The sequence below is a fragment of the Natator depressus genome, chromosome 25 (assembly GCF_965152275.1).
Source record: "Natator depressus isolate rNatDep1 chromosome 25, rNatDep2.hap1, whole genome shotgun sequence".
Lineage (NCBI taxonomy): Eukaryota > Metazoa > Chordata > Testudines > Cheloniidae > Natator > Natator depressus.
In genome coordinates, this window is record NC_134258.1 from 8,392,505 (window position 1) to 8,460,092 (window position 67,588).

At 53.0% G+C, this 67,588-nt stretch overlaps 4 protein-coding genes across 7 annotated transcripts; 1 reads left to right on the plus strand and 3 right to left on the minus strand.

The window, feature by feature from the left end:
• Positions 1–307: 307 nt before the first annotated feature.
• On the minus strand, positions 308–11,823 carry UBXN6 (UBX domain protein 6). Its single transcript, XM_074939343.1, has 11 exons — positions 11,670–11,823; positions 6,925–7,082; positions 6,446–6,507; positions 5,285–5,416; positions 4,839–4,936; positions 3,927–4,002; positions 3,755–3,839; positions 2,623–2,842; positions 2,323–2,453; positions 1,345–1,490; positions 308–950 (listed from the first exon to the last, which is right to left on the minus strand). Exons 1-11 carry the CDS (start codon positions 11,750–11,752, stop codon positions 822–824), a joined length of 1,320 nt encoding a protein of 439 aa, XP_074795444.1. The 5' UTR covers positions 11,753–11,823; the 3' UTR covers positions 308–821.
• Positions 11,824–17,100: 5,277 nt separating this feature from the next.
• HDGFL2 (HDGF like 2) lies at positions 17,101–36,462 on the plus strand. Of its 2 annotated transcripts, none has more exons than XM_074939787.1 (16): positions 17,101–17,209; positions 19,497–19,573; positions 19,664–19,802; positions 22,278–22,475; positions 23,066–23,182; positions 24,024–24,095; positions 24,725–24,866; positions 25,131–25,206; positions 26,852–27,137; positions 29,304–29,401; positions 30,543–30,661; positions 31,136–31,206; positions 32,390–32,491; positions 32,598–32,811; positions 34,263–34,389; positions 35,235–36,462. In XM_074939787.1, exons 1-16 carry the CDS (start codon positions 17,138–17,140, stop codon positions 35,326–35,328), a joined length of 2,004 nt encoding a protein of 667 aa, XP_074795888.1. In that variant the 5' UTR covers positions 17,101–17,137; the 3' UTR covers positions 35,329–36,462. The 2 variants fall into 2 exon arrangements, with proteins under 2 accessions (XP_074795888.1, XP_074795889.1); XM_074939788.1 differs by having other exon boundaries at positions 30,591–30,661; positions 35,235–36,461.
• A 3,610-nt stretch (positions 36,463–40,072) lies between these two features.
• On the minus strand, positions 40,073–46,972 carry LOC141977975 (perilipin-3-like). The gene is made up of 8 exons (XM_074939811.1): positions 46,963–46,972; positions 43,953–44,110; positions 43,299–43,473; positions 42,329–42,405; positions 41,473–41,770; positions 40,916–41,103; positions 40,558–40,761; positions 40,073–40,465 (listed from the first exon to the last, which is right to left on the minus strand). Exons 1-8 carry the CDS (start codon positions 46,970–46,972, stop codon positions 40,073–40,075), a joined length of 1,503 nt encoding a protein of 500 aa, XP_074795912.1.
• Positions 46,973–50,575: 3,603 nt separating this feature from the next.
• On the minus strand, positions 50,576–58,846 carry LOC141977738 (perilipin-3-like). 3 transcript variants are annotated; one of them, XM_074939386.1, is made up of 7 exons: positions 58,767–58,846; positions 56,087–56,282; positions 55,421–55,503; positions 54,664–54,928; positions 52,199–52,398; positions 51,922–52,050; positions 50,576–51,824 (listed from the first exon to the last, which is right to left on the minus strand). In XM_074939386.1, the coding sequence occupies exons 2-7, from the start codon at positions 56,229–56,231 to the stop codon at positions 51,480–51,482; spliced, it is 1,167 nt and encodes a 388-aa protein (XP_074795487.1). In that variant the 5' UTR covers positions 56,232–56,282; positions 58,767–58,846; the 3' UTR covers positions 50,576–51,479. The 3 variants fall into 3 exon arrangements, with proteins under 3 accessions (XP_074795487.1, XP_074795485.1, XP_074795486.1); XM_074939384.1 differs by lacking the exon at positions 58,767–58,846 and adding an exon at positions 57,307–57,503; XM_074939385.1 differs by lacking the exon at positions 58,767–58,846 and adding an exon at positions 57,307–57,503 and having other exon boundaries at positions 50,576–51,817; positions 51,918–52,050.
• Between the last annotated feature and the right edge of the window lie 8,742 nt (positions 58,847–67,588).

A 67,588-nucleotide genomic window follows, 5' to 3' on the forward strand; every position in this document is an offset into this window, starting at 1 on the left:
GGGCAGGAGCTCTGCTGATCCCACTGGCTGGGAACTACAGCCCCTTGGTCCCTCTACCACCTAGGAGCTGCAGGTCATGCTCATGGGAGCCAGAAATCCCTGAGCCCCCTCCCACACTGCTGCTGGCCCTGGAGCTGCCCAGCATGGGCAGCCCCTGAAACAGCACCAGCTGCAATGGAAAGTCACAATCAGTGATCTCTGTGACAAACACACAGCCTTAACTCTAAGGCAAGTTAACTCAATAACCTGACTCAAGGAAACTGCATTTCCAAATAGTCCATTTAATCAATTTAACAAGTTCGTTAACATAATTAGTTTTAAACGAGTCTCATTCAGCAGCAATTTTTGTACAATAGAAGCATAAGGAAAAGTGAACACTAGCCCTGCCCACTATCAAAACTCAATGGGAGTCTTGCAGCCGTCCTTGGTTTGCTACAGTTCAGTAGGGTGGATTTTTATTCTCTGTAGCCAAACTAGAAAAGAGATTAAACAGAGTAACCAAAATAACTTTTTACAATAAGTTATATAAAAGCAGCACATTTAATGTTTTTCTGGGCCAGACTGTCTTCAGACTATTAAATCTGTTTAAACACAGTCCTCACGTCCCATTATATAGCCACTCCTCTCTGAACTGGAGGTGATTATGCTAATGCACAATGCATTCTGAAACCTGGCCGCCTAATGCTCTAGCTAAAATTGAAGTCTTCCCTCAAGTTTGTGACAAATAGTTAGGCAGCTTCCATTTTCATGCTTGAGGAGTGCAGGGGAGGAGGCAACAGCACATAATAGAGCCAACCACACTGAATCCAATCCTGTTTATTTCACGACAATATCTGGACAGCAGAAAGGAATTCTGGTTTCAAGGGGCTTCCTTTCTGCTCTTCTCCTGAAGCTTTTACATCTGCCAGGACAGCTGCATCCCATGCAAAAGTCAGGAGAGCAGAGGGCACCTAGGACAAGCAGAAAATGTACTAGATGTTAACAGTAACTACATTGAAGCTGGTCAATGAGTATTTTACGCATCTTTAACCCCTTGAAAATGGTCTTCCAGGTGTACGAGAGTTGGAATGTTGGTTTTGGAAGACCTTTGACAGGCAGGAAGACAGGACATACAGTGCAAAGTTCCTAGCCCTGTGTCAAAAGCTTTCCCTGAGCTCTGAGGTAAGGGATAGTACATCTAGCAACCAGGCTGAAGTTTAACTGCACTGAGCCGAGGACAGAGCAGTTCAGTATCACAAGAGATTAGACCCCCACTGGGACCAGAATTATTACACAGTCCCATTTCCTTTCACTGAACAGGTTTGTATCTGCTGTAAGTGGCTTCAACTAGATTGCTTTACTCACCAGCCCACACTCATTGAATGCCAAGTTCTCTTCAGTCAGTTTGACACCTCCAGGTGCAAGTAGCTCAAAGGGCATCCAATCATCCCTCAGTGCTTCTCTCACAAACCTGTAGAGCACAGATACTGGCTCCCGGGCATAGAATGTCCCTGTCATGAAAAGGGAAGACAAAGAGTGTTAAGGTCACATTTTTCCACTTATCAGGATATTAAAACTGGTTTATAGGCAGACTCCCATTTGCCTGCTCTCACCAAGACCCTTAGTTGCATATTTGGATGACATTAACATAGTTCATTAGGGAAGGAATCAAGGTTGATGTGATTTACTCAACAGGTAAATATTTCATAGCAACATGTTGGTCATCCCAAGAGTATCACAGCAGGGCCCCAAAATACCATTGCACCTCTAACCTAAAAATAAAATCCACTGGAAAGCTTAGTCAGTCTAGTAACTTCACTGCAAGATTCTAAAGCGTCTCCTAGTGCAAAATGCAACTGGTGTTCCTCAGGCTACAGAACCACTTTCAGCCTGTTACCCACCACGTGGGCAACACACCCATTACTGTTTTAATGAACCGCTCACTGGAATCTGAGCCAGTAGATTGCTCATTTACCCTCAGCAGTATGGAAACTCTTGTACAGCTTTAGCACGGATCAAGGCATGATGCTGCCCAAGGATGTCCCAGATCTTTATACTCACCATTGGTTTAGATGGCAAGAGTGACGGACGCTTTAGAGAGAAATTTCTACAGAAGCTGCAAAAATATAATTACCCCATTGTCTCAGTCCCACGCAGTGGCTAGAAGCATCCCAGCTGGTTGAGTTATTCTATCCCCATGTTGCCAAGCAGATTCTGGCCAGGTTCTTTCCCCCTAGTCCTGCCAGGTTTTTGATTCTTGCTCTCAAGTTACAAAGCGGAATTTCCAGAAGTTCTCTGGGGCATGTATACGAGAGTAAGTTGCAAGACGCGGCCATCCTTTACCTTGCAGAATGTATCCATCTGGGAAACGGACTCGTAGCAGCGTGTAGTTATATTTCCGCATTTCCCTTTGTTCTTCTCTCTCCCGCATAGCCTTTGTCCTCAGCATAGAGGCCTTCTCCACTGCTTCCGTCCTTTATAGACAAGACAGTTTTAACATGAAATAAAGCAAGGGGGGGGGGGCGCGGGTGAGATTTTCCAAACCAGAGCAACACACCACACTGGTATGGTCAGCCCATCCTCCTCCCCAATTATGCAGCTCCCTCCTTTTACATGCAGCGCTTCATGCTGCAGGACGCTCACCGGAGCCGCTGTTCTCGCTTTAGCTCCTCTGCCGTGAGGTTGTAGAAGTCCTGGGGCAGCTCAAACTGGGCAGCTTGAGGGGAGGGTTTGAATACGCAGAGCTGGCGATCCAGCTGGGCCTTCACTGGCTCACAGCTCAACAGCTGCTCCTTATAGTCCTTGAGATCCTCCAGCTTAGTCAACACTTCCTCCTTCAGCATATAATACTCTTCTGTGGTCTCTACAAACACATGCACTGTGCTTAGGTGCCTTGTTTTCCCTTCAATCCTAATTGCTCTCCCCACAACCACGCATGGGGAGTGTATCCACTGCTACCTGTGACCTCATGGAAAGCAGTCCTGAGAGCAAATCACCCTGAGGCAACAGGCAAGCTGCAGGTTGGGGGTGGGGGGTGTAAAATGGTGATGTTACAACATACAGCAGACTTTAGAGCACTGCTCTCAACCTTTCCAGACTACTGTCCCCCTTTCAGGAGAGATTTGTCTCACGTACCCCCACGTTGCACCTCACTTAAAAACTAGGTTTCAGAGGAGCAGCCATGTTAGTCTGTATTCGCAAAAAGAACAGGAGGACTTGTGGCCCCTTAGAGACTAACACATTTATTTGAGCATAAGCTTTCCTTGAAGTGAGCTGTAGCTCAGGAAAGCTTATGCTCAAATAAATGTGTTAGTCTCTAAGGGGCCACAAGTCTTCCTGTTCTTTTTACTTAAAAACGACTTGCTTACAAAATCAGACAAAAATACACAAGTGTCACAGCTCACTATGACTGAAAAATGGCTGACTTTCTCATTTTTACCATATAGTTATAAAATAAATCAACTGGAATATAAATATTGTACTTACATTTCAGTGTATAGTACACAGAGCAGTATAAAGTCATTGTCTGCATGAAATTTTCATTTGTACTGACTTCACTAGTGCTTTATGCCTGTTGTAAAACTAGGCAAATATGTAGATGAGTCAATGTACCCCCAGGAGACCTCTGCATACCCCCCCAGGTATGTGTACCCTGGTTGAGAACCATGGCTTTAGAGGGCTCCAACAGTAATCAAAGCTGCCTCCCAGCGACACACTGTTACTCCTCACAAGTAGCTGACCCCAGTCTCAAGTCTGATACAGTTTGATTTCTTGCCTTGTCCTGGAACAGGCAGCATTTCCTTCTCAAACCCAATGGCCTGGAGAAACTCATGTGTCCCTTCTAGACAGTTTATCCTTTCCTAGAAGGTAAGGAGAGGGTTAGATTTAATCTGCTACAGAGTGGGAATTATTCCTCCATGTGGCAACTGCAAACGTCTGAACCTCACCTGAAACACTTTATTCTGCAGTTTGATCTTCCGGTACTTCTCCTCCTCTGGATGGAGGTGGATGTTATCCAGATATCTGCAGAAGACAGGACCATCACACACTTCATTCACAACAGGCATGGATGCTCAGATCACTCGTGAATCTTGGGTCCCATTTAGTGCCAAGATCAAAGTTTAAAAACACATTACTTGGATCCAACGAGCTCTTCAAGTGTCTCCTCTCCACTAGCACTTCCATCCTTCCCAGGCTGCTTTATCCCAAGAGAAAGCTATTTCTGAACACTCATGCAGGATATCCCACTACTTTACTACTGGGTCATGTGCATTGCACCAACTGCCTCGACCACCTTTCTCCAGATAGGAGTCTTTAGGAATCCCCCCTGGACACATCTATGAAACACAAGAGCCCTGTGACTGTGATGGGATGGCAGGAGACTACGGGGTTCATTTGCATTCCAGCATCAGACCGCTCTTCATGCACACGGCTATGCTGCTGCCAGCTTGAAACAAGCTGCAATTGGTGTGTCCCCCTCTACAGCCAAAGCCTCACGCTTCGGAGGCTAACCTGGCATCAGAGGGCACTCACATTTCACTCAGAGGGAAGATCCAGCTGGGGGTACCTAGTTCTAGGAGTACAGGGACCACCTTTAAGATCTAGTTAATCTCTCACTCACAAGTTTTATTTCCTGGACTGCACATTGTACAGTCTAACAGACTTCACCATTAGGAAATATTTCCAAGTCTTCACTGTCAGTTTTCCTTTCAGCACCACCCAGAGCACAAGAAAATCCCCTCCCCATTAACCTTCTGGGAAAGGGTCAGTTGCTTTCACCCACGCCTTCTCGTCTGGAGAGGTGACAAATTTCATGCATCTGTGAGCTGGGCGCTGCACAAGACATTCAGACCACTTACTTGGCAATGGTCTCAACACCAAGTTTCACTTTCTCTCGGTCCCTGTTGAAGGTGTGAATCTCCATGATCGAGGCAGCCACTGGGTCTCTAGAGAAATGCTGAGGGAGAAGGACAGAAGCGTCAGCTGACTGTCAACGCCAACTGCAGAACCAGAGGGGCAGACTGAACAGAGTTCTGGAGACTAGTGCTCCTGCCAAACTCAGAGGAAGGAGTCAGGGCAGGCATTTGTCAACAACTATCCACATCTGGATTTACAGTCCTTGAAGAGACAGTCCTTGTTCTGCATAAAGTATCAGGCCCAGGGATGCCAGAGAGTCTGGCTGAGCCCATCCCCCCCAGAGGGCATTTCCCATGGGTTACACTGCACTTGGGGACCATGCCGAGGATTTAGTAAGATGGAAGGCAGGAAATGGTGAAAAGTCTGGTCGGCAGAGGACCTCTCTTACCAAGAGGATGGCCTCTTTTATGTGTGCTTCCTTCTGGTCTTTCCTTACGGTGGCCCCAGTTAGTGGGCAAATGAAATAGACCCCTGACACTGACAGTCCAGCTGTTTCTTCCTCAACCGCAGACACAGGACCCTGAAGAAAGAGCTGAAATCAAACGTGGGCTCAAAGGGGGAGAACGATTGATGCCCATCTCCCTCATGCACAGCTTTCTTGCTAGTACAACTCAGGGAACACAGGAGACTGGCATCTCCCCTCTGAATATCTCAGCATGCCTCATGGGCTGTCCGGATTAGTCAGCCACATAGCAGCACTGAGCAATGCTACCCAAAGCTTGAATAAGATCCCTTCTAATATAATGGAAGGTACCTTCCAAGAAGCTACCTGAAGGCATTCTGAAGAGATACCAGTAACAACCCCACCACGTAAGAGCAGAGGAATGGAACGCTACCAGTCAAATCACCCAAAGTCTGCAAAGCACTTGTAACTAAAAGGGTAAATGCTTGGCAGCCATGGAGTTCAGAAGCTGTCAGCACTTCTGTTATACCCCAGTCTCTAGTTATGTTAAAAAGACTCAGCTATAGGAGATATGAGTTATTTTCATCATGTGACTTTGAGAGTAATACCACAACAGAGGGCCAGATTCCAATATCCTTGCTCACACCAAGGCAGCACCTTAATCCAGGCGTAGTCCTGCTGATTTCAACAGACTGAGCTGCTACCCATTATGGGTATGCAAATTTGGCTCAGGGCCAATCAATAGAACTAACTCTCCTATACACAGGAACTCGCAGGCTCAGCCCAGGGAAGTTTCGGACAAGGAGTTTTTAATAAGAAAGGGGTAAAAAGTGGGTGGTCTCTTGCATCAAGTGCAAAATCACTACTCTGACTCCATAGCAACTGTCCTTAAATCCTAGCTTGTCTTGCTCACTCCCCACCAAATCAGCAGCTTTCAGAAGAGATGCCGTAGTACGAACTAAAGGGTTATTAAGCTCTCTGAACCATAAGCAGCTATTTGCTCATTTTGAAAGTCACATTCAAATCCACAGTCCCACAGCACAGGGGCTGGTATCCCCTTCCCTAGGAGATGCTCGAGCTTTGTAACTCAGGGATTCTCAGTTGCCCAGAGATCATAGGCCCTTGAATAGCAGCATCTCCTCATACCTTGTGACCTGTGGAGAGTCGTCTCTCACTTGCTGCTGCTTCAGCCATAAGCTCCTTTTTCACTACGAGACACAAATCCAGGGTACGGCGTCAGACGTGGCACAACCCGGTGAACTCTACAAACCTGGGGCAGGGAAGCAGCCGTTTGGATTTACAATCCTGCATCAGGCAGTTGGTTCATGTTTGGTACCTTGCCTCTGGGCAGTGGGTCAGAACACAATGTTTCAGAAGAATGCAACCCCCACTTCCGAGAGTGCACCTAGCTGGTTGTGCAAAACTGGCCGTGGGGGTGTGAAACTACAGGAGACAGGCTCCTCAACCCCCCATTCTGACAGACAGAAATGCCACTGAGATGAGTGTAGGCTTTGCGGGGCCAATAAATAGACTGGTGAAAATACTCCCTGTAAATGAGCACTTTGTGGACTCACAAATATGCCTGTCATGCCCCTGGACAAGAAATGGGTGTTGGCCATTCTTACCCTGACTCTTGATGGCATCTTGGGATGAAGGGAGCCACGGCTTGGGCTTCTGCTCCAGCCGGGCCAAGGCTGCAGCTGCTGCCCTCTGGGCCTCATCTGTGGGCCCTTGACGAGACTTTGGGGTCGCCGCTTTTGGCTTTTCTTTGGGGGCCCTTTCCCTGGTGGATAAAAGAAAGGCACAAATAAATGAACAGCCCTAGCAGGAGAGCCAGAACCCTAGAAGAGGTCAGCCGAAAGCAGATAACTATAATCTCACTCTGATCACTGGTTTATGTTCACCGCAGTTAAAGGAGCTAGTTAGGATTTGTATATTTCCCCTTACCTTAAGCACTCAAACTACAGATTATTAAAATTGGAAGGTTTATAAAATCCAGTTTATTTTTTCCAGCTGATGTTTACTTCATGAAACTGCCTCTATTTGATCAACAAAAGCCAGACTGATCAGTTTCATATTCTGGCTATCATGCTGTAGCACTGGCATACTGTATTTGGGTTGCAGACACAAGAGGAGACAGTTTAAGTTCAAGCAACTCTTCCTTAAGGTTAATAAATTACATTTAATGCAACTTAAAGATCTGGGATCTGAATTTCAGAGTCATAAGCACCTACAACTCCAACTGAAGGGGAGCTGCAGGTGCTCAGTGCCTCTGAAAATCTGGCTATGAAATGCTAACTCTGATGGTGTCCTTTAAGTACACCATGAGCTAGTCTACACTGGGAACTCACATCAGCACAGCTTCATCTCTCAGGGATGTGAAAAACCCACACTTCCAAGAGATGCAGCTATGCTGACCTAACCCATGGTGTACTCCATGCTAAGTGGAGGGAAGAATTCTTCCATCAACCTAGCTACTGCCGCTTGGGGAGGTGGATTAACTACAGCAAAGGGAAAACCCCTTCCATTGGTGTAATTAGTGTCTACACTGAAGCACTACAGTGGTGCAGTGCCGGGTCCCACTGTAGTGTTCAAGAGAGAGTTCTTGGAGTCATTGTGGATAATTCTCTGAAAACATCCACTCAATGTGCAGCAGCAGTCAAAAAGCAAAAGAATGTTGGGCATCATTAAGAAAGGGAGAGATAATAAGACAGAAAATATCATATTGCCTCTATATAAATCCATGGTACAGCCACATCTTAAATACTGCGTGCAGATGAGGTCACCCCATCTCAAAAAGATATACTGGAATTGGAAAAGGTTCAGAAAATGGCAACAAAAATGATTAGGGGTATGGAATGGCTGCCATATGAGGAGAGATTATTAAGACTGGGCCTTTTCAGCTTGGAAAAGAGACAACTAAGGAGGGATATGATGGAGGTCTATAAAATCATGACTGGTGTGGACAAAGTAAATAAGGAAGTGTTATTTATTCCTTCTCATAATACAAGAACTAGGGGTCACCCTAATAGGCAGCAGATTTAAAACAAACAAAAGGAAGTATTTTTTCAAACGATGCAGTCAACCTGTGGAACTCCTTGCCAGAGGATGTTGTGAAGGCCAAGACTATAACAGGGTTCAAAAAAGAATTAGATAAATTCATGGAGGATATGTCCATCAATGGCTATTAGCCAGGATAGACAGGGATGGTGTCCCTAGCCTCTGTTTGCCAGAAGCTAGGAATGGGCGATGGGATGGATCACTTGATGATTACCTGTTCTGTTCATTCCCTCTGGGGCATCTGGCATTGGTCCTGTCGGAAGACAGGCTACTGGGACCATTGGTCTGACCCAGTATGGCTGTTCTTATATAGACGAGCCCTAAGCCTTTGGTTACAGGTGATCTGCAGAGAGGCGAAAGAGGGGAAGGAGTACTATGCTTTTGTTACATAGAAAAGAAGCTCTTCAAGATGATGGAGGTGGGGTTTAAACAGACTTTTACATTAGAATTTCATGTCTTGTTTACCCTGAAGGCTATGGACACCCAGAAGGATGCCACTTGGATGCTATGAAAGGAACCCAATTGCTAGAGAATGAGATTTTTTTTCCAGACTTAAATAATTAACCCCTATTTCACTCAGACACTTGAGAGAAGAGCTCTTTGTCAAGCATTCAAATCCTAGTTGCTTTAATAAGTATTCATGAACATGTCAGTCATCTAAGACATCCTTCCTCAACACCAAAGACGACAAGCAGGATTTTTAAAAAAAAAAAAAAAAAAAACAGGCCTTTATAAGGCACCTTCCCCTTGAAAGAAGATGGACCCATTTTTTCCGAGATACTCCTCCCTCCCCCATAAAAACACGGGGAGAGGGTTGCTGTGTATCAAATGCTTGTACACAATATGCACTGCAGGAAAGCCTGAAGACTGCACCCACTACAAAGCATGGATACCATTAGAAATGGAGAATGTCTGTTGCTAGCAGGAAACAGAATTTAACACTTTCTGCTGCTCTGCTCAACTTCCACCCTCACCCGTGTATAATCCCACACAGCACTACTCTGGGCAGCTCCAAGAACAGGCTTGAACTGGAAGCAACTGCAGATGCTCAACAGTGACATAACAGCTTTATAAGGTCACAAAGGAACCTGATGCCCTTGCTAGGTAGCATTGCAACTCAGCTGCTATAGGGCAGTTGGTCACGCCTATGTGGCCCAAGTTTTGAGCAGTAAATAATATTGGACTTCTTCTCCCTGAAGGCCACAGAAAATTGGATTTAATCTATGATCCTACAACTACAAATCCCTTGCAACTTTTAAGAAATATTGTTATTGAAAGGTTCAGTTTTTAAGCTAACTTATTAGTAAGGTTCCTTCAGGATTTAGGATAGAACTGGGGACTCTAGCCCTCTCTGTGTGTGCATTTGAGCAGGGCTGAGATCAAGCATGTGAAAGTCACATGGAAACTAAACAAATGACACAGAAGAGCAAGAACAATACATAGTGCAGCACTGACTAGGTCAGGTCACTGAGAAGTTAGATTCCAGTCTAGTGCCACTTTCACCATCACTGATCTGTGTATTGGCCTAATGTTTTAAACCTGCTTCAAAACATTTACTGATCCTGAAGATATGTGAACTAGTCCATCAATACTGTTTGCAGCCCAGATAGATCTTGGGACAGCAAGCCTACACAGTGCTTCATTCTGATTATATCCTGGCTTTCTGCAAGCAAGGGGCTTGTATTCCAAGGCAATTGTACCAGCCACTGTCTCCTGAGCCAGTGGAGTTTGGGATTCTCAGCATTTATATGACATAAAGCAATCATTTTAGTCTTTCAGAGTGGTAGCCTTGTTAGTCTGTATCAGCAGAAAGAACGAGTACTTGTGGCACCTTAGACTAACAAATTTATTTGAGCGTATCCAGGGTGCCACAAGTACTTCCTCGTTCATTTTAGTCTTTGCTTGTTCTCAAGATACTAGACCTTACAAAACTGTCAATGGTCTAATCACCACATACTGGTCTGGGAGCAGATACTTACCTCATCTCACCAGGGTGATTTTAGTTCCCAGTGTGGTTATGCCACATGCACCCAGCTGGCATATTTCATAAACAGCTGAAGTACAATGATATTCAGGAAAGTGACTAACCATAACATGGTGAGGTTCTGTACTTGTCTCAACTGCCTCTAGATCAATCCTGCACCTTTACAAGTCAAGTGATTTTTCTATCATCATCATTGCCGCAAACTTAACTTGGGATCTGAAAATCAGCGCCAAGAATACCAATTCTGTGGTCAGGACTTGAACGAATGTGTTCCCCGGAGCCCCACTGGGTCCCGTCAGTTCTTTCTTTGCTGTACCAGCTCCTGCCGGGCTAACAGGAGTAAGAGACTGGTTGTGTCAGAAGAGTCAGCAGCTCTGACTCAGACACATGTGAACCAGGTAAACAAAAGCACTTCTTCTGGGCTACAGTAAATGTTTTTCCACTTGCTGGAATTGTCTTTTAGGTTCTAAAGCCAAAAGTCCCACAAGGAAGATAAAAGTTACTCCTCTGGTGATGTGTCCTGCATCCCACTGCGAGAGTCCCCACCCCACCCACCCAGCTCAGGGGCTCTAATACTATTCCCAGAGCTTGGCACCTTTTGGAGAAGTAGAGCAAAAGGGAACCATGGTAGCTCTTGCTGCATCAGAAACAGGGAGCTCCATAGCTTCTCACACAGAAATTGGTTAGTGACAGTGGGTTTGATCTCCAGGAGCTGAGTAGCATCACGGACCCCAGAAGGAGACAGAGTCCGGGACTGGCTACCTCATGCCACCAACAGCATGTGGCTTTCAATGAATCACCCTGACCAACTTGCACCCCACTAACAGCCCCCCCAGTCCGTCTCTCCCCCCCCCCAATTCCTCCCTCCCCCCGCCCCGGCTGCCCCCAGTCCGTCTCTCCCCCCCCCCAATTCCTCCCTCCCCCCACCCCGGCTGCCCCCAGTCCGTCTCTCCCCCCCCCCCAAATTCCTCCCTCCCCCCGCCCCGGCTGCCCCCAGTCCGTCTCTCCCCCCCCCCCCAATTCCTCCCTCCCCCCGCCCCGGCTGCCCCCAGTCCGTCTCTCCCCCCCCCCCCAATTCCTCCCTCCCCCCGCCCCGGCTGCCCCCAGTCCGTCTCTCCCCCCCCCCCCAATTCCTCCCTCCCCCCGCCCCGGCTGCCCCCAGTCCGTCTCTCCCCCCCCCCCCAATTCCTCCCTCCCCCCGCCCCGGCTGCCCCCAGTCCGTCTCTCCCCCCCCCCCCAATTCCTCCCTCCCCCCGCCCCGGCTCCCCCCAGTCCGTCTCCCCCCCATTCTCCCCGGCCACCTCCCTCCCTCCAGCCCCCCGGTACCTGGGCGGCTCCGCCAGCTTCTGGCCCGGCCCCGCTGTTTTGAATTTCATATCCGCTTTGATGTCTTGGAAGAATTTCCGCATGGCGCCGCCGGGGGGGGGGCAGGGAGACACCGGCGGCTCCCAGGCACCAAAACACCTGCGGAGCCACCTTCCCCTCAGCCCCCGGAAATAGGAAGTCCCGCCTCTCGCTGCGGGCACGTGACTTACCGCGCAGCCATCATCACTTCGAGCGGGTGGGAAGCTGAGGGGGCGGGGCCTGCACCCGTCTGTCACCTCGCGCCGCCAGTGTGACGCGACCCGGCAAGGGCGCTCTAGGCCTCCCTTCGCCTCTCTATGGTGCGAGAGGTCCGCCAAGGGCGGGCGGCAGGGCGGGCCCGGCCCGGCCTCTCCGTACCCCCACCCCGCCCCTCCTCCCACACCGCCCCCATCCCTTCCCCCCCACACCCCGCCCCTCCCCCATCCCTCCCCCACCCCGCCTCTCCCTCCACACCTCAACCCTTCCCCCACCCCCATACACCACTCCCCTTTCCTTCGCCCACTCCACCCCCACCCCCGTCTCTTACCCTGCCCCGCCCCCAGCCCTTCCCCCCCACCCCGCCCCTCCCCCACACCGTCCCCCATCCCTTCCCCCATACCCCGCCCCTCCGCCAACACACCACCTCATCCCTTCCCCCACCCCCACACACCACTCCCCTTTCCTTCACCCACTACACCTCCTGTCTCTTACCCTGCCCCGCCCCCCAGCCCTCCCCTCCACCCCGCCCCTCCCCCATCCCTTCCACACCCCGCCTCTCCCCCCACACCGTCCCCCCCACACCCCGCCCCTCCCCCACACTGTCCCCCATCCCTTCTCCCATACCCCGCCGCTCCCCCCACACACCACCTCATCCCTTCCCCCGCCCCCACACACCACTCCCCTTTCCTTCGCCCACTCCACCCCCACACCCCCCGTCTCTTACCCTGACCTGCCCCCCAGCCCTTCCCCCCCACAGCACCCCTCCTCCCACACTCCACCCCTCCCCCACACCGTCCCCCATCCCTCCCCCCACACACTGCCCCTCCCCCCACACCGTCCCCCTTCCATTCCCCCACACCCCGCCCCTCCCCCCACACCGTCCCCATCCATTCCCCCACACCCCGCCCCTCCCCCCACACCATCCCCCATCCCTTCCCCATCCCCACACACCACTCCCCGTTCCTTTGCCCACTCCACATCCACACACCCCCGTCTCTTACCCTGCCCCGCCCCCCAGCCCTTCTCCCACACACCACCCCTCCCCCCACACCATCCCCCATCCCTTCCCCCATCCTACTCCCCGTCCATGCCCCCACCCCCACACACTGCCCCCACCTCAGTTCCACACACCACCCCATCCCTTCCCCTGCCCCTACACACTGCCCTCACCTCAGTTCCACACACCATTCTCCGTCCCTTCCCCCACTCCCATACACCCTCTCCGTCCTTTCCCACACCCCCACACATCACACCCATCCCTTCCCCCGCCCAACTCCCCATCCCTTCCCGCCCCCCTTGCTTTTAGGTGCTATTCTATTCTACTCTACATAGGTTCTTAATTCCCCCTCATCACGTCAGTATTTGAATGCCTTCCAGTCATGCATTAAGCAACATGATTAACATCTGTCATATGAGGTTCCTTCTTTCACTCATCCTCTCCCCAGGGGGAGAATTGCTATGTAAATGTTTTTAAATAAAGGGTGTGGATGTTTTCATTGTGTAAATCTATGCTCCTCACCGGCACATCCAGCTAGTTTAGACAAGTTGTCACTAAGGCCCTGTCTACACTTACAAACTTACAGCAAGTGGCACAGCCGTATCCATACAGCCATGGAGATGGGAGAGAGCTCTCCCATCAACATCATAAAACCAGCTCAATGAGCAGCGGTAGCTCTGTCAGGGGAAGAGCGTCTCCCACCGACAGCGCTGTGCATACGAGCACTTATGCCAGCAAAACGTATGTCACTCAGGACAGGGGTTTTTATTCACAGCCCTGAGCGACAAAAATTTTGCCGACATAAATGTAGTTTAGACATGGCCTACGTCATACACACACATGCTTATTTTTGTTGACACCTCATGTCAACTTTCAACAGCTTTCATATGGTTGCTGAATTTGGCTTGCTGTTTCTAAGAGCTTCACATAGAAATGACACCAGTTTAACTGAGTTTTAATATCAATTTACTTAAATGAGTGCAAACTCCTGCGTGGATTCTCTTGAAGCCACTTAATCCTGACCTGTATAAATTTAGCTTAAATTGACTTGGAATCAACTTTAGCTAAAGCAGTGGGTTTAAAAATTTTGCACTGGTTTAACTAAATAGGTTTCAAAATACAACATTGCGTGTATCATAGAATCATAGAATGTCAGGGTTGGAAGGGACCTCAGGAGGTCATTTAGTCCAACCCCTGCTCAAAGACCAGGCCCAATTCCTTTCAGTGCTCTCTGTTCCTTTCTTGGCATTACGCAATGAAGGACAGATTTACAAAGATATGTTCTATTGTACTTTGGAATTAAAGGGATACTGTCAAGTATCAAATATATGGGACTAGATTCTACTCTTGGTTACATTAGTATAAACTTAACTGCCTTCAGTGGAGTTACTCTGGGTTTACATCTGGGTTTATATAACTGTGCAGAATCTGGCCCCATATATAAAAGAAGGACATTCCCTTACCAGCATTTTAACCCCCTTACTTGGGGTTATTAAAACTTAGTTACACTTTTGCAAGTTCCTTTTGAAAGCCCTCTTGTCACTAAGGCCAGATCTACATTACAGACCTATATCAGTATAATTACATCGCTCAGGGATATGAAAAAGCCTAATCCCCTATGCAGACAGTGCTATGTTGGCAGGAGAGCTTCTTCTGCAGACATGGCTACCACCTCTCCGTGAGGTGGAATAACTATGCCGATGGGAGAAGCTCTCCTGTTGGTGTACGACCATCTTCACTAAAGCACTACAGTGGCATGGCTGCACTGGTGCAGCTGTAGCGCTGTATATGAAGACAAGCCCCAAGAGCCAGAATCTGTCCTAAGCAATATTAAAACTCTAGTTTACAAATGCTTTTTGCACTTTACTCTGCTTGGGCTTGGACAATACATTACTCTATTTCACTTTCTGGTTCTCACGTACTTGCCCAATGCTGCTGCATTTGGGTTGCAGACATCACAGAGGAGTGTTCAAATCCAAACCTCTCCAAAACGATTTTACCTGATTTTTTTGGCAGTCTGATTATACTGTATTTCTATAATTAAGTTTTGTACCTGCTTGTTGACAATGTTGTCACACTTGTAGAGCCTATGTTTCGTTCCTCTAGCTGTCTCTTTAAGTATTAGCGATTGTTATTCATATTATAGTATTTATTGAGCGTTGTCAGGGTAATGAAATATGGCCAGATGCACAGAGACAGGTCAAGAGGAGCCAAATTCAGCACTTTCATCATTCAGACCCTGAAGAGAGGCTTTCCTGCATCGGGCTCTGTGGGCCAAATCTTGAACCTACTGAAGTTGTTGGTGGTTTTCAATTGACTTCAGTGGTGTAGGGTTAGGGTCTGAACACACAAGCCCCTTTTTCCTAGTGCTCATTCAAGAATCCCATTAACTCGAAAGGGCGTATTGGAGTCAGACCTAACCTGTTTAATTATCCGTAGCAGGCTCTTTTGGTTGCTAGAGCCAGCCACTAGAGGGAGACAGGGTTACCTGCACTAAGCCAGTGTGTTACGCTCAGCACCATAACAAGACGGGGGAACACACGGTCCTTGCCCCTAGTCTAGAGGCTTATCACTTAAACAGGACAAAGAAAACAATTCAGTTCCATAACACCTGTGGTGACGGGGATTGGAAGGTCCCTTCTCCCACTGCTGCAGGTTTCTGGATATATATAGGCATCTTTAATTATAAATTAATAATTTTCAGGCCAGAAGGGATGTCCTAATTATTATTGTGTTTAATTTTGAGGGTCTTTGTGCAATTAATGTCAAACACTTTCAACAAAGAAGGTGAAGGATGCAATACTAACTCTGCCCCATTGTCACCTGTACCACCCCCGTGTCCTGTAATAAGAGCTATGTATTGTTATCCCCCGGCAACCAGCCTGGGAAATGCCCCAGAATACAGTGATCAGTCTGTATGGGTTCTTACACCGCACCCATCACAGTGCAAATCAGCCTCCCAAAAGAATCAGTGTTTCAGGGCAGACCAGAAAGCCTGGGGAAGACAAGGAGTGGAGGGAACAAAATGGAGCAAAGCAGTAAGAAGGGGCATTAAAGGGATACAGCATGAAGAATACATATACTAGGTCATCTCTCTTCTAATCTCTCTCATCTCCCTAGATAGCTCAGCCCTGCACTGTAAAACCCTCCATACTATCCCTTTTCCCTACAGCCCAGTGGTTTTCAAACTTTTGTTCTGGTGACCCCTTTCACACAGCAAGCCTCTGAGTGTGACCCCCCCTTATATATTAAAAACACTTTTTTATATTTAACACTATTATAAATGCTGGAAGTGAAGCGGGATTTGAGGTGGAGGCTGACAGCTCGCGACCCCCCCCCATGTAATAACCTCACGACCCCCTGAGGGGTCCTGACCCCTAGTTTGATAACCCCTGCTCTAGCCCATCCCTCTATTCTCTCCTCTCCCTCCTTCCCCAGTACACCTATATACCACCCTCTTTATTCCTGTCAACCTATACCCCTTACCCCATCTATACCCCTCACCCCTCCATACCCCTCATGCCTCCATACCCCTTCACTTTATAGCCCCTGTAATCACCTCTTCCTCTCTATACCCACCATTCAATACCCCATAGTCCCCTCTTCACCCGAGAAGTCCCTTCTATAACCCATGCCCTAGAGTCCCTCACCACCGCCCCCACCGCCCCGTTCTGTATTGCCCCATCACCCCTCCTAGATCCCTTCCATGTCCACTATACTCCCCCCACCCCGCACCTCAGGCTCCCTAGACCCCCCCCTTCATGCCCCTCTGCTCCTCCCCCATACACCTACCCCCCCGCCCTAGCCCCCCTCTCCTCTCCTCTCCTCTCCTCTATGGCCCGTAGATCCCCGAGACCCTACACTCCCCCGACCCCCTCGGCCCCTCCCCTCACATCTCCCCAGGGTCCCACCCCTCCACTACCCCCCCATCTCCGCCCCGCGTGCCCAGACAGCGGCCCAATCCCGTTACTTCCCAGGCCCCACCCCGAGGCTCGATTGGAGGGGAGAGGTGAGTGGCAGGCCCGGGAGCCAGTGCACTGCGGGATTGCGGAGAGGGGGGCGGGACATCCTGCGGGCCGAGGGCCAGTCTCCTGCCGCCCCCACCCCCCCCGCCCCCACCCCCCGTTTCCCTGGCGGTGCCAGCGGCCTAGGCCTCTGCTGCGGCCTGTCGCCCCTCCCCCCGCCCCCGGAGCCCGGCCCGGCCCGGCTCGGCTCGGCCCGGCCCGGCCCCGCCATGCCGCACAGCTTCAAGCCCGGAGACCTGGTCTTCGCCAAGATGAAGGGGTACCCGCACTGGCCGGCCCGGGTGAGACCCCCTGTCCCCGGGGGGACCCCCCCATGCCCAGCCCCGAGGGGGAGCCCCCAGCTCCGGGGGGGACCCCCCCATCCTCAGTCCTGGGGGGGAGCCCCCAGGCCCGGGGGGGACCCCCCCATCCTCAGTCCTGGGGAGGGGGGGAGCCCCATCCCCGGGGGGGGACCCCCCCATCCCCGGCCCCGGGGGGGACCCCCAGCCCTGGGGGAGCCCTGGCGGGATCCCCCCTAACCCCAGCCACGGGGGGGAGCCCTAAGTGCCTCTCCTGAGGGCTCCTCCACCCCCAGGGGACCCCCTTCCCTTCCCTATGGAAGACCTTTAGCTCAGCCCATCCCTGTATGGGGAGATCCTTGGCGGGGAACCCCAGTCCAGTCTGTGGTCTGGGCCTATTCTGCATCGGGGAGTGGGGTGGGGATTGTGGGGAGCAGGGCATGCGGAGGTAGAGGCGATGGGGCTCGGGGGCAGCGGGGCAATGTGTTGTGGGGTGCAGAGAAGGAGAGCCAGAGAGGAGGAGATTATGGTCATTGAGGAGGTGGAGTGCCAGGGGGCAAGGTGATAGATTGTGGGGTGCAGGGATTGGTACTGGGGAGGTGAGGTGCATCATGGGATGCAAGGGTGGGTGTTAAGGGGAGGTGGGGGTATAAGGAAAGATGCGGGGGTGGGTGTTGGGGCAGATGAGTGCAGAGAGGCAAGGTGATGGATTGTGAGGTTCAGGGGGTTGTGAAGGAAAGGGATATGGTAGTCAGTTATTTTTGTCAAGGTCCAAATTTCTTGGTCAAGGTCTCGACTCCAGAGAAAATAATTAAAAAAAATAGCAATAATGATGATAAATAAATAAAAAGATTTCGGGGTCTGTTCAGAAGCGTCTGGCGGTCTGGATTTGGCCTGCAGTCTGCCTATTGACTGGCCCTGGTCTGCAGCAGGAGCAGGGAGGTTCCTAGAGACACGGCATCCAGAGCGGGGGTGCTGGATCACAGGAGGTGGGGGTTGTCATGGGCAGGTGGGAGTTACTGGTCTGTTACTGAATGTCAGGTGATGGTATTAAGAGCTGCAGTGTGATGAGGTTGTAGGGTGACAGCGCTGTGTAGCAACAATGCTTGGAAGGGGTATGGATGAGACACAGAGAGTGATGACATCTGGTGGGGATGGAGTTAAGTGATGGTTCCTGGAGAGGATGGGGGTATATTGGGTGTTGATGATCAGGAAGGGTCATCGTGCGTGGGGAACACATCTGGATGAGAATGCCTTGGGTAGTGGTCCTGAAAAGTAAAGATGATTGGAAGCTGAGGGCAGGGTAGGATCACCACAGTGTGAGGGGGCGTAGTGGCAAGAGGCAACAGGCTGCAAATGCATGGGATTGGCATGTGGTGGATACCTGAGGATGGTTGTGGATGTTGGAGCTGGGAAGACAATGCATGATCTACAGTGCACCACAGGATCCTCTAGTATATCTATCCTAATTCGCCTGTGCACTATTTGTACTTAGCTAGTGCTATAATATGGGGCTCTAGTAGAACTTGGTCAGAATCAGGAGGATGCTCGCGTTGCTGGAGTCCCAGTCTGCTCTGGTTTAGCTTTCTCCCTCCCCTGGGGGGCCCTTTCCTGTGAAGACTTCCCCAATGTGCGAGGTCACCCACTTGGATGTACGCTCCCACTTTTCTGTAATCACAGGTCCCATAACATTCCTGGGCTCCTGCCTAGAAGCTGTGCCCTTGGCTATGCCATATGCAAGTGACTGACTGGAGCCAGTGGGACATGCGGGAAGCAGGGTTTCTGGTGCGTTAAGGGCCAATCGCCTCAGGCCTGATTGCCTCCCAGCAGCCTGGGCTTTTCCTATAGCCTGTCTCCAGCCAGGAAGGACCGTTTGGGGGGCCCCTGCTGGAGCAATCTCCCTCCTTCTAAATACTTCTTCTGGGAGTCCTTCCATGTGCTCTTACTGGTAGCCAAGCAAGACACTTGTGTGCCCCCCGCTCCTCCCCCCCATGCAGAGCCTATAACCTGTGCAGCATTCCCAGCCCTAAAGAGATTGAACCCAAGGCTGAGGCTAGAGCTCTTGCAACACTGCAGCTGGAGTTGGTTCTCTGCTGTTACTTGTCTACGGATCCTGCTTGGCCATAAAAAGTACCTTAGAATTCAGAGTGCAGAAGGCTCCCTTCCTCAGTGTGTTGTTGCAGTGTGTGTGTGAAACAGCCAACCTCGGCTTTGCATCAGTTAGCTGCCTCCTTATGCTGCACCCAAATCTGCCATCTCTGACCACCTCCTGCTTTGTGCTTCGTTTCAGATTGATGACATAGCAGACGGCGCTGTGAAACCCCCGCCGAACAAGTACCCCATCTTCTTCTTTGGGACACACGAGACGTAAGCCCCACTGTCCACGTGATTTCCTTGCTGTTGCCTACTTCCTGGCAACTTGGGACTGACCTCTGCTTTGTTTCCCCCCCCCACCAGAGCCTTCTTGGGACCTAAGGACCTGTTCCCTTACGACAAGTACAAGGACAAATACGGGAAGCCAAACAAGCGAAAAGGCTTCAATGAGGGATTGTGGGAAATCCAGAACAACCCCCATGCCAGTTACAGTGCCCCTCCGGTGAGTGTGCGAGCATCACTCATTTGTGATCAGCCGTGACTAGGGGCTCTGCGCACCCCTGTGCTTTGTGCCTTCAAATAGCCTTTCCTCCTTTTCCTGCTGCCTCTCACTGTGGTATTGGAAAGCTTCCATGTCAAAAATCTCCTTTCTTGGGAGCAAAATAACTAACCCTCCTCACACTTGCTCAACTCTGTGCCTCCAGTTAGGCATCCGTAAAATTGACTTGTCCAAAACCACAGGGGAAATCTGTGTCAGAGCAAGAATTAGAACTGCAGAGTTCCTGGCTCCCATTCGTGTGCTCAGGCTGTCAGATGATGTCAGTCTCGTCATTGGCATCAGAGCACCTGAACCAAAGGCCACAGAAGTCACTAGCATGGTTCCCATTGACTTCTATGAGCTTTGGATCAGACTCCGAGAAAGCTGTTTACAGTCCAGTGTTTCAGTGTATGAGGGACGCTATATGTAACCATAATTGAATGATACAATTTATTACATAGTGATCTTCCTAGAGGTATCCAGAGCTGCTTCATATATACTGGTCTGAAGAGACAAAGTAAGGCTTTAAGGTGAGATAAAGAGGAGATGGCTCAGAGGAAGACAGTTTCAGACCAAAAGGGTACCCCAAATGAACGAGCAACAACCCACTACCCAAACTGCGGCAGAGTTCGAGAGAGAGGCTATAGATTGCAGTGAACAGGCAGAAGAGATGGCTGGATACAAGGGCATAGATATAGGGTGAGATGATTCTGTAGAGAGTTTTGAGAGCAACTTAACATTGGCTACGGAGATGAGTGGGAAATCGTTGAATGTAAGAGAAGCTGGGGGGATAAAGTCCTGGTGTCTGGAGCTAGAGGCTGTTCTGGACCTTCCTGAAGTTCCCAGAACAGGGTTTTAAGAAGCCATTAAAGAGAGACCTGCAGTAGTCAAGGCAGCAATTGATTAAGGCAGAAGTAAGGATTTCCGCAGAGATGGGCTCGAGGAAAAGATGAACTTTGGCATTGTAAAGGCGGAAAGAAAAATTTGGAGTCAAGAGTGACTTCAAGGTTTTTGGTCTTGGGAGAAAAGTTAAGGAGAATGCTGGGAGCATCAAGGACATAGGACAAAGAGGGCTTCTTACCCAGAGGGAAGAATTCCAGTAGTAGGAAACTGGAAGTGGCAGGCATGACAGAAATGGGAAATTGAGTCAAGGAAAATGGAGAGCTTGGTCATCGTTGCCATAGATGTGATGTGCATGATTGAAGAGAGGCATTAGACCCCTAGGGGGGATCTTTTGAGGTACTGCATAGTAATGGAATGACAGGAAGTTGTGAAGTCTTCACTGCGGATGGTTTAAGGGACAGTCCGAGAGGTGGGATTCAAACTAGGAGAGCAAAGTGCTGGTGAAATCCAACCCCTCATGTGAAACTTTCAGATGGGAAAGTATCTGCAGCTGCCCTTGGATAAGGTAGCTTGGGAAGTGGGATCTGTGATCAAAGGCTCATCAGCCCCCCCTAAGAGGAGTCGCTCACTTATGAAGGGATTGAAAGCCAGAGTGAAACGGTCGAGAATGTTACTTTCAAGGTGGTGAGAGCAGGTCACCTTCTCCAGTACCCTGTGGAGAAAAGGAAGGCTGGAGTTTGGCTCACCAGTGAGGAAGAGTCAAGTGGGCTTGTCAGAGGGGCCATATGATAGCAGCACCTTCAGCACAGCACAGTGAAGGTGGGATCATGAGGGCAGACTGCAGCACTAGTTGACCCCAGAGATGGAAGAGGGTCCCTTGGGGAGTTGTCTTTGTTCATAAATGATCTAGATGGGATTGCCGTAGAACAGGGTTATGGAGGGGATTTTAGGGCATTTGGCTGAGGGGAGCTTAGAGGGGATGTGGAACAGTGGTTCTCAACCAGGGGTACGTGTACCCTTGGGGGTGCTCCGAGGTCTTCTAGGGGTTCATCAACTCATCTCGAGATTTGCCTAGTTTTACAACAGGCTACATAAAAAGCACTAGCGAAATCAGTACAAACTAAACTTTCACAGACAACGATTTGTTCATATTGCTCTGTATACTATCCACTGAAATGTAAGTCGGCCATTTTTCAGTAATAGTGGCAGTGACACTTCTGTATTGTTGTGTCTGATTTTGTCAGCAAATCATTTTGAAGTGAGGTGAAATTTGGGGGTACGCAAGACACATCAGACTCCTGAAAGGGGTACAGTAGTCTGGAAAGCAGGAGAGCCGCTGCTGTAGAAGCAGTTTCATTGAAAGGTCAACATGACACTGTCCCTTATCATGGATATCATTGCTGTCTAGCTTGCTGTCAGCAGGGGAGTTATCACAGCACTCTGACGGCAGCTGGTCATGTGGCAATGTCTCAGCTCAATCCTCCTCTCCATCGTGCTTAGCTCTCTTATTCCCTGCTTCCTTGCTGTGCTGACATGCATCGGGAGACCCGCTATTGATCAGTAACCCCTGACGTTTCCATTTCTTTGCTCTTTCAGCCAGCGAGCTCCTCAGACAGCGAGGTTCCCGAGAACGACCCAGTGGCAGGAAGCGATGGAGGAGAGGAGGAAGAAGAATCGGCTGCCATGGCAGTTGCTGCTGTTGCTGCAGCGGCCATGGAGAAGCTAGACAGCGATGAGGAGTCCGACAAGGGGAGCGACCACAGTGGGCTGAAACGAAAAGCGCTAGCTATGAAAGTAAGTTTGCCCCATTGCGATCTGTGTGGGGTATCGCCTAGCTAGGAATAGGAAGATGATTACATTTATATAATGGATTTACACTTGGCCCACGAAGCACTTTAGAAATTGTACATAGGGCGGTCGCATCACCCTCCACTTAGCTGCTGTGATCCACTCCAGAGGTAGCTGCATTTATCTTGGGGCAGCCACATGGCACAGCAGGGTGTTTTTAGGATGAACGTGAAAACAGGTTCTCCTGTTGATATTCTAGAGGGAAATCAGAGAGAATCCCAAGTTCAAAGGTAGCCAAGACACCAGGATTAACCCAGCAACTGACATAACTGGCTCCGTTTACACATACACGCACTGGTATCGATCAGAAGACCCTGTCACAGTGTATAGACGGTGCATGGCATCAGGCATGGGTTCTGTGTACCTGTAGGCTGCATGCTGGCTGTTGTTCTGAGTTTATTATAGAAAACAGTAAGGAGAGTGGTGGTTAAAGCCCTGCTCCACAGGGTTTTGTTTGATCCTGTGGGCAGAGAGGGCAGCAGTGAGGAATATACCAGCTTGCAGCAGCTGTTACATTGATGTTTCTCTGATTTCAGATGCCAGTGGCTAAACGACCCAGGAAATCCTCCAGCGACCTCGACCAGGGCAGTGTGTCTCCCTCAGAAGAGGAGAACTCGGAAAGTTCTTCTGAGTCAGAGAAAAATAGTGACCAGGTGAGCAAGTGGTTTACAGAGTCCCCCGTGCTGCAGTGGTTTGGATGGGGTGGGCAGGTTCTGATTAACTAACGGGATCCTGGAGAGAGTATAGGACGAGGCGCACTCTGCGTATGCCCTCTCTCTTGCACTGTGCAGGACCGCACTTGCCAGCTAAATGGGCCACAGGAAGCACGGGGGATAGAATTTGGAATAGTCTGCTATATACATATATTCACGCACATGCCTTTGCCTCCCCTGCTGGCTTAGTGCAGTCGCTAATTCCTTCCATGAGTGCTGAGTCCAGCCCAGGGCTTGGGCATCTCTGGTGGTGACAGCAGGCAGCATAGGTTGGCATGGTGTGTGGAACGCCACCCTAGTCTTCAAGGCCTGGCTTCATGCCACTTGGTGCTGACTGGCTGGGCACCCGTGTGCCATTCTTTCTCCCACTGTTCTCCAGCTTTGTGAAAAGTCATGTCTTGCTGGGTCTCTGCTCTTTCTAAGGTGCCCAACGCATCTTTGCCAGGACATTATAAATATCTGTTCCTTGTCCCAATTAAGACTGGACAGCTTGTTTGTTCTTGGGTTGACAAGTCCCTGTGCTTTGGGGCAGCACCTGTGGTCTGCGGAGATCAAAGTCAAGGGCTGTTGGATAATGAAGAGGGGAAGGCGTTTGAGTTGGATGGGCTGACCTGGGGCCATTCTTTACCCCCCTGATGCCACCCTAGGGTATATCCGGAAGGTGCCCTCACTTCTCGCTGTCAGGGTCTGGGCATGGGGGTTACTGCTGAGAGTAGTGGGGTGAAGCTCCCGCAGCCAAAGTGAGGCCTTTCCTAATTCGAATATGTCCATCCCTTCCCAGGACTTTACTCCAGAGAAGAAGCCAGTGGCCAGAGCTCCCAGGAGGGTGTCTGCAGGCGGAAGGAAGAAAAAGGTAAGGGGCCCTTGAAGTGAGCAGCCCTGCCCCATTGGTAGGCCATTCTCCCTGCGCTGCTGCCCCTTGGCACCGAGAGCTTGGCTTTGCCAGTCGGCATCCAGCACAGATTGTGGCTAGCCAGTCAAACAGACCCCTTCTACCTGGCCGGAGGTAGAAAGGAAATACAAACACACAGGGCAGCTGGGAGGAATGGAAGAGACTAAATTTCTGATTCCACGTTGCCCACAGTGTAGGAATGAAGCAGGGAGGTGAGGCAGGAGGATTAGGAGGGGTGAGCAGGAATAACAGGCTTCCTGCATGTGGATTTGATGAGTTGGGTGAGCATAGATTTTAGTGGTGTCTTCTGGCCTTGTGATCATCTAGTCTGACCTCCTGCATAACAAAGGCCTCGGTACTAAACCGACCATTTCACTACATGGTGTGTGCTGATAACAGAACTGTGTGTGTGAGGATTTGCCAGGGAATCCTCCTGCTAGCTTCCCTTAGACACTGATCCGTTACCTACGGGAGTTGGAGGTAGATTTCCCCTTTCATCCCACGTATGGGTCCCATGGGAAGGCGGTACCGCTCCCCTCCTCTCGGACCCACGCACAGATCCCCCTCAACGCTCTCTCCTTTGCTCACAGAAGGTGGATTCAGGGTCCGACTCGGACTCCAAAGTGGATTCGGAAGAGGAAAACGAGACTGTGGACATGACTAAGTCGGACTCCGACTCGGACTCCGACTCGGACGTGTCTGTGAAGAAGGTTCCGCGGGGCAGGAAGCCAGGTAGGGCTGAAGGGGAGCTATCCAGGCTTCTTCCAACTCTTCCCAGGCAGTTCTGGAAGGGAGCTGGGCTGGGTGGCCTCAGCAACCCACCTTTGTGTAGGAGCCTTCATTAATCCATGCCCCAATAGATGGACTGAAACCAGGCCCTCCTGCCCCCTGGACTGGGTTACACTTCCTTCACGCACGCTGCATATGGCTGTCGGAGGGGGTCGGGAGGAGACTGAGTCCTGCTGTGCTGAACCCCCGATCCCTTGTGTCTTGTAGCTGAGAAGCCACCCCCAAAGCCTCGTGGCAGGAAACCAAAGCCTGAGAGAGCTCCGACCAGCTCCAGCAGTGACAGGTGAGAGCCGAGGCCCTGGTGAGGGGCACCGGGGCCTGGCTGGGATGCCTGCTCTGGTATTCAGATGTTTTAATCTCCTTTGGCCCAGCAGCAGAGGAGTGCGGCCTGGGGCTTGAGTTGCTGGCCCCAGGCTCTGCGTGGGATTAGCTTCTCAAAGCTGCTAGCCAAGGCATCACACTGGTGTCCAGTCTGTTGTCGGCTGGGGTGGGGGATCTTTCGTGTTGGCGCAGGGGAGTCCCAACTCGATGAGCAGAGTTTGGCTAGTGAGTATGATTCTTGACTCTGCCACCGACTTCCTAGTCGTCTGGTCTCTCTCTGGCTCAGTTTCCCCATCTGTGAAAACGGGGATAAAATTACAAACCTCAGTCCCAGGGGTGTTCCAAGGACAAATGCATGAATAAATGGGAGGCACTCGGGCACCACGGAGAGGGAGAGCTCTCGCCTGAGCTCTTTAGTGCAGGGACTGTCAAGTACAAAACATTTGTCCAGCACCCTGCACGCCGGGGCCTCGAGGCGCTGCCATGATTTAAATGTTTAATAATAACGGGGCCCATGTCAGTGCCTAGATAGCTAGCAAGGAGGGGCAGTAGCCTTGGTTGCCACCAGAGGGGATGTCTCATGTGAGTCGCGTGGCAATCGCTGCCAGACATTCGCCACTCTGTGCAGCCCTTCTGACTATGGGCTAGTCTGTACTAGAAAAGGTTTCCCAGGGTAGCTCTAGGAGCATCGCTACATTGGCAAAGTCCCTAGTGCAGACTCAGTGTATATGGCAGAGGAGCTTTTGCTGGTGTAGCTTGTACTGGTTCCCCAAGCAAAATAAGCTATCCTGGCAGAAGCTGGTCTAAGTGCATCTACACCAGGGCTTTAAGAAATCACACCCCTACTTGACATTGCAAACCAGCCAACGCTTCCAGTGTAGACCTGGTCTATCGTCAAGGGGGAAGTGAAGGGGCTGGAACTGACAGGCTTAGTTATTCAGAAGGGCCCCGTGTGGAGCGTAGGGAGGAGAACGCAGGGTCCAGAGGGATTTGACCCATACATACCAATTGCAGCCCAAACCGAGGCTGAAAGTGTGGATCTTGGCTGGCTCACCATTCTGTGGGACAGGAATCCCACCCCTGCAGCTGGCGCTAATTGGCGTCAGCGACCAGGGATTGCATAGGCCCTGGAGACGGAACTCCTAATGCAGAGATCCCTCCAGATCAGGGCTCAGGCACTGGCTGGGCGCTGAGTGGGAAGCATGCACCACTGGGGGTAACCAGAGGCCTTCAGTCTCCAGGGCTGTCAGGCTGGCCTCTCTTGCCAGCTCTCCTTTCATTCAGAAAAAGGGGCACATCCCAGGAGCGGGTGAGGGCTGTGAGTGATGCTAACTGTGTGCAGCTGCTTGGTGGTCTCAGGCCTCTGCAGGGCAAGGGCATGTCCAGTGGCCCATGCCCCATGGTCCACTGAAAATCTTACGTTGCAAAAAGTCGGTGTACCAGGGAGCAAGGCTGGTGCTTCTCCCCAGTGTATGGGAGGCACAAAGCTCCGGGGCACCTACAGGACTCTGTGGAAGCCGGGCTGGAGTAGGGGTGGAGGGTGCACGAGTCCCGTCTCTGCAGGGGCTTTTCTGGTCCCCGTGATCCATCCCACTCTGTCCCTACAGTGACAGCGACAGCGACGTGGACCGCATCAGCGAATGGAAGAGGCGTGACGAGGAGCGCCGCCGGGAGCTGGAGGAGAAGAGGAAGAGGGAACAGGAGGAAGAGATCCGCAGGCTCCGGGAGCAGGAGAAAGAGGAGAAGGAAAAGAAGAAGGAGAAGGCGGAGAAGGGGGAGGAGGCGCACTCAGACAGTGACAGCAGCATGGATGACGAGGTGGCCAGGAAAGGCAAGAAGAACCGAGGCAAGGACCAGTTGTCATCGGACTCTGACTTGGAGCTGGAGAAAGAGGTGAGCATGTGGGACCGGAGGGACCCGGGCCTCCAGGTCACCCATTCGCAGCCAGTGATCGCATGGGAAGTGAGTTTGGGGGCATCGCTGAACCCTTCCTGTGATTGGCACTAAATCTTTGCTAGCCTCAGAGAGGCCGAGGAGGCGGCGTGCCCCTCTCACCCCTGAGATGGTTCTCTCCCAGATTGCGGGGCGTTGGGAAGAGTCGGGGTCAGAGAAGCTCACCCTGCTGCTGCCCATGTGAAATCACTCCTGCACTGCTCATGAAACTCTCAGGCCAGACCCAGAAGGAACCTGCCCCACTGATGCCTTGCCCAGGGTAGCTGAGGGCTGTCACGGCAGCTCAAGTCAGCATGGCTTGCTTGGATGAGCAGCTTCGCCAGGGAATAAACTGCCAGAGTCACGAGAGGTGGGTGGGACGGAGCCACCTTGATTTAGTTTTGTTAACGAACTCTTCCGCAGAGGTTCGTAGGTGAGATGTTGAACCAGGCTCTAGCTGCTTGCTGTCACGGAGGATCCCATGGCACCCTTTGGCGGGTGAAGCCGTTAGGTCAGCCCTGAATCCTGGCTTCATTCTAAAGAAGGCACATATATTCTGCCTCACTAAGCTTTGTTGGGAGTTTCAACTGGGTGCTGGATACTTCTTCGCTTCCTGTCCTAGCCTGTTGTGTAGCATTGCTGGAAGCTGTGTAACAGCTTTCACGTTCCACCCCAGAGCTGGCTGCATTTCGTTGGTCGAAGTGATCTCTGTGCATCAGTTTGTGGAGGGCTTCAGGAATTTGGATTGGGAAAACTCTCTAAATGTGGTTCCTTTGCTGTATTTGGACCAGCCAGAACAGTTCCTGAGTATAGCCCGCGCAGGGTACAGGCGTGGCAGGAAATGGAGCAGGGCTTTGTAGCAGCAGTTACACTGGCACTCAACTGGAATTTCTGCAAGAATTCTGCCTGCTTGGTTCGTGAGGGCAGGAGAACTGCCGTAAGCTGCCATTGACTTTGCCATGGCATTTCATGCCAGCCTAGGGTGGATGCTCTTGTGTCTATGACTTCAGTTAAAGAGCCAGGCAAGGTCCCGGAGAGAGGCCTCTTCCCTTAAGACAGCAGTGACCTCCTCTGGTACCAGCTTGATGGCTCGGGAGACTGGAGTGCTGGCCCTTGGCCATGGCCAGCAGTGCCTACGTTGCCCCTCCACCCCACCAGAGTGCCTCGTCTCCAACCTTGGGGTAAAAGGGGATCTCAGTCTGCACAGCCCATTCAGTCCTTGGTCTCTGCACTGAGGCTAGTTAGTGCTGTCGTAGTGGTGAGGGGGTGTATGTGACATGGACCTTTGGTTGCTGGGAGGGGACAGAGACCTATCAAACTCATTTCACACAAGACAGCTGCTGTATGGGTCACTAAACTTCTGGTCACTGCTGCCCCAGCCTAGATGTGAACTGCTGAGCTCAAGGTGGAAATCTCCATAACCCATCTCCCTAAGCCAGTTTTCTGAGCAGTCCAGGGGGATAGGAGAGTCTGAAATGAGCAAATCTCCTTTCTTCTCTCCACTCCATCTCCACTGCCAGAGAGAGAAGCCGTAAAAGCAGTGTTGTCTCACAGCTGGAACTGTGGACTTTGTGGTTCCCAGCTCTGCCACTGACTCACTGAGTAGTCGTGGGGAAAGTCACATCACATCTCTGTGCCTCAGTTTCTCCAGCTGGAAAATGTGTGTCTCGGGGAACTGTGATGTCTAATATTAGCAAAGAGCTTTGTGATCCTCTGGTAAAAGGCACTACAGTATACATGTGCAAAGGGCAGTGCTTGGATGCCATGCCAATGGAGCCTGTATAAGTACTATGATTGAAACCATCCCTCTGGGTATCGGAGCAGCACGTGGCCGTATTCTTGGCAGGGGGACAGCATTCTGATAGGTCAGAGCCCAGTTCTAGGGGTGCTGCGGAAGGCTGGGAGACCCGAAGCCAATCTAATTCAGTTGTCAGCTCTTTGGGGCAGAAACTTCCATGTAATTGTGCTAGGCACTGCACATGCCAACGGGCACTAGCTCTTGGCATCCCCACGACACAGATAATGCGCACCGGGGGGGCTGGAATAGGACATCACCATCCTCTCCCCTCCTGCGGCGAGGAGGGGCCTGCCACAGCTCTCAGCGTCTGCATTGTTCTCTTGTTGAAGGTAAAGAAGCCGCTGAAGAAGCAGCAGCCCTCCGAGTTGTCAAGGAAACCGAATCTAAAGGAGAAGAGGGGCCGATCGGAGGAGAAACCTCGCAACAAGTCAGCATCTTTCTGCCACGCTCTCAATTCCTCCTGGCCCCTTCCCCCTGGAGGCATAGTTGCTGGGGGGTGGGGGGTGTGGGGGAAAGGGGGAAGCTCTTCTTGTGCCCCCCCAGTGGGCGGGGGGAAGGTTCCCCTCCTGGAGCCCATGGCAGAGCTGTGCTGGGATTCTGGGCAGCTTTCCAGGGAGGTGGCGAGGTTCTTCTCCCATCCCGGGTTTCTGACGGCGTTAAGAAGGGAAGGGAGTGCTGCTGGAGCAAATCTTTAAGGCACCTCTGATCCCTCTCCAATGTCATGTGCCTTTAACCGAGCCCGCCTCAGCGGGATGGTCCAAGCAGCCTGCAGGGCCGGTACCATGTAGGGGAGTGACAGGGTCACAGGCCTCTCTAAGCAAGGGAACATATCTTGGCGCCTGCTGTCATTACTGGGGCTGCTTCCTTCTCCGCTCCCAGGGAGAGGGGGCTGCAAGGAGTCAAGAACCCCTGATAGAGCCCTTAGGAGCCTGTTCCCCAGGAGAGGGGGGGCCTGTGATTTCCAGGCCTGAAATAGGAATGACTCTGGTCCAGCATGGGAGTGGGAGTCAAGACCCTGGGTTCTACCCTTGCCTCTGCCACTCACCTGCTGTGTGACTTGGGCAAATCACTTTGGGACAGAGCAGAAGTGGCCTGTAGGCTTTCGATCCCTGGAGCCCGATTCTTCAGGGGTTCAGCGTACCCCCAGCTCCCACTGACTTCCACAGGAGCCAAGGGCGCTCAGGACACGTCTAAGAATGTAGGCCTTAGTCCCTCCTGTGCCTCGGGTTTCCTGTTTGTCAAATGAGGACAATGGCTCTCGCCCTCCTCGGTGATGTGCTTTGAGATCCAAGGCTGCAAGCATGGTGGAAGTGCTCAGCAGCAGCGTTCTTTCTGCCCAGAGAGCTGGTGCAGCCCTTCCCCTTATTTAATGCACCCGGAGTACGCCAAGCCCTACAGCAGGAGGTGCCAGGGCCATGTGTGCTGCCACGTAAACCCGGTGGGTAAAACTCTGCCAGGAAGGCAGGGCGTCCCCCTGCCCTCCCCAGTGAGAAGTGTAAGACTGTCGTCCTCCCCTGTAAGCCAGAGCAGTGGGTGCGACTCCTAACTGGGGTATTTCTAACTTGCAGAGGTGCTGATGAGCAGCTTCTTACTCTTGTTTCCTTAACCCGCTGCAGACCCTTAAGAGTGGAACGAGGCCGGAGAAAGTCTGACGTGATCCCAGAGAGGAGGATGGAGAAGAAGAAGGGTGAGAGAGCAGGTTACTTCTGGGGAGCGGGGTGGGACTCTTTTGCTCAGTTATCCTGACCTAGGGCATGGGGTGTGGAAAGTGTCTCCCCAAAAGAGGTCCAGTGTGTTACTCTGATTTGGCTCTTCAGTGCAGAGCTGTTGGGGGCCCTCCTTGCTGGCTGTAGGAGGTTTCTTTGGAAGGTGAACAAAGGGGTTCAAGCAACGTGCCCAGCTCAGGGTAACCAAGCAATGATGGTTCTGATGTTAGCCCATTCCCGATCCTTCCGGCTTCTGGGGAGACTCTATGCATATTGCCTATTTCCAGGAGGCCAGGGGTCATATCGAATCAGAGCTGAAGGCCCTGGATGCCCAGCGCACGTTCTCTGTGCTTTCAAACGCTCACTGTCCTGCTGGAGTCCAGCAGTCTAAAGATGAGTTAAAACCAACCAAGAGGGGGCTAATGCCTTGGCCTCTTTATTTTACATGATCTTAGAGCCCACAATTGAAGAGAAACTTCAGAAACTTCACAGCGAGATCAAGTTTGCCCTGAAAGTTGATAATCCGGTGAGTACCGGTGGGTGGGAGGGGGCTGGGGTGGGGATCAAGGTCTAGTCCTTCATCTGAGAGTGCTCCCTCCTGCTTGGGTGTCCCTGGACTATCAGCAACTGGGGTCTGTTCCTCTCTGCTCCTTGTGTCACTGACTCCTGTGCAAAGTGAGTGTCAAACTTTCCCTGATTAGAACCCTCCGTTCCTGTTGGAGCACTGTACGCCCACTGCACGAGCATCTGTGACCACGGACGATGCGAGGACCAGACCCTGTTGTCTTTGGGCATTTGTCAGCTTTTAATAGTCAGTGGATTGCTGAATGATCTTGTAGACTTGAGGCCTCCAGGATCTGCTTCCACTCTTAGCTTTGTGGTGTACTCTCTGGCTTTCATGCTATTTGGGGGTGCCCAGCCTTAAATGTTGACATCTGTGGGGGGTTCCCTGGTCCGCCTCTTCCTCCTTATAACCTCCGTCTGAGCCAGCTCCAAGATCTGTTAGCACGTTCTTCATGCTGCATATTAACCGTAGTGTCCTATTATTGTCTGAGATCTCTGCTGCCTGGGGATGGACTCATTGATCAGATTGGTCTCTTCCATGTCGAACTCCTACAGTCCTATGTGATACATTTGATTCCGCACTGTTTTAAAGGAGCAATACTCAGCTTTGCCACTAGATGGTGCCAAAGGTGATTTTTATTTCTCCCTGGGCTCTCCTTACCTGTCTCTGAGAATTCCCACTTCGCTGCCAGTGTCCCAGCTGCTGAACAGCTGTGCTGTCTGCTGATCGGCAGCTTCGCTACAGTGCCTACCTGATGTGGATCCATGCCGGATTTTGGGCTGGGGGGCAGTAGCGGCACAGCTGAAGGTGGGGATGGGTTGCCTCGCGGGCGTCAGCTCCTGGTGAGGCTAGGTTGCCTCGTTTAGGAGAAAGATCAGGGTCTCGGGAGAGGGACAAAGATGAGTCTGTGTGGCAAGTGCCGTAGACTTTGGATCTAAGTCTAAGAGGTTCTTCAGCCTCTTTATCAGTGTCTCTGCTCCCCAGCCTCCCGAGGAGAGGGAGAGATCCTGGGGTTGCCCTGCTGCATGAAGCCTGAGAGGGGATGGAATAATCCACTAAGTACCTTCACGGAGCGCTCCTTGAGTCCCTGCCACTTCCTCTGCCTGGTGGAGATAAATCTCTGATCTCCTCTCTCCACCTGCAGGATATCAAGAGGTGTCTGAGTGCGCTGGAAGAGCTGGGAACCCTGCAGGTCACCTCTCACATCCTCCAGAAACACACTGATGTGGTGGCTACACTGAAAAAGGTACGACGGAGGTGGGCTAAGGGAGGCGTGTGGGGATGAGAGCACCTTTCTCTGGGGCAGGGGGCCAGTCTGTGGCCAGCGCTGCCTCACGGTGTGTATTTGACAGATCCGTCGCTACAAAGCTAACAAGGACGTGATGGAGAAGGCTGCCGAGGTTTACACCCGCCTGAAGTCGCGCGTCCTGGGGCCAAAGATCGAGGTGAACCAGAAAGCCAACAAAACTGGGATGGAGAAAGACAAGGGAGACGTGGAGAAGGGCCAGGAGAAGGTGCCGGGAGGGGAGGCCCAGAATGAGAAAGGAGAGGAGGAGACGAATGCCGGTAACTATCATTCAGTGTGCTGGGAGGGTCCCAAGCTGCCTGGGCACACAGCAGACCTGGGGTGCCCTGCGGTGAGTGCTGGGGATCTTCTTTAGTGTTGACTGCTCTGAGTCAAACACACAGACTGAAAGCAAAAGATGCTCCAGTGACTCATCCCGCCTCCCCCGGGAGAGACTGGTGAAGCGGGGTCACTGTCTACCCATGTCTTACAGGGGATTTCCTAGTGCAGCGGTTCTCCTGGGAGGGCACAGAGGGCAGCAAGATCCTCCCTCATGGCTCTCCAGACTGGGCTCATTGGGGTGGGAGCTGGGAGACAGGCAGGCTCCTGGAGGGTCACTGTCTGACGAAGCTCGACACAGCATGGAAATGCTGGAGACGCTTGTCCTAACAGCTGTAGCGATGCAGGTATTTGCAAGAGACCTGCCGGAAGAAGGGGCATGTTAATTTTTTGCCTCCAGTTTCCCACTGCTGCAGGGTACACCCCAGACACCCATGGTGCCACTGTTTGGTTCAGGGCTGTGCGGAGCATAGTCTACCTCCAAGAGCTGCATGTAAACCTAAGGGAAGTGCCCTTCTGGCTAATTACAGCCCGACTGTCAGAGCCCAGTGGCCCCCGACTCATGCCTAATGCACAAATTAAATGCAAGATTCAAACCAGTGGGGAGCAAATGGGGGTAGCTTCGCCTTTAGGTGGCCGCTTCAAATCTTCCCCAGGTGGATAGTGACCAAAAATCTGTTGGTGCCTATAGAGACCCCATCTGAGACCAGGGACCCATTGGGTTGCTCACTGTATAAGCACAAAGCAAGCAATTCCCTGCCCTGAAGAGCTGACAATCCGATCATCATCTGGTGGCTGTGGGTGCCCCGTTGTGGTGGCCCTTGGCCATGTTCCAGAATCCACCCCCGTAACTGGGGCAGTGGGCTCAGCAGAGGGTAAGGACTGAACAGGTCCCAGAGCCGGACCGATCTCTTCCCCTCTTAGCGGTGCTGTATCCAGAGCGTTGGTGGGATGGCGCTGAGCTTTTCCCTGCTGCCGCTGTGCTGCGGACAAATGGAAAATTTTAGTCTCCAGGGCTGTGGAGCTGCCATCTTGGCTAGATCACGAGGGAGAGAGAGAGACACTCAGGAGGCAGGATGGCCTAATGATTAGATTAGCAGCCTGCGACTCAATTCCTTGCTCTGCCTCAGACTTCCCCTGTGACCTTGAGCAAGTCATTTAGCCCCTTCTCCCTCCATACAGTGGGATAATAGCTCTTCCCTGCCTCACAGCTCCCTACATACATTAAAGACTGCAAGGCGCTCAGATCCTCCCCTGACGGGGGCCAGGTAAGTACCAAAGAGAGCGGGAAAGAGAAAGCAACAGCTGCCGTTGCTTCCAACAGGGAGCCAAGCCTACGAATGCGTGCGTCCATCTCCTACTGTCCTCTTCCCCCGCTTTGTTCCCACTGTAGATCTGTCAGCCCCCGTAAATGGCGAATCCATGTCCCAGAAAGGGGAGAGCATGGAGGATAAGGAGCCAGACAAAGCGCAGGGATCTGGCGACGGAGAGCGAGAGGCATCCCCAGAAGACACACATGAGTGAGCACCCGCTTCTGGCTTGGGGAGACTCGGTGGCAGGGGACCAGGGCCCTTCCTGGTTCATCTCGTACCTGCTGAGGGGTGGGAGGCCGCAGATCGACAGGGCCCCTGGGGCCAAGGAGGCTGCGGGACCCGGTGATGCGTTGCTGCATGGTCCTCCAGAGCAGAAACCTTTTACAAAGAGTGTCAAGGCCAAAGTCGCTGGGTTTCCTAGCACCGAAGGAGTGAGATGGGAAATCCCAAGCCTTAGTTCTAGGCTTCCACAGGGTTGTTCCCCCTCTGTATGTGATCAGGTGTTTCTGCAGACCCTCAGCCCCAAACAGTGGAGCTTCCCCCAGCCACTGAGTGCAAACCCTGCCAACCCGCGTGGCATGACATCCTCCAGCCATCCTTGTGGGCAAGTGCATGTTAGCAGAGAGGCATGTTAGCACAATCTGCCTGGGGGCGATTGCTCTCTTCTCGGGTCCATGGGCTGGTGGCGCCATGCCTGGGGCTAGGAAAATCTGTGTTATGGAGAGGAGGGGCAGTATACTCACTGGGATGTCCCATAACTGTACTGTTGGGGGCTGAGGGGGGTGTTGCTCGGATACCATGGGGAGGGTGAAGAGGAGTGTGGATGGTTGGGAAGGGAGGGAGGAATAGAAGGGTGTGTAGCGGGGAGAGTGGATGGCTAGAGGCGTGTGGCTGGGCAGGGAAGGGATACTTAGAGGGGTATTAATGAGGAGGGAAGGAGGATACAGTAGCTCCAGGCACCTGCCTCCCTGCTTTGCCCCCCCGTGAGTGACAGTCACTTCCCAGTTGGGAACTGAGGCTACTGGGTGACTTTCCTGTGCTCTCCCTGGCAGTGCGCAAGACTATCCCGAGATCAAAAGGCCCAGTATGGACAGGGAGAGGGTCCGCCTGGAGTCGGAATCCGTGGACGAGGAGGAGGACAGCTGAGGCCGTGGATCTCGCGCGGAGGAGAACACTCGCAGGGTCTCTGCACTGAAGGCAGTGAAGGAGACCGGCTCTGCCTTGCCCCCATGTTTCAGAGTTACTTCACTAAGTCGCACCGTAGATGATGCATAGGTCTTGTTCCCCTGCCCCTCCTGCTCCTGTGAAAGGAAAGAACTTCTGGGGAGGCTCTGTGCTGTATGTTTGTATTTGTCTCCTTGGGGTTTTTTTGTCCCCCCCCCCACCTAAATTCTTGTGATTTAAACCAACATGAACTGAATATAAAGGGTTTTTTAATGAAAAATAACACTTATTCGTCTATTTTGTTGAGCCCCTGATGATGGCCGTAACTCTAGGGTGAGAAGGGACGTCCTTTGTGTTTCCTTTTGAAGTGCGGTTAGACTCGGGAATGTGACTGTAAAAATAACGCCCAAGGGCTCCCACGTTTCATCACCCTGGAGCACCAGATCCAGCCTGGCCCGTTTTGCAAGCCAGAGACGATGGGGTGGTGCTGCCCGCTCTTGCGGGGATATGACAATCACCTGGATTCTTCCTATCCTCCCCGGACCTGGAGATTCTGCAGTTGGATTGCAGCTAATTCTGCATGACCCAGTTGATTCCAGCACATGGTCCCATAGCTGTGCTGGTTCTTCAGGGCCAAAACTTGGTGTGGGTGAAAAGCCAGCAGCGCTCTAACTTGGAAACGTGGTGTGCCAGCACTGAGTACAGATCCTGCTTTATTTCCAGTGACTACCGTGGTGTAACCGCACTTTGCAGGGCTCGTTTATCATGGCCTTTTAACTAGAAATCTCCAGCCGTTTAGCTCTCCCGGGTCCCTACTGCTCTGAAGCCCCAGAATCATGTGGGGACGTCCTCTCCTGCAGTCCCCAGAACACTTAAAGCCAGAGGCTGTGTCATTCCACCAGCGAAGTGAAGTCTGAGAATGGAGCATTGCATTGTCATGCTTCTTTGAGGGATGTCCGTAGTATGGGGGGCTGCCACTGGATGCTTTTATTTAAAATCCACTTGAAAAAGACAGATGCTTATAAATAACGATAGCCTGAGGGCTTCATCTCGTCAGCAGGAGTAGGAGAAATCTTTAGGATTTGATGTGTTTCGGAAGGATCTCAAGCTTTTGTATATGTAAAATAAAGACTTGTCCATCTGAAAAGGAAGATGAGTGTTCTGACTATGTCTCCTTTTGCACTGCAGGCAGCTGAATTGCAGAACAATGCAGCACTTAACAGGCCACTAGGGTAGCTGGTTCCAAACCAAACCCGCCAGCCTACAGAAGCTGCCGCTGAACTCTCAGGTTTTATATTCCTCGCTGGTGCTCCACACTGTAAACTTTTAGAAACAGACTCTAGATAAACCAACGTGACTCTTCGTACCCACTAAATTTATACACTGGCTGCAGCCAGCAACGGGGTCTTCTTTTACGGACCACTGTTTGCAGAGTGCGTTCTTCACAAACCCAGTAGATAGGGAGCAGAGCTCGATGGTTTGGATTATGGGTGTCCCTACCAGCTCCACCAAAGAGCCAGGGCCCTGTCCTGCCGGGTGCTGCTCAGACTAAGGCTTTGTCTATGCTGGCACTTCGTCGGCAAAATTTTGGTCGTTCAGGGGTGTTAAAAAAACAAACAAACAAAAAAAAACCCACATCCCCCGCCCCCCGAATGACAAAAGTTTTACTGATGGAAAAGCCCCGGTGTGAACCGTGCTATTTCAGCAGGAGCGCTCTCCTGCCGACAGAGCCGCGGCTGCTCGTGGAGGGCGGAAGTTTTTTGTCGGCAGGAGAGCGCTCTTCTGTGTTCAAAGACTTGTAGCCATAGCCTCAGAGGCAGTGCTGTCTGCTCTAAAGAGCTTACAGTCTAAAAGCAGACAAGATGAAGGGCAGAAAAGCATCATCCCCCTTTTACAAGGGGGAGAGACCCAGAGAAGTTAAGTGATGTGGCCAAGGGCACAGAAAATCTGTGGTGAAGCCAGGAATTGAACCCGGCCCTCCTGAGTCTCAGGCTAGTCCCTCGCCCGCAACACCACTTTGTCTTGTAAGGCTTGAGATTGCTAATCAGAGGGGATGCCTAGTTCTAAGACTTACTGCCCTATTCTTTCCTTAGGGCCCGTTGCAACCAGGCTGGTGCCATCATGGTAGTGTCAGTGTGAGTCAGGGCTAAGGGATGTGCTGGCCTGACGCATGTTATGTATATCCGTTCGTATATCGCTCATGAACGTGCTAACCTGGCCCCCCATGTCAGCGCTGCACATACTCACCGGGAGCGTGTGTCAATGCACCGTGCGGTGTGCCACGGCTGGAGTCTTGCTTTGCTAATTCTCTCCCCTTTGGCTTTATAGGTGGGGGAGCCAACGAGTTATTGTGTAAGGGTTGGTGGCATTTGGCTGAGCACTAGACATCAGCCGTCGTGTTTTGCAAAGAATGGGCCAGATTCACTGGTGACCTACATGGGGGTGAGTTTCACCACTAGGGCCTGATTCTTAGTTACTCAGCTCCTATGCTTGGGGTGGGGGTTAAAGGTGATATCAGGCCATCTTTGTACACCCTGTATTCTAGGACCAAGAAGGGGCCTGCCCGGGCCTGGTGTAGTTAGAGCAGCCCTCAGGCTTAGTGATCACCTTAGTTGATCCTCCACGGCACTTCCTGGGACTGGTGAGACTCCATTGATCCACACCGCTCCTCCCGGGGAGGTGCTCCCTCGGCCTTCCCCTCTCTACAAATAGCTGCAAAGGCGTCCCCGGTCTAGGGAGAAAGGCTGGCCCAGTGGTTAGGGTGCCAGCCTCAGTCTTGAGAGACCAGGGTCCAAGTCCCTGATCCGCCCTAGGCTCCCACTGAGACTGGCTTCGCCTCTCGCTGCTCCGGTTCCCCATCTCTACCATGGGGGTAACAGCACTGCCCTGCCCGACAGGTGTGTATGGGGGGGATTGTGAGGCGCTCAGTTACTTTGGTGATGGGGGACTATCTATGCGCTCGGGACAGCGTGGGGTGTGGGGCAGAACAGGTGTGTGAAATTGCTTTTGCTCTCCCAGCCCTGCCCCCTCCCCCCCCGCTACCCTGTCTCTGCCTTCTGCAGGTGAGGGAGATGGGGGATTGGTTCGAAGGGCTGTGAAGGGGGGAGCAGGGTGTAAAATGAAGGGCATCGGTTGGAGCTGAGATGAAATTGGCTGGGGGCTGGGAACTCAGTTGGAAAAGGTGTGGCAGGGTGGGGGAAGGTAGAAATGTCACCAGCTCCCTTGATGTTTGGGTGGCTTTTAAAGGGTCCTTGTTGGTTTCGGCCTCCCGCTGAAATTTTGCCCTTAGCCAAAATGGCCGCCATCGCGCCTTCATGTCAACAGGCCTGAAGCCAGAGGCTGCCCTCAGCACGATGGCCTCTGTAGCCCCTTAACTTTGGTAAGCAGAAGTGAGGCTGACCCCGGTAACGGTGGCTACCATCTCCCCGTAGTGCCGACAGGTGGGAAGTCAGGCGGCCCTCAGGCAAGGTGGTGCCGTCATCCCTGTGTGAGGCTCTGGCAGAGGAAAGGCAGATGCAGAGACTGGCCCTGCGGGCAGCAGGGAGACTGCGGGTGTGGAGCTAGGTAGGAAACATCAATTTGAGGAATGTGGGGGGCACGAAGCAGACTAAGAGCGTGTGGGGGAGGGAACATGGGGGATAAGAGAGCAAAGGGGGAGGAACTTTGGGGCAGGAGATTGTTGTGGGCACAGGGGAAATGAGACTGGGGCAGCTGCCTGCCCCATCCCAGCCCCAAGGAGACAGGAGGGCGGAATCCGAGACCCCTCCTTCTTATGTGCGCATTTCAGGGTGATTAGGCCGGCCGGGCGGTTGAGCTTTGGTCCATCCTTAGCCTGATGAATCTCCTGGATGTTGTGGGGAACCAAGCACCCGCTGGCTGAGCTCTCCGAGCTAAGCAGGAGCGAGCTAGAGGAGAACGTGAATGGGCCACCTCCCCTGGACACCCCTGTGCTGGAGGAAGTGCGGCTGCTGCTAACTCAGTGGGTGACGCCCTTCTCTGGAAGTCATGACCGTGTCAATGCCCCAGGTTCACATCAAGATGTCCATGGGTACGGCTGCTGCTCTGAGAGCTCATGGCCCATGGAAGCAGAGAAGGGAGGTCGTTAATCTTGCTGTCCTGGCCAAATTCCAGAACCTTCTAAAAAATAAATGCTCTCCGTGATCTTGCTTAGTTATGGTATTCGTCACTTCCAGTCCCAAACCGGTGGTGGGGAGTTGTTGGGTTCCAGGCCAGTGGTGGCTGCAGGTCTGAGATCGCAGCATGTCCACATTTGAAGTCAAGTTTCATGGTGAGACCAGGATGCTCGCTCTTAAAAGGCAGAGCTTCTCCAGTGAGAGCCAACTACTTACCCTTCCATCTTCTTTGGTGAAATAACCGACCATAACTCATTCCAGGAGCATTACCGTTTAGGAATAGAACTGTGCCAAGTACAAATGTGTAAGGTAAGGGCGCTGGAGAGAGAATTAGTTAGGTGTTCCATTAATTGCAATGACCAGGAAGCCAGCTAACTAGCACCAACTGTCTTAGCTTGGAAGAGATCTGGGATGTGTGGAAGACAAAGCCATCCATTTATTGGATATTGCTATTTAACTCGGGGGGGGGGGGGTGTCACATTTGGGGTGTATCCACGAGGGCTAGAGTAAAACCGAAGATCCTAGTAGAGGGTTAGGGTTAGGTCTCTGTCCGCTCAAAGGGTTTGGTTGGTCTGACCGTGGAAACTGACTAGCTAGTCATCTTTGCAGTCCTGTGGCTCGTAGTGTTTCAGGACTTTCAATATATCCTTCTCCTCTGTCTCCAGCAGCTCCCCTTCAAGGGAAACCAAGGATTCCACAAGCCACGTGACGGGAGGGTTCTGCAACAAAAAATCCGTCACTTCATCCAAGGCCTCCCAAGCTTTGGCCACCTTCTCCCGGCTCTGGTTTAGGACGTTGCCGGGCAAGTCCTGGAAGGCGTTGGCGGAGGAGAAGTACCTATGCAGCTCCGCCATGTTCTGATGCACCTGCTGCATCTTTTCCTGGAGATGTGTGGGGAGGCCTCTGACGTTGGATAAGAGGTTCAGGTACGTAGCTTGCAGCTGCTGCGTCAGGCTACGGGACATGGCCAAGGTCTTGGATTCCACCTGCCGTGAGACAGCAAAGGAAGAGTTAGTGACGTGAGGCTTGCCTGGACGCTGCGGTCGCTGGCTTTCGACCCTGTTTCTAGTGAAGGTACCTCTAGCTGCATGGAGCCGCTGCCCTGGCTGCCGCTGGCGGGGGAGTTGTGATCTGTGCTGTTGCTGGCTTGGGAGCCGCTGTCCTTGCTGCCCCCTGGTTCGCTCCGGAGGCCTCCTTCCTGCTTCTGGCTCCACTGGCCCCACATACTGCGCAGCGTCTCCTGGTTGCTACGAAGCTGCTTCTCCTGCTGGACGTGTTCAATCTGCAGGGTGGAGAAAGCACCGCGGAGTCAGCTGGGCCCAGTGAGCTGACCAAGAGCGGAGAGGGAGGCTGGACGGGGAGGGGCGAGCGAGTGTCCCCGCTAACCGCGATCTGGCGGAGTCCGAGGCCGAGGAGAGGGCCGGGCGTGTTCTTACCAGGTTGATAGTCTGGTGGAGCTGAGCGAGGTTCTCGTGGGTGTTCTGCCTGGTCTGTCTCAGCTTATTCAGGATCAGCATGAAGGCCCGGTTCCGCAGGCTGGTGGACAGGGACCCCAGCCGCACAAAGCAGCCCTTCGTGCGGTGCTCTGCTGCGGAGACGTCCAGCCCCTCCATTGTGAGTGCATCTGGAGAGAGAGAGAGAGGTGGACACCACATTAAGGAGGAGGCGGGAACTATGGTCCGGAGCCTCACAGGTATTTATGTACTTAAGTGCCATTGATCTCAATGGAAGTTTGGAGCCCAAATACTGTCCCTTGGAGGATCTGGGTCTATACAACTTCCTAGGAGGTAAATAGGAAGCCTCAGGAAACTTGTTTAATGAGTTCTTTGGGGAAGCAGGTCCAGAGACCACCTGCTGCAGGAGTGGCAGGTGCAAGGGGTGACACCTAGTGCAGGTGCGGGGGTACATTGGGAGCGGGGAGGTGCTGAGATCTGGGGGACTCAATCCTTTTAGAACACCCCTGAGAAGAGCGGTGCTTCGGGCAGCTTCTCACCTAGCTCCTTCTCCGTCAGGGGCAGGTACCGATTCATCAGCTCTTCTGACTTGTCCAGCGCTCTGTCCACGCTGCGGAGGAAGAGCTGACCCACTTTAGAGCTCATGAGGCTGCGTAGGCTGTTGGTCATGGCGGCTCGGGGGCCACCCCACATGTGGGGATGGCTCGAATCGCTGGCCCGGGCCGCCTTGGGGCCACTGCTGGGCCCTGCGCCCCTTGCTCTGCCCACCGTGCTGGCTGCTGCCAGCATAACGTCTGTCTCTTTGAAAGAGACCGGCTCTGTTGTCTCTGTCACCACCTGGAAGCAGGAGTAGCTGGGGTCAGGGAGAGAGACCTGGCAGTGACTCAGAGGAGCGAGAGGGCAGCGGGTCAGGAGGGCAAGTTCCCCCTGCTAATCCTGGAGAGGCCTTCACACCAAGACACTAACAACCCTTCTGGCTAGGCAAGGGGGGCTCCCGCTGCTGCCTCCATGTCTGAGTTCCCCCGACTGACCGGTGTAAGCTTCCTTCCTTGCTCTGCCACTGACTCCCTGTGTGACCTTGGGCAAGTCACTTAGCCTGCCTATGCCTCCGTTCCCCATCTGTACAATGGGGTAACAGCCCTGCCTCGGGGCGGGGGTTGGATAAAGAGTGTGAGGTGCTCAGAGACTTGGGAAAAGGAGGCCACGTAAGTACCAGACGGGCAGCTCTTCCCAGCAGTCGGTGTTCTAGCATTACCATAGCAATCGGTGTTTGGCCATCCCGACGGCAGGTCGCCCGATGGCAGGTCGCCCGACCAGTCCCCCGCGCCTGGGCTGGGTTCGTCTCTCAGTGGGAGATGCCCTTCCCAGGAAGACTGCGGAGGCAGACATGGTTACCTGTGTGCGTGGCTGCGGAGGGGCTGGCAGCTTCCCTTTATCCAGCCCGGTGCTCCTGGTCTCCTTGGCTGGCCCAGCTGTTGGGACAGACAGCAGGGTGGTTGGTTAACGAGCCGTTGTGGAGCGCTGGGCAGCCGCCGAGGGAGCGGGCACAGGCTGCGGGGCAGCATCTGCGTGTGGCACCTTCTGTGCTTTAAATGACGATCAAGCCACACGTAGCACTTGCCTAGAGCTTTTCACCCGCCCCCCCCCCCCCCCCGGCTCAGTGTATCCCCTGCAGATGGGCCAGCGTCACCCTCCCCTTCCCGGTTCCCCTTCCCTGGGGCTTGGCTTGACTTTCTGGGGCAAGACAGCTGCGTTCCAGCCCTGCCTCCGACTCCCCAGCTTGTGATCTCTCTGCTGCATCACATGGGCGCTTCTAGGAAGCTCCCAAAGGGAGTGTGAATACCCTGCAAGATCTGGAATTTCCGCTGCCCAAACAGCCGTTCCCCAGGGAGTGGGGCTGAGCCCCTGTCCATGACAGAGTGTGATAGGCGAACAGAGAGCGTCCCCATCAGACCCGGGCAGGAGACATATGCATGCTGGCTGTCCTCGAGCCAGCATGCTAATAACAGCTGCATGGCCGGACTAGCCGTCCCAAGGATGCTCCTAGGGTTGTAACCGGGAGTGTGCACAGGGCAGCTCCTCTGTCCTGCCGCCAGTGCAGCCCTGGCTCTGCTGATGTTTTTAGTGGGCTGGTTCCATCAGATCTACCCGCGCCGGGAATGATGCTTCCACGCCCCTAGAGAGCAGAGACTGGTCTTCTACATGAAGACCAGCAACGGCCCTGATTCCTGGGAGCTTAGGGTGCAAGAACACTTGAGGCAAAGGACCAAAACCAGTCCGGCTTCTCCCAGCGGCTGCAGGCTCCAGCTTCATTCTCAGGTTCCCCTCCTCCTCCCCAAGCTCTGGCCACCGACCCACGACTCACTCTGAGATCCCCGTTCAGCCGGAGTCAGCGCTGCAGCGGTGCCAGGCTCTGCTTCTTTCTCTGCCACCTTGCAGGTGGATTCGGTGATGGAGCAGCTGTCTTGCATGGAGGTAGCAGGGGCCAGCTCGTAAACTGGGGTGACCAAGGGCATGCTGACCACCCTGTTCACTGCAAACTAAACCAAGGAGAATAGCCACCGGGGTGGGAGTTAAGGAAATTGGATTGGCTTGTACCAGCTCCCATTCCCACCCAGGGGAACGGCCCTGGGCTTTCTGACCCTGCGACACTGCTGGGAGTCTGAACTTTCTGAGTCAGGGCATTGTACGGGGAGAGCGAAAGGCCCTTCCCGCTGCACTGTGTCTGGGTGTGTGAATGGGCTCTCCCTTCTCTAAGCCAGCGGGGTGCCTTGGGCAGCTGCCCATCCCCACGGTGGGCCATGCATTGGTGAAATCTCCTTCCCAAGACAAAGAGCCCGGGGCCTTGTCTCTCGGGCACCAGGTCCCAGCCACTGCCCTGAGGCAGACAGCTAGCACTTGAACTGTGGGCACAGTGTGTTTCGTTAGGTACAAGGGATCTCACCCCTAAATCCCCCCCGCATCGATCTCCATTCACAGGCTCAGTGTGGCACTGTCAGGATGCCCAGGATCTACCTACCTGCTGTTCCCTGTTTTCTAGTGAAGCCGTCTTCAGTCCAGTGTCGGAAGAAGCTGCCTTCAGTCCATTTTCACTGGCTGGCAAAGTGACATCCACACTTGCTGATGGGACAGAATGGGGAAAATAAGGCAGGTCAGGGAAAAAGTTGCCCAGACTAGCTAGAAAGCAGAACAGGGTCCTGTTGCGCTAGGGGCTGTACATCCACCGTGAGAGACAGTCCCTGCCCCCAGAGGGTTTACGGTTTAAATAGAGCAGACAGGTGAAGAGGGAGGAGAAAGCAGGAGTATCATCAGATGAGCAAACTGAGGCAGGCCGAGAGTTAGCGACTTGCCCAAGGTTGGGCACCATCGGTGGCGGAGGCAGGAATAGAAGCCAGGTCTCTTGAGTCACACTTAACCACAAGACCAACCGTCCCTTTGTGGGTAACAGCCGCCACAGGTGTTGTGCAAAGAGAACTGTGGGGGGGGAAGGCTAGGTTAAGGCCACGGCTCCGGGATGAAGGCATTGCTGTAACACCGGCATGTAAACGCAGCCTCTGCCCTGGCAGGGGTTTCTCCATACGCGTAGGATGGGCCAGAGCTCTGAGGGGTGCAGAGCATTCTCCCTCTCGGGTGCTTGGCTGACTGGTGCTCGCACACAGGCGTAACCGATGGCCGTCTGGGGGGTCAGGAAGGAGTTTTTCCTCAGGTCAGTTTAGCAGGGGCCTTGCAGGGTTTTCACCTTCCTCTGCAACGTGGGGGTGCAGGTTATGTGCCAGGATAAGGGCACAGGGGCACCTTGGTCGCGCCTGTTCTCTGCCTGTCACGTCATAGTCTAGGCTGGGGCCGGCAACCTATGGCACGCGTGCCAAAGACAGCAGGCGAGCCAGTTTTTAATGGCACGCTGCTGTCTGCCGGGGACCCCGGGCAGACAGCAGCGTGCCACTAAAAATCCTGCCCGGCCTGGCCTGATCTTCTCCACCCCCCCGCCCACCGCTCTCTCCTTGCAGGGCAGGCAAGCTTCCCCCTCCCCCCGCCTCTTCCCCCGGGGTGCTGGGGTCCTGCCCCTCCTCCTCTCCCTCCCTGCGGCCGATCAGCTGGCGGCCCTTGCTACGGAGCGGGGAGAGGGAAAAGCGGGGCTGCAGCGCGCTCTCTGCTCCGGGGACCTTGGGGAAGGGGGTGGAATCGGCATATCCCCTCCAGCCCCCTGCCGTGAGCTGCTCATGACCCCTGAACCCCCGCATACCGCCCAGCCCTCTGCCCTGACCCCTGCACCCCCTCACACACCCCCAGCCCTCTGCCCTGACCCCTGAACCCCCCCACACCGCTCTGCCCTGACCCTGAACCCCCCATGCCGCCCAGCCCTCTGCCCTGAACCCCCTCACACGCCCCCAGCCCTCTACCCTCACTCCTGAACCCCCCACACCGCCCAGCCCTCTGCTCTGACCTCTGCACCCCCCTCAAAAACCCCCAGCCCTCTGCCCTGACCCCTGCACCCCCCCACAACCCCAGCCCTGACTCCGGCACCCCCCACAAATACCCAGCCCCCCCCCAGCCCTGACTCCTGCACCCTCCTCACACACCCCCAGCCCTCTGCCCTGACTCCTGCACCACCCACACATACCCAGCCCCCCCACACCCCATGCCCTGATTCTTGCACCCCCCACATTCCCGCCCCCACCCTGAGCACCAAACGGGAGCTCCTGCACACACCCCCGCCCACATTCCCACCTGCACCCCTCGCACCAAATGGGAGCTGCCCAGGTAAGCGCTCCACACCCAAACCTCCTGCCCCAACCCTGAGCCCCCTCCCTCATTCTAGCTCCTGGCCAGACCTGCTCCTTCACCCCCAGCCCTGTGCTCAGCGCACTCCCACCCTCAGCTCAGTGCAGAGAGAGGAAGAGAATGGGCTAGAACCAGGGAGAAGGTAGGTACCCACTCTATGTGGGCAGGGCCGGGACCCCAGACCAGCAGCGGGGCTGAGCGGGGCCGGCAGCCGGGACCCTGGCTGGCAGGAGCCGGCAGTGGACTGAGCCGCTCAGCCCGCTGCTGGTCTGGGGTCCCAGCCGCTGGCCCCGCTCAGCCTGCTGCTGGTCTGGGGTTCTGGCTGCCGACCCCTTGCCAGCCGGGGTCCCGGCCGCCAGCCCCGCTCAGCCCCCTGCCGGTCTGGGGTTCTGGCTGCCGGCCCCTTGCCAGCCGGCCTAGGTGAATGGAACCCCAGACCGGCAGCGGGCTGAGCGGGCCGACGGCGTAAGATCAGCATTTTAATTTAATTTTAAATGACGCTTCTTAAACATTTTGAAAACCTGGTTTACATACAATAGTGTAGTTATATAATAAATAGACTTATAGCCCGCGAAACCTTAAATTAAAGTGAATCAATGAACACTCGGCACGCCAGTTCTGAAAGGTTGCCGACCCCTGGGCTAGGCTCTGCTGGGCTGGAACGTTTTGGTCTCACGGTGGCTGGAGGGTTTAGGGTGTGGGGCGGGGTTGACGGCCTGCGCTATACAGGAGGTCAGACGAAATGAGCGGGTGGCCCCTTGGGCTTTGAACTCTGCCAGATGGACGGTGCTAGAGAAGTTGGTGCTGCAGAGGGCTCCTAGCTGGGCCTTTGCCTGGGTCTTCCCACTGCTCTCAAGAGACGCTCCTCCCCACCGTTACGCAGCCCAGGGAAAACACAGCTTCCTGGCGGTCAGCTCATGCTCACTCCTACTGCTAATTAGCAAATGTTAATTTATGGCAGAAAAGTGTATTGCACACGTGCATGAAACAGTGAGAAGAGGCTGCGTCTGCTCGGTGTCTCCTAGGTCATCGGCAGCAGGTGGGTGAGCCCGACTGGAGCTGAGAAGGCCAATCGTTAGGGGAAGTTTTAGGGCCAAGGACATTAACTTGCTCCCTAGAGCAGCGAGAAGGGGGGAAGTCAATGGAGATTTGGCAGCAGAAGACAGTTCAGTTCAGGAGACCAGTTCATGCCAGACTCTTTGTAATCAGAGTGTCAACTTTGCCTTCGAAAAATCATTTCTACTCACACTCAGCCATGGTCTCTGCTCATCTGGCCAGGGGCTGGAAAGGCCTGCTCCGGCCAGGGGCTGGAAAGGCCTGCTCCAGCCCCGAGCCCAGTGGGGCTGCTGTCCAGCAGGTACCTAGGCCCTGATAGGAATCCACCCAGCTCCAAGGCAGTGGCTTGCATCATGCTATTGAGTCATTATGACATGTCATGACTCATCACAATGACAGACTGTCACTGCTCCAGCCTCTCCTGGCCCTTTCAGGGAAGGGGAGGAAACCAGAGGCAGTGCCCCCCTTTGCTCCCCTCCCCAGAATGCAGAGGTCAGCACGCTCCTGCTTTGGGCAGACCTCCAGTGGACACACCTCCTGCTACTAAGCACACTGAGCCGCAAATGCAGTGGACGGGGCGTGAGCAGCATCCAGGAAGCTAGAACGAGAGCTGCCTGGCAAACCACCGTCCCATCGCCTGAAAACATGGGGCAGGGGTGTTGAAATTCACTTTCATTCCAGTGCACATCACCACTGAAATTTTCTGACAATAAATAAATCCAAGAACTTCCCCCTGCCCCATGACAGCAGTAGCCCAGTGGCTGGAGCTCTCAGCTGGGGGCTAGGAGACCCAGCTTCCAGTCCTTGCTCCAGACTGGGCAGAGCAGAGCCTTGAACCTTGTTATCCCATATTTCCAGCTAGACGAGTCAGCCTCATGCTCTGGCCCTATGAACTCTTATATGTGCCAAGTGAGACAGCTCCACCAGGAGATGCTGAGTGGAAGGCTGCTCCCCCCACACTCCCCCATGTTGGGATTCCCTCCGTGCTCTCTTTCCACTTGGCTTCCCAAGAACTCAGGTATTGTTGGCATACAGCTGTGCTACACTGAGTTGATCAGACTCAGACACGGGGGTTGAGGGATGGCAGCAGGGTACATCATAACTCCCAAGTTACAGCGAAACCTTCTCCCTTTATACACAGCTCATTGCATTGACTATACCTTGCACATTTTTGGCTGGGTTACTTTGGAGGAAGCAATCCCTGCACAGCACAGGCTTTCCACCACAGTTTGACTTCCCCGTTACCTCCTCTCCACATTCCTAACTTCCTTTTTTATCTCATTCACAGTGAATAGTTCACTGTGTGTTCTCCCTCTTATCTTAGCTGGCTCAGACATTGTGTCATCTTAGCCTACGGACCCATTTACTTCTCTTATTGAGCACAAACATTCTGTTTGCAACCTGATGATTCATTTACATCCCCAATTCTAGCCTCCAAAGAACGAGACCTCCCTGGTTGTGATGTGCTGAATAGTGGCTGGTCCACTGCAGATGTGAGAGTCTAGCTGGAGGAACACAAAGGTATGTTACATTAGCTGCCTTAACACCTCCGTTCCTTGCTTTTGCAGTAGCTATGCTGTGTGCAGTGATCTTCGCTCACTCACCCTAGCGATTTGGGGTATTCCTTTCCCAGTTCTTGATTAAGAAAGTACCTTCAACCCAGCCAGGGCTGCTTTCTTGCAGGAGGAGGCTCTTTGCGAAAACACCCAGATGCCTGGCAGAGCAGCTTGTTAAAGGCATTTTTGTTTGGCGAGCACCTAGCAGAACAGGCTAGGTGTGGACCAGAACCTCAGGTGTGGACCAAGACTCCAAGCGTTATGCAGTACAAATACGAAAGAGGAGCAGCTGCAGGGGTGGTAGACAGCGCTTTCGCTCAGCGAAGGCAGCTCAGGAGCAGCCAAATCCTTTAATCAGCCACACGAGCTATTTGCCCAAGGTGGTGGTGGTGATGGTCACCCCAGAGACTGTTCAGGGCATCTGCTCTTTGATAAGCCTGCAGCTACTCCAGAAAGGACCCTAAGTCATCATGAGCCTGTGTAGTTGCATCACAGTGCCACAAACCAGCACCTATTGCTACCGAGGTAATCTTGGTAATTATTAAACTTATGGCCCAGCCCCTGGGCCACATTCTGCTCTTCCACAAAGCACCAGCTGTTGCAGTGAAAATCCTGGTCTTTAGGGGCTGAGTTGTTCAGAGGCTCAGGCTAACTAGACCATGTCAGACAGGGCTTCTGCCCTCCTACCAACCACTGCTTCCTAGACGAGCCTAGAGAGCAGAAGCTGGGGTCTCCCTCAGCTAAACACTGGAAAGCTCTCGTGTGGAACAAAAACCAGAACTATATAATGGAGATCAAACTCCCTGCAGGCACCATTTGGTGTTGTCTAGGTAGTTAAGGCTAACAAGGGGTCTGGGAGATTGAGACTCCATGCGTCTTTGATTAACTACCTCACAGTGACTTTGAAAACCTCCCCCCCCCCCCCAAAAAAAATAATTCAGTCTAGATTCACATCCTATAGAAAGTTTAGAGGTAGATAGATGCTTTCATATAGAGAACAAGAGCGTGAACTCTTAAATGAGGCACTGCCATAGAGCCCTTACAGGCCACATACTTTAAAATTTCAACAGTAGAGAATTTGGTTGCCCGTGTAACCTTAGTTTGGCCAGGATACTTTCTAGGTGCTGGCTGTTTTTACGCCAGAGGATGTGTGCTCAAGCTCGTGAGAGGAAGATGAGCCAACGTGTGGACCATGAGGAAATCTTATTTTCATCCTCCAAGCTCCAGCCCACACACTAATTGTTACTTGTAATACCTATTGAATCTATCACAGTGGAGTTAATGTTGGTTGCCAGACAACAATGCCAGCAGCTGTGCTAAGGGACAGACCTCAGCAAGCTACAGCTGGCCAGCACTGGTCCCATGCCTCCTAACACCAGGGCAGTCTTTGCTACATCAGCAGTAACCCCTTTGCATCCCCCCTGCCCTCCCTCTCTAGAGGTCCTTTCCCCAATGTGGTTGTGTGCCCACCTCTTGTCAAGTGGGTGGTTGCATTAAACCTGAGCTTTAAATGCCTCCGGTTCAATAAAGATGCAGCCACTGCAGTCCCACTTGAGGGACTAAGTGAGGCCTAAGTTTTACATGGCCATCTGCACCCCAGATGGGCTGCTCCAGAGAGGGAGCACATCAGGGGAGCGCAGTAGTAAGGACAGAAGGCTGAATTTCAGGTTGCTAGATGTGGCCCAAATGCCCTTCCAGAGTTTGTTGCAAGGCCTGCTACGGGAAGGGGAAGGTAGTGTAAAGTTAGACAGCATTACCCCTGAGCAGAGATCTCTGGGGCAAGGGGAAACACAGGACAGGGAGACCAATGCTGACTGCAGATTACGGCCATTTCAAGAATCACCTCTGGGGTTTACCTCCATGGCTAAAGTTAGTTAGATGGCCTATGAGGAGCAGTGACAGCAACTCAACATGGCCTAGTTCATCTCAAGCACTGAGCAGCCCTCCAGCCATTGGCTTCCTCAAGGTGCTAATGAGGATAGACTCCTAGTCCCAAGAAGCTGGGGAGGTGATTGTTGGTAGGAGGGGAGAATCCACACCCTGCATCCTTGGAGGAAGGCCCTCACATGCACCAGCAATGCTGAGAACAGCTTCCCCCAGCAAGCTAGACATGCCAGGGAGGGAGAATGGTCATGGACCTTCATGCCTGAGCATCTCACTCAGAACAAAACAAGCAGAGGCCTCTTTCAATGCACATACAGCTTTATTGTGAGCAACAGGTTCTTACCCAATACAGGTGTCAGGGCCAGGGCACTTCATATTGGGCAGTAAGGGAATCCTACATGAGCCATTAGGATTAGTCCTAAAAGAGCACTGGTCTCTTATAACAAGAGAGTTTCCTTGATTGAGTGGAGAGACCCCAAACTAGTCAGCCTGACTTGGGTCAGTGGTTGTTGTTTGGCACTTAAGTGACCACTTCCTCCCCACACCGGGAGCAGCTTATATAACATTTACCTGGCTAAGCCACATTTGCTTGGGATCTAAAGTTAATGTTTCATATGAAACAGCCAGTTGGGTCATAAGATGGCAGCTCCCATGCCAAGGATTTAGCTCTTTACTAGGATTCTGGAGGATTTTCAGGCCACTAAATTAACACAACACATGCTAACCTCTGACTGCCCAGTGCTACCCACTTGAGTGAAGGGGTCTGTTTTAAGAGTCTAGAAGACAAGGCCAGGGTTTGGCTCTGGTGGCTAAATAGAAGTGGTCTAGGCTTCAGAGGTGCTGGGCACCCACAAGTCACTGACAGGGTGGTGAGAAATCAGATGCTCTGAAGACTCAGGCTGTTGCCTAGAGGTGGCAAACAAGGCACCCCAGCTTGAAAGCTGGGCCTTAGATCCCATTCTGGGGTCACTTGACTAATCAGAGGGAGTTAGTTTTGCTGGCAAGCCCGACTAAGCCACCCCCGTGAGATGCAGAATAGTTTCTCCTCCCCAAGTGTTTAGTGCAATAAGAACAGACCTAAGCAAGGCATGAGGGATGCCAGGATTGAGGCACTTGTATCAGAACAGCAAGTGCTGCTATCTAGCTAGAGAGCCAGGCTAGATGTGTGACAGGAAGTGACAAGTGGCATGAGTTACCATCCCAGATTGAAGACTCAAAGGGGCACTCTAAGCCCAGAGCTTCTTGGGGGTTTGGGTATCTGCAGGACACTACTCCATCTCTATTTCCTCCTGCTGCTTGCCTGATGGGGCAAAGGGTCCCACTAGCCAAGAAAGGGGGACATTATGCATCACATGATCCATCAGCTCATCCACCAGCTTGCGGGCCTTGGTCACTCGTTCACGGCTCTGGGCCAAGACACTTCCAGTCAAGTCATGGAAGGAGCTGGCAGTGGAGAATGAAGCATGTAGTTCTTGGACTTGGTGACGAACCAGTTGCGCCTTGTCCTGGAGGTCAGCAGGGAGGCCTTGCAGGCTGGACACCAGAGTCAGGCAGGTGGTCTGCAGTTGCTGGGTGAGGCTGCGGGACATGGCCAATGCCTGCTCCTCTACCTGCTGCAAACAGGGATCAAGTCAGAAGTCAGTTTAGACACTAGACTTCCCCCATGCCAAGTGGTTACTTGTAGACTGGAGTCACCCTCTCGTGACCTACCTCTAGCTGCACAGAGCCCATCTCCTTACTCTGACTTGGCTGCTTTTGGCTCCACTCCAACCACATCTGGTGCAGCTTCTCCTGGCCATCACGGAGCTTCTGATCAACACCCTGCTTGGCATGCTCGATCTGGAAGGGAAGAGACATCTGTCATCAGCAAGGGACCTTGCCATGTTGGCCACTTTCAATGGCTTGGCACAAACCAGGTTATAGGAGTGGCAGGAGGACTTCAGAGGAGTACAGGGGGTGTGTGCATGGCCCACAGCTGCATTCCTACCAGTTCTATGGTTTGGTGGAGCTGGGACAGAGCCTCTTGGGTGCTCCGCTGGGCATTCCTCAGCTTGCCCAGGGAGTGCTGGTAGGCTCGGTGGCGGAGCTTGGTGGACAGGGACCCCAGGCGCACAAAGTAACTCTGCTGCTGCCTCTGCTGCTCCACAGACGCCATTTCGAAGCCTTCCACAGAGGTGGCCAGCTTAGCTGGAGGCAGAGAGTGGAGGGTTAGTGATGCCAGGTGGAGGAGATGGCAAGGGCAGTATGGGATATGCCCTTACCTGCCTCTTGCTTGGTAACCTGCTTAGAGTAAAGTGTACTAAGCGGATGTAGCCCTGTGTCTATGGGGGTGGGACACCCTGTACCCCACGTTCACTTTTCTATAGTTGAATTATTTTGCCCAAAGTGTGCCTGAGGCATCATTTGTAAACAGCAGCATCCTGATGACTTGTGTCCTTTCTACTGTAGGATTGTCCCGGGACAGTTGTAATTCTAGGCAACACCCTATGAAGCAGTTTCCTCAGAGACTAACTCACATATCCAGCCTGCTCCCCTGGTGGGGAAAGCTGTACCAAGACATGGACCTCTGGTCATGGTTTGAGCCTCACGTACCCAGGAGGCTTTGAGCCCCATGTGGTGCAAATCCTCAGAGAGGGGAGAAAGGTAGAATAGGAGACCATGACCTCCAGAGCACTGCTCCACCTCCCATCTCTTCTGCTTAGGGCCTTCAGGAACTGGCTGATGACACCGAACTAAGGGGAGGGGGCCCAGGCTGGAAGGCATTCCCCCCCCCCCCAAATTTTGGGTTTCTTTTGTAATGAATTCTGACTTGTGCCTTGTCACCTGTCACCACTTGATCTATTGTATTGTTTCCTCTTCGCCATGGACAGCAGGCAGAGCCCCACTGAGGGGAGGCCAGCCCCTCCCCCTTCCACCCATCCCTATAGCTGGAGCCCCTGAGATCCCCTGCCCCTCTGCCATGGACAGAGGAGGGGGGGCTCATAGCTGTCCAGGTCAGCCACAGCTGCACCTCCCCCCCCCCCCCCCCCAGTGGCTTGGTGTGGGGAGGAAAGCAGCTTTTCCTTATGCCTCATGTGGGTCCTGAGGCAGTGGTATTTGCTACTCAGCTTCCTGGGTTCACCTGTAATCCCCCTGGACTCCAGGGAGTTTATGGATGAACCCAGGAAACTGAACAAATACCATGGCCTCAGCCACCCCAGAACCTGCATGGGGCATAAATACAGCCAAAACTACACCCTGAGTTGCAGGGTTTTGGGGGGTCTGGTGGCAGGGGAGACTGAGCCTCCCCTGGCCTATTATATCCTGGGCAGCAAGTCTTAGGGTGTTTGGATTAGAGTGGGGGGCAGGGAACGTTTTTGGGATAAGGATGATGCATCATTTCCCAGTGTTGGCATGGCAGATGATCTAGGAGCTTGCATGGTCCAGGAGAATACAGAGCAGGGCAAGATGCACATCTGGGGAACAAGGCTGGGCTGAGAACTTGCAGGTGTTGCCCTGTCTAGTTCACGAGGGGCCAGGAGAGCACTCCCATGTGTAGCTGGGGTGAACTTACAAGCTGAAGGCTGTGTGAGCAGACCAGGGGTGGCTGTTTTACACTGCCTGACTGCCAAAGGCACCACAGGCTAGAGATTCAGGAGACACTGCTGTTGAACAGGCCAGATTGGACCCTGGGATGGTCACAGGAGAACAACGCCCTAGAGGCAGCAAGTATCATCCTGGTTTCAGAGGCTGGGGTGGGGGTGTGTGGGGGGGGGCAGAGGCTCTGCTATGAAGGGATTTGCTGAAGGGCACCTGGCAGGCCTGGGGCAAAGTTCGGAATAGATTGGCTAGCCAAAGCCTACTCCAGTGGTCTAGCCCTTAGGCAACACTGCCCCAGCTGTATCTATTTGTGTTACACCTCTACATAAGGAGGAGAGGCCAAGAGATCCAGCAATTCACTCATCTCCCCGCCCCATTCTATTAGGGTCTGCAAGCCTCAGAGGCAGAGATGGTCTAGCCACCTGCTTAGATGGTCTCTTGGCCACAAGCCAGTCTCCTTTAGTGGTTCTCCATGCTCTACTCCATGGAGAGAGCACCCTGTATGGAACAGGGCTCCTGAGGCTTACAGGCATTGAGGGAGAGGCTGCTCTTCTCACCCCCAGCTATGCTTCCCACCTCACAACAGACACCATCTTCCAGGTAAGCTAGCAGGGTGCCCCAGGTACAGAGGTTGTGTTCGTTCTACTCTGGAGACTGCAGTAGTTTCTTCCAGGGCTTAATCAGGAGCCTTGAGGTCCTCACAGTTATCAGGAAACTAAATCCAGCCTTGTAGGCTGGATGGCTTCAACTGAAGCCATGAACCCAACTGCAGCTGGCATTAGCCAGACAGACCCAGCTTTTCTCTTCACCCCCCCTTGTCCATGCTACCTCCTTCCGTAGTGCACAGGAAGAGAGCAGCTGCTGCTTTCTTACCTAGTTCCTCATCTGTCATAGGAAGGTAGTGATCCACCAGCTCTTCTGACTTGCCCAGCACAGCACCCATGCCGCTCACCACCATCTGGCCCACTGCTGAGCCCATGACTGTGTTCACACCACTGGTCACTGCTGATCTGGTCAGCTCCACACTCCCCTGGACAGCCCCTTTGGTCATATCCACCATCCCAGTCATGGTGTTGCTCACTGCATCTTTGGCACCAGTCACTGTGGCAGTCACCAGGTCTTTGGTATTGGAGAGGATCTAGAGAGGTCAGATGAGACCTCAAGCCAGGGTTGGAATATTGCAGAGCAGGGGGGGTTTGCTTCCCTCCCCATTGTCCAAGAGGAAGACCCGAGGTTTGATCTCTACCCTTATTTTTAAGTCTTCCTTAAGGGCCCATCTAGATTAGACACATTTGCATTGTCCAAAACTACATCAGAGCAAGTTTACAGCAGTCATGCGGTGCTGATGGGACACTGGAAGGTTCGCACTAGGGTGTTCCATGGATGCAGAGATCTAACAGCAGGGGCATCAATTCAGAGTGGCCACGATACATCCCAGGAGCAAATGGATCACTTCTGCCCCACGCTGAGCTGCTGCAGTCACTAGTCAGCGAATCAAGCCACCTTCCCCCCCCCCCCAATAGCTCTGCTCCTTGTTCTGTCTTAGAGCTCATTGCTAAACTCTCCTGCTTGAGCTGAAGTCACTGCTCTCCCTGCCTTTACAACAGCTTTGAAGCAGAGAGGGGGTTACCTGGTCTGTTGGCTGTTGAAGGATTGGCAGCTTCTCCTCCAGCTTGTCCAGTCCCCTGCATGCGTACTCGTTTGCTGTGGAAACTTAAGAAAAAAACAGTTTAGCTTCTCATGTGAAGAGCCCCGGCCATTACACCAAGTTCTGGAAAGCTGGGAAAATGCAAGTTTATGAAGCAAGAGAACCTGATGCATGGGGCCTCTGAAGGGGGGGGCAAGACTTTGCTCAGTAGGTACAAGGGCAAGCTGATTTGCAACCACTTGGAATGGGCTGAGAACTGGACCAGCTCCATTATTCTACTTGGATGCTGTTGCTGCAGAGGCCTGGCAGATGCACGAATTCTACCAGTCAGCACAGCTCTGAGCCTAAGACACAGTACAAGGTTGTCCCACGCTATACTCCAAGCAATGTCCACAGAACCCTTGGGTGAAAGGGTCAACTTCCACCTCCATAAATGCTCCAGCTGGAGCTTTCAGTGGCCTGGGTTATGTTCCTCTATGGAAGAGGGAGGGGTTCCTTAGCCAGCCAATGGCTTCGGATGTGAAAAGCCAGACTCCTCCCTCTGGCAGGGCCGAAGGCTCTTTGCCCAACACCCTGGGAAGGAGGGCAGATCATGGTGCCCTTCACACCTCACTGGGCCATGCCGCCACCCCACACACAGTTACTCACTCTGCGGCTCGAGTTTGGTCAGGATTGGCTGGGCGCCGCTGACCGCGGCCGCAGTGATGGTCTTCATGCCTTTCTCTGCCACGTCGCAGACAGATTTGATGTACGGGTGGTTCTCTTTGGTGGAGGCATAGGCTGTGGAGACCATGTCGTAGGCGGAGCTGACCAAGGGCAGGTTGGCCACCCGGTTTGCTATGTTCTAGGTGAGAGAAGGCAGTAAGGTAAACAGGGTGCAGGCTACCATGCAGTCTCCCCTTCCAAGCAGGGTCATGGGCCCTGCTGTCAGTAGCTGGGGTCTGTCAGCTGATCTGGCCTAGAGGGAGTCATTCTCAGAGGGTCATCGACTCCCACCACTTCCAGCTTGCCAAGTGCTCCCCTCTCTACTGCCAGGAGCATTTAGACAGAGATCCAGCGTCCTATTACCAGGATTTGCCATATGTGAGACCAGGCCTAGTAAAGAACAAGCCCAGAAAGAAAAAAAATCTCTTCGAGAGCTCCAGGGCAGGTCTACACTTAATTAGTGCAGCAAGCAGCCGTGCCAAAGGAAAGACACTATGGGGACACAAGAGCTTCTGCCGTCGGCAGAGTTGCCATCGCCTCTTGTGGCAGTGGACTGTGTCAACAGCAGAAGGTCAACATCACGCTGTGTGCACATGGCATTAGGTAGGTGGAACGGCAGGGCTCAGGATTTCTCCCCACCCCCTTGAGCGACAGTTATAGCAAAGTTTAGAGTGTAGATCTGGCCTCATTGTACCCCTCCCAGCTCCAGAATCCCCACCCCGAAGCAGGAAGCCGACAAGCCCTAGATCAACAGGAGAAAGTAGCACCAATAAAACTGAAGTTGCTCTATCCTTAAGCCAATGCAAAATGTTCGTGGGCACATTTTCAGAGAGGGTTACTTTGGTTTACATGGAGTCAGTAGAGAATAATTTATATTAGGTGAAGGCACTCCTAGACCAAGGGAGGAGCCACATATGGCTTTGTGCTAGTTTAGCTACATTAGGTGTAAATGTAAACCAAAGTTATACCAGTGCAATACTGTTCGGAGAAGCCCCTCGCCTCCCGGTTTGTTCAGGTGAAGGGTTGAGAAGCTGCACTTAGCTTTCTTATTGCAGTCACCGCTGTGACTTCCTGGCTAAGGGGCCCAGCTCCAGTTTCCTAGCAGAGGCCAGTAGACCCACCACAAAGAGACCCTACGGCCCAAGCCCCCAGCATGTACCTACCTCCTGCTCCTCATCCTTCAGGGAAGCAGCACTGGGGTCATTAGAAGCCATGGCGGAATCTGGTGAAACTGATTAGAAGGGATATAGAAACTCACTAGTTAAGCCGCCAGCACTGAAGATAAGGCTTGAGTAAATGCTAGGGCCATAAAGAAGGCTCAGAGGCCAACAGCAAGAGCCTAGTTGCAGCCTCCTCTGGGGGTCATTCCATTGTGTTGGACCCTGGGAGGTTCAACAGCACAATGCATTGAGTAACATCCCTGCAGATCCCCTGGGCTGGAGGACGTGATTGCACTTACTCCTCAGACCTTCCAGTCTGGATTGCAAAACAAGCTGCCACCAAGGCCCCTGCTGCTATAAATAACAGTGGCCTTCGCCCCAGAGAAGCTCATTGCTTTTTTGATACCTCCTGCTTGGCTAGGATTGTGTCACCGTTTTCATTTTCAGTTGCCAGCTGCTAACTGGAGTCAGGGTCACTGCTCAGACCAGCACCAGGGGTAGTCAGTGGAGGACTGTTAGATTAATTCTCACACCATAACCCTCCATCCCCCATAAGGTGGGGGAGAAGCCAGCCCCCCCCCCCCCCCACACACACACACACCTCACAGCCATTTGATTGTGTTAGAGCAGTGTTCACAACAGCTGAGCAAGAGCTAAGCACCTTCCCCACTCCCATCTTCAGAGCTAAGCTGCAGAGAGCCATGAAGGGACTCAGTGCAGCCACTGGGGAAGGAAGCCACAAGGCCAGTCATTTAGTAGCATTACCAGCCTCCAATCATTCAAATAAGCCATGAGTCAGACTCCACAATCATGAGACACAATTGGCTCCAAACACAGCAGGCAAATGAATAGGAACTGCAGGGGAGTCTAGAGTCAAGTTTTCCCTCCTCTGGCTGGGACAAGAGAGTTAAAAACTGAAGGTCTCAAAGCTGAGACCCCAGAGCTGGAACACAAAAACCCCACATTAACTATTGAGTGAGTTGTGAGGTCACACTATTAGGAGGCAGTTTCTGTTACTTGGAGTAGTTTGCTTTGAACCCTCCTGGCAGGAAACACCTGTTACAGGGTGAAGGCGTTTAAAATGTGGAGTCTCACCTGTAGGCTTAAGCAGTTAGTGGGGAGAATCAACCCTCACCCTATACAGAAAAGGGCGTGGGGGACCCAGCACTTACAATAAATCTCTTCTGTGCCAGGCAGATCAATACAAGTCAGCTGCACAACCCAGCCAGTTACAGGCTAGTCTGTGAGTTTCCAGACAGCAGGTTAGTCCCTTAGTATCACTGAATTGCCAGGCAGTTTGCCTGGCACTGCAAGAAAAGTAGTAAGCTAAAGCAGTCAGAGTCCATTTGCCAAGCTCTTATCAGGGAGCAAACAAGCCTAGAGTTTGACACACTCAAATTATATTTAATTATAACTTGGAAAGCCACCCCCATAGACAGCCTAAGATCATTACAAGCCCTTACCTGTCTCTTCCACAACTCCAGAGCAGATGCAGCATAATGCCTCCTCCCTGCCTAGCCTTTATATACCAGTGCTGAGCCCCACCCAGCAGAGGAGGGGTAGCTCAGGGAGGCAACCAGCATCACCCACCCTGATTGAGGAAGGGCTGGCCTGGCATGTGGGTGGGGATCTCTAGCAAATTGCATTGGAACTGGATCCTCCTCGATCACATGTGAGTCCACTTAAGCCCAGGGTTGGAGACTTAAGTCCCGCCCTCCTTGGTCGCTGGGGGGGTGAAGAAGGATCAGACTTGGGTCTTTGGTGTAGAAAGTGAGCGTGTCATAACAGCTCCTGGGGCTGGTCTGTTTTAGAGGGTGATGGCTATCTAGGATTTATGGTAGCTCTGGTATGGTCATAGAAGAAGTAGACAATACAGGGGCCTGTTCCCCACCCTGCAGGCCTCCTGGGTGCTGCTAAATAGCTCTAGAAACAATTGTATGCGCTGTGGTAGCCTTGTGGGTCCCACCTTGTCTCTATAGTAATAATCAGTGTGTCTAGTGTCTTTCATCTCACAGTGCTTTACAAATACAAATTAACCCTCCTGGGAGATAGTTGCCATGATCATATTACGTAGGGGGAAACTGAGGCAGAGAGGGGGTGTGACTTGCCTCGAGGTCAGAGGGTAAGTCAGTGGCAGAGGGTGGAAAATAAGGGAGAAGTCCTGAATCTCTGGGTTCCTTGCTCTAACCACTAGAGCAGGGGTGGGCAAACTTTTTGGCCCAAGGGCCACATCGGGGTGCAAAACTGTATGGAGGGCCAGGTAGGGAAGGCTGTGCCCCCCAAACAGCCTGGCCCCTGCCCCCTATTCTCCCTCTCCCACTTCCCGCCCCCCCTCAGAACCCTCCACCCATCCAACCCGCTCTGCTCCTTGTCCCCTGACTGCCCCCTCCTGGGACCCCCACCCCTAATGGCTCCCCGGGACCCCACCCCCTATCCAACCCCCCTGGCTCCCTGTCCCCTGACTGCCCTGACCTATCCACACCCCTGCCCCCTGACAGGCCCCCCGGGATTCCCACGCCCTATCCAACCCCCCTGTTCTCCAACCTCTGACCACCCCAGAACCTCCGCCCCATCCAACCTCCCCTGCTCCCTGTCCCCTGACTGCCCCCCGGGACTCCCACCCCTAACCACCCCCTTTTCCCTGACTGCCCCCCAACTCCCAACCCATTGCCCCCAACACCGCGCGCGCCCCCTTGCCATGCCGCTCAGAGAGGCAGGAGCTTGCAGCCGCTGCCCGCCCAGTGGTGAGACTGCAGGGGAGGGGGGACAGCAGGAGAGGGGCCGGGGACTAGCCTCCTGGGCCAGGTGTTCAGGGATCGGGCAGGACGGTCCCGCGGGCCGTAGTTTGCCCACCTCTGCACTAGAGCCTAGCGCTTTGACGGCTCCCTAGGCCAGTGTTTCTCAGCGAGTGGTCCGTGGGCCGGCACTGGTCCCGGAGATCGCCCTGACACGGTTTAGAAAGGCAGCAAGCCGGTCCCTGGTATGGAAAAGGTTATCGAATGGGGCACCCCTGACTCCTTGGCTGGTTCCTGGGCCAGCAGCATCCCTGAGCTAGGGGAGATCCTAGATTTCTAGGGGGCCAAACCTTCCCAGGTTGCTGACTAGGAGGGGGCATGTCCTGGCTAGGGGCCCCAGGGTGAGAACTGCTGCTCCAGGCTGGTGGGCAGGGACGGGGGGTGACTAGGCTGGCACCTAGGCCCTCAGGGGCTGTTCTGTCTCCTGCTGAGCTAGCTGCAGCCTGAAGCTGCAACCCCCTGCCCCTCCGCCAGTCTGGCACTGAGGGCAGATGGGGGAGGTCTGCTGGGTGTGCGGCCTTGGGGAGGGGAGCTGTGGGGGAACCAAAATTCAGGGGAGGGGAGCTGGCCGAGACAGCCTTGGGGGGGCGAGATGGAGGATGTAGGGTGGGAGGAGGAGGAGAATCTGGCGGGGGGGGAGGTGTCTAGAGCCTGTGGGGGGGGGTGTAGGAGGGAATGGTGCTGCCTGGGGTCTCTGGGGGGAGGGAGGGAAGCGGGCTGCTGGTATTATGTGGGTCTGGGTCTTCCTCAGCTTCACTCTGGTGCCCAGGAGGCTGACAAACTGTCTGCTCTGCTCCTGGAGGCTGGGGCCGGGGGCAGTGGGGGTTCATCACAGGTCCAGCTCTCCGTCTGCGACCCTGCCCCAGGCTCTCGCCCAGTCATTTGGGACGGGCCACGGCTGCCGTGTGAGCCGGGGGCGGGGGGGGCGGGGGGGCTGTTTGGTGCGGGCTGATCCCTACCGTAGGTTCCATTAATACAACAGCACAGCCTCTGCGAGCGCCCCAGTTCCTCACGCAGCGGCTCAGCTGCATTGATCCCTTTCATGCCCCCCCACCCCCCGGCTGGGGCTTTCTGGTTCAGAAATGTGTGAGCCCACGGCCCCGGGAGAGGCAGGCTCGCGAGCACCGAGCTCTGAGCGTGAGGGCTGACGGGTGCCGGCGTCGCTGACGGTCATGCAGCGAGATGCAACGTCCACCAGCTGCAGCTGGGAGCGGGCCCCCGGTTTGGCTCCAGAGCCTGGTAGCTTCGGGTGGGGGGTCTCTTGACAGGGAAGGATCCTCTGGCTCGCAGGGAGGGCTCTGTGCTGAGGGGGTCACTTGCTCGTGCGCCTCCAGAATGCAGGGAGGGTGGGCCTGGGGCTGGGCTGAGCCAGCTGCGGGCATTCAGAGCAACGGGTCGCATGCTGCTGTTAATGCCTGTCACAGTGACAGGCCACGTATCGGCCTCCTGCCGTGTCGCCCCCTTTAAGGGGAGCGGACGCAGAATCAGAGCAGACACGAAAGTAAAACTGCCGGGGATCAGAGTGGCTCCCACTGAAGCCAATGGAAGTTCCTTGGTTCCTGCAGTCAAGCCCCTGAATTAGCCGTTCGGGGAGCATTTTGTGACTGCATCATTCCCCCTCCGCTGTTCGAAGGGCCCGATCTGCAGAGGAACCGAGCACCTTGGACTGCTAATGATAACGCTGGGGTGCTCGGCCCCTCTGCAGATCGGGCTGTGAGCCTCAGGCCCAGGGTGCTGGCGGAGTGCGAGCTGGTGAAGAGTTCAAAGCTTGAGGGGACAGGGCCGAATTAACCCAGGGCCCAGGGGTTCTCTCTGGCTGCGGAGTGACTCGGAATCCATTTAAAGAGTGAGCTGAGCTGAGACAGTTCTCTGATGCCAGCCGGCTATTTAGACAAAGCCATCCTTCCAACAACTCTGGCGGTAAAGAACCTCCTCTCTTACGGCCTAGTGGAGAGGGCACTGGGCTGGAACTCAGGAGACCTTCCTGGCTGTGCTGCAGGCCTGCTGGGTCACCTGGGGCAAGTCAGTTCCCTGCTCAGTGCCTCAATTTCCCCATCTGTAAAATGGGAATAATGATACTGACCTCCCTGGTTGGCGATCTGCAGAGGAAAAGCGTTCTCAGAGGTCGGGCTTATTGTTATAATTGCCACTCCACCGGTTAGGCAGTAGCATCAGGTCTGGGTTTGGAAAGCTGCATTGAGCCTTGACCCCTGTTGTCCTGAGCTGTGACGTCAGGGCTGGACTGAAGGAGCATCCCCATTCTCTTGTGGGAAACCGGCTAAATGTTAATCTGATCAGTCACTTCCCTGCTGGTGGGAACTAGACTGGCTCCTATGGACACGGTGTGCTGAGCTCCCAGGGAAGGGAGATACTAAATTAGGTGCCAAAGGGCAAGTCACAGCAAGACCCACTGCCCCACTTCCTGATTTAGCTGCCTGTTGCTCTCCTTCCCTGCCCTCGGGGACTGCATTAGGTTTAGCTTATCTCCAAAGCTGCACACAGGGGACTTGGCTCAGAAAATCAAAGTTCCCCTGAGCCAATGGTTCATTGGGCTGATGCCAGTTTTGCAGCCAGTGGGACACCAGAGAGGTCACATCCAACCACCTTTGCCCACCTGCCCTAACCCAATGGATCAGGCACCCATTTTGCAGCTGGGTGAACTAGAGGTGGGGAGATCAAGCCAAACTCAAATCCACAACCTTTAGGAGTGTAGCCAGGGGCTTTAACCACTGCACCTGGCTCTGAAGGAGCTAGGGCTAAATCTGCAAAGATGTGGATAAACTGGAGTGAGTCCACAGGAGATCAACCAAAAGGAGAAGAGTCAGAAAAGCTGCCCCATGAGGAAAGATTAAAAAAACTGGCCATGTTTAGTCTTGAGACAAAAAGACTGAAGGGGGACCTGATAACAGTCTGCACATATGTTAAGGACTGTTATAAAGAGAATGGGGATCAGTTGTTGTCCATGTTCAGTGAAGGCAGGACAAGAAGTAATGGGCTTAATCTGCAGCAAGGGAGACTTAGGTTAGATGTTAGGAAAAACTTTCTACCTACACTGGAATAGGATTCCAAGGGAGGTTGTGGAATCCTTGTTGTGATGTTGCACTCTGTACGCTTTATAAAAATATGCTTATGAATGTGAATATAATGTAACTGGAATATGCTTTCTGCAAAAGGTCTCTTGTAAGGTATCATTACAAAGCTTATAATCTACAGAGTGTGGTCATCCTATTTGTATGAATGTATCATTCTTGTATCGGAAACTAGGCATATGAAGTATAACTCGGAGGTCCTATTGTAATTATGCAAAGTGTGGGCCATTAATGGTGGTTTAGAATCTTGATGGCTCCCATTGACTAGGACAATTGGTTGTAAATGGTTTATTTACCTGCAAGCCTTCCTGTGTATGTGTGGGCCAGCCCGTGGATACTGAAGAATGAGGTCTCACAGGGACATGTGACCATGTCACCTGATACTGAAATCCATCTTAAATCTTGTACTTTTCCATCTAGGAGGGGTGGGGACCAAGCACAGACAAAAGATTCCCGCCTTGTGCTAAAGCTATAAAAGGGGGTGGTGCAGAACAAAGAGGGTTCCAGTCATGAGAATACCCCTGTTTACCACCTAAGATGTCTGCTGGAACTAACAAGGACTTTTTCAAGGGGAAAGGGCCCAGAGTATTGGGCCCAGAGTAGGAAGGAGTCTAGTCTGTGAAAGAAGCCTACTGGAACATCTCTGGGGGTGAAATATTACCTGTAATTAGTTTCTTAATGTATTTGGCTTAGACTTGCGTGTTTTGTTTTATTTTGCTTGGTGACTTACTTTGTTCTGTCTGTTATTACTTGAAACCACTTAAATCCTACTTTTTATACTTAATAAAATCATTTTTGTTTATTAATAAACCCAGAGTAAGTGATTAATTCCTGGGGGAGCAAACAGCTGTGCATATCTCTCTATCAGTGTCATAGAGGGCAGACAATTCATGAGTTTATTCTGTATAAGCTTTATTCAGAGTAAAATGGATTTATTTGGAGTTCGGATCCCATTGGGAACTGGGCGTCTGGGTGCTGGAGATAGGTAACCTGCTGAGTGGTTTTCTGTTAAAGCCTGCAGCTTTGGGGACGTGGTTCAGACTCTGGGTCTGTGTTGCAGCAGGCTAGCGTGTCTGGCTGAACAAGGCAGGGTTCTGGAAGTCCCAGGCTGGCAGGGAAAATGGGCTGAGAGGTCATTTCAGCACATCAGGAGACAGTCCCAAGGGGATCTCAGTGACCAAACCCATCACACCCGTCACTGGGGATTTTAAAGAACAGGTTGGACAAACCCCTGACAGGGATGGTCTTGGTTTACTTGGTCCTGCTTCAGTGCAGGGGGCTGGACTAGAAGACCTCTCGAGGTCCCTTCCAGCCCTACACGCCCATGAAATTCCCTGCACTTCCTCAACCTACATTCGTATCACAAGCTGGGACTGAGGCTGATGTAATGCAACAGACGGGAGAAAGTTTAGAAAAAGTTGCACACCCCAATGCATTCACCCTGTGATGGGGCAGATAAAGGGTTGGGTAAAGTTCAGTGCCAGAGGCCTCGTTCACAGTCCAACAGGCCTAGGAAAGCCCGATAGCCTCTTCCTTGAAGTCTCCCCTCCTCTGCTACGGCATCAGCAGAACTTGGAGTCTTTTCCACGAGGAGAATGAAAGTAAAACGTATCACTTCTACAGCACCTTTCACCCTAAGTTGCTTTACAAAGATTCACCTCCACCACTAATGCAATGCAGCCATCTCTGAGGTGGAACACGGCAGCTGTTTAACAGCACGCAGCAACACTATAAGGCAGTTTAGGACAGCAAAGTCCAGAGCTTCATAGGTTCCGCGGTATTGAAATCAATGGGAGCTAGGTGCCAAAGTACCTTGGATGATCTGGGTCTAAGTGGATATTCCAGCTAGTGGAAATGACGGCAGGCGATAGAAATGGGAACCGCAGTTGTGGAGATGCCGCTTGTAAAAATGATGCCGGCTGCAGCACCTTCACTGGGCTGTAACGCTAAAGAGGAATCTAGCTGGCCTCTAGCTAGAGCCCTTGACTGAGCCTGCAACCCTTGCCAGGAGCAGTGACGGCACTGCCAAGCTTGGAACTCCAGCGAGCATGGGGGGGGGGGAGATAAATTCTGTGCCAGCTAAAGAAGGGTTAGTTCCCCAGTCCTAAAGTGATGCCCGTGCAGCTCCGAACACTCATCCCAGATGACAAATCGACAGTGATTCTATTGGTTTCTGTGACTGATCAGAACAATTCCCTGGCCCCTAGTTCAGAAGATAGGACCCTTGCTTTTAGGGCCTGAAAGGATCTTCCTCGTTCTGTGGCTGCTTTCAATCCTGAGTCACTGGAAGGCTGCTTTAGGTAGCAAGCCGATCATGCTGTCAAGCGCCGGTTGGGTGGGGACTGTGTTTGAAGCAGAAGTACAACTGGGCTATTATTACCCATTATTCTGATTGTGTTGCTAAGGCCCACCCTAGCTCTGGGGAGAAGAAAGGGCTCTGACAGCCCTTGGATGCTCCTCTCCATTCTCCCAGGTGCGTGCGGCATTGGGCGACCACTGTTGATGTGCGCTGCTCAATAGCGAGTACGTCCCCGCCGGATCGGAGAGGCCGTAACTCACAGTGTTTGGGCTGGTTAACCAGCCGCTGTCTGGGTGGTAGAAGAATATTCACTGATAACAAGCTCAGTTTTTACAGGTGCTTAAAACCTTTAGTTTGCAAAAAAATCTCATGGAAATGGCAAATCACCACAAGCATGCATGCCTTCTGAGCACGATCAGTGGTTCATGGTGCTTTGATGAAGTGGTACAGAGGCAGTGTGGCCCAGTGGCTACAGCACCAGACTGGGACTTGAGTTCTCATCCTAACTCTGCTGCTTGGGTGACCTTAGGCAAGTCCCTCCCCTGCTCTGTGCCTCGGTTTCCCTATCTGTAAAACGGGGATAATGACGCTGAGCGCCTTTGTCAAGCGCTTTGAGATCTACTGATGAAAAGTGCTAGGTGAGTACGATTACAGAGAGAACAATCCCATTTTTAAATCACCCCTCTTAGCAAGGTTTTCTGCTGGCTTGTCTCCCTTTTTCTTTGTCCCCATTTTGCAAGAAATGTGCAACACTCTGGGCCCTGTCGCTTGGCCACTCCTTGCCTGCTGATTCCCGGAATATCAGACAGACCACCAAGAGGGTACAGACACCAAGAGGGTTTGTCTGTACAGCATTTCTTAACAGCTCCAGACAGAACAGAAAATGTGTGCCAAACTGAGCCTGCTGAATTTTAATGTGATGATGAAGCTGGAGGGGCCAGGCGATCTTTGGGAACATGTGTGGAGGTTCTTTTATGATGTTTAATAGGCTTTCTCTGGAACGTTTCACCATGAGAATACATGTGCTTGCTTAGCAAGGGCTGGGGGTAACTCTGGTCCGGGGGTGATCACCCTCATTGTAGCCTCGGAGGAGAAAGCAAAGCACAGAAACGGGCCTGCTCAGGCAGTCTGGCTTGCTGGGGCACTCACAGTGGAGGTAGGGAAACTGTGCAGCCTGGAAAAAAACCCTGGTTGGGAGGGAGACACACATGGGTCTCCGCCCAAGAGCGGTGACAGCTGGGAGCCCAGAAATGGGTGCCCTTGCTAGACCACAGAAGGGGAATACAGGTGCAATTGCCCTGAACTGTGACAAAGACCATGAACCTAACCTAGAAAACAGTCAGGGAAGACCTGCTGAGCAGCCCTTTTTAGCTTATGCAAGTGTGATGAAGTGGGAATTTTCTGTAATATTTTTATGATGCCGATATGTGCCTCAGTTTCCCCATATGCTGCAGTGTTACCCAGTGGGCAGAAAGGGACAGTTTATGCTCTGGGCAGGCTAAGGGCATGGCTACACTGGAAACTTCAAAGTGCTGTCACGGGAACGCTCCCGCAGCAGTGTTTTGAAGTGCGAGTGTGGTCGCGTGTGAGTGCTGGGAGAGAGCTCTCTCCGAGCACTCCTGGTAATCCACCCCCACGAGGGGATTAGCTCTGAAGGCTGGGAGCCTGTGTACACTAGCGCTTTAAAGCGCTCAGACTTGGTGCGCTCGGGGGGGGGGGGGGGGGAGAGAGAGAGTGATTTTTCACACCCCAGAGCCAGCAAGTTAGAGCACTATAAAATGAGTGCAGACAAGCCCTAAGAGATGTAGGTACGAGCATCGCCTGGCTGTCTGAGCTTGTATGGGTTATTAAACAAGGATTGGCCGAGGCTGACCCCCCCCCCCCATCTCAAAAGACAACAGCAAATCCCATCACCAGGACTGTGACACCTAGCAGCCGATGTCCCCAGAGGGAGACTGATTTCCCCATAGGGAAGCTGGGCAACATCCCCCAGCTCAAGACCAAAGGCCTGGCAGGTGTGAGACTACGCGTTGGCTGCTGGAAGGAGTGGGGGCTCTCACCTGGAGTAGACTGAGGGATAGCCAGAGCCCAAATAGAGGGGG

What these genes read in the sequence shown, in the direction of transcription:
- UBXN6 (XM_074939343.1), bottom strand. Translation starts at nt 11,752, where the DNA reads ATGCGGAAATTCTTCCAAGACATCAAAGCGGATATGAAATTCAAAACA. An exon ending in GGTGTTGAGACCATTGCCAA is followed by an intron (nt 4,003 to 4,838) that starts GTAAGTGGTCTG and finishes TGTCTTCTGCAG; the next exon opens with ATATCTGGATAACATCCACC. An exon ending in AGATGGATACATTCTGCAAG is followed by an intron (nt 1,491 to 2,322) that starts GTAAAGGATGGC and finishes TTTTCATGACAG; the next exon opens with GGACATTCTATGCCCGGGAG.
- LOC141977975 (XM_074939811.1), bottom strand. An exon ending in GGCTGAACGGGGATCTCAGA is followed by an intron (nt 42,406 to 43,298) that starts GTGAGTCGTGGG and finishes CTGTCCCAACAG; the next exon opens with CTGGGCCAGCCAAGGAGACC. An exon ending in CTCCGCAGCCACGCACACAG is followed by an intron (nt 41,771 to 42,328) that starts GTAACCATGTCT and finishes TCCTGCTTCCAG; the next exon opens with GTGGTGACAGAGACAACAGA.
- LOC141977738 (XM_074939384.1), bottom strand. Translation starts at nt 57,357, where the DNA reads ATGGCTTCTAATGACCCCAGTGCTGCTTCCCTGAAGGATGAGGAGCAG. An exon ending in TTCAACAGCCAACAGACCAG is followed by an intron (nt 54,929 to 55,420) that starts GTAACCCCCTCT and finishes TGACCTCTCTAG; the next exon opens with ATCCTCTCCAATACCAAAGA. An exon ending in TGGGCTCTGTGCAGCTAGAG is followed by an intron (nt 51,825 to 51,921) that starts GTAGGTCACGAG and finishes CCCTGTTTGCAG; the next exon opens with CAGGTAGAGGAGCAGGCATT.
- HDGFL2 (XM_074939787.1), top strand. Translation starts at nt 17,138, where the DNA reads ATGCCGCACAGCTTCAAGCCCGGAGACCTGGTCTTCGCCAAGATGAAG. An exon ending in CAGAGAAAAATAGTGACCAG is followed by an intron (nt 23,183 to 24,023) that starts GTGAGCAAGTGG and finishes ATCCCTTCCCAG; the next exon opens with GACTTTACTCCAGAGAAGAA. An exon ending in CAGGCGGAAGGAAGAAAAAG is followed by an intron (nt 24,096 to 24,724) that starts GTAAGGGGCCCT and finishes CTTTGCTCACAG; the next exon opens with AAGGTGGATTCAGGGTCCGA.